At 38.7% G+C, this 72,089-nt stretch overlaps 3 protein-coding genes across 3 annotated transcripts; 1 reads left to right on the top strand and 2 right to left on the bottom strand.

The window, feature by feature from the left end:
• The first annotated feature begins 19,150 nt into the window (after window positions 1-19,150).
• six6b (SIX homeobox 6b) lies at window positions 19,151-22,329 on the top strand. The gene is made up of 2 exons (XM_079830816.1): window positions 19,151-20,513; window positions 21,607-22,329. Exons 1-2 carry the CDS (start codon window positions 19,942-19,944, stop codon window positions 21,770-21,772), a joined length of 738 nt encoding a protein of 245 aa, XP_079686942.1. The 5' UTR covers window positions 19,151-19,941; the 3' UTR covers window positions 21,773-22,329.
• Window positions 22,330-47,040: 24,711 nt separating this feature from the next.
• On the bottom strand, window positions 47,041-50,100 carry six1b (SIX homeobox 1b). Its single transcript, XM_079831618.1, has 2 exons — window positions 48,508-50,100; window positions 47,041-47,891 (listed from the first exon to the last, which is right to left on the bottom strand). Exons 1-2 carry the CDS (start codon window positions 49,065-49,067, stop codon window positions 47,597-47,599), a joined length of 855 nt encoding a protein of 284 aa, XP_079687744.1. The 5' UTR covers window positions 49,068-50,100; the 3' UTR covers window positions 47,041-47,596.
• A 4,628-nt stretch (window positions 50,101-54,728) lies between these two features.
• Window positions 54,729-63,323, bottom strand: six4b (SIX homeobox 4b). Its single transcript, XM_079831617.1, has 3 exons — window positions 62,467-63,323; window positions 59,815-60,443; window positions 54,729-56,919 (listed from the first exon to the last, which is right to left on the bottom strand). The coding sequence occupies exons 1-3, from the start codon at window positions 63,198-63,200 to the stop codon at window positions 56,444-56,446; spliced, it is 1,839 nt and encodes a 612-aa protein (XP_079687743.1). The 5' UTR covers window positions 63,201-63,323; the 3' UTR covers window positions 54,729-56,443.
• Window positions 63,324-72,089: the final 8,766 nt, after the last annotated feature.

Here is a 72,089-nt window from a genome sequence, read left to right as displayed (position 1 = left end):
GACGGATATTATGGGATGGCTTGATGCAGCTCAGGAGATGCAGATAACTTGATCTTAAGAAACTTTAATTAATGCTGCCACGTAACAAATCTGCTTCAAATTGAATTAAAGATTAAATTAATTGCTAATTACAATATTGAAATAAAAATGTAAAGGGTGTACAAGTACTATAATATCGTGAATATAAATAATTGTGGAAATTTGTGTTTTTTTTTGTGCAATTTGTCAAGTTTTTTGCCAGGTGGCTTTTTTAATTATATGATGTCATTACGTTGACTTGACGCCAGCCAATCGCTGCTTTACTGATCGTGGTTTCCAGTATCGATGCATCTGCCCTCTTCAGTGAACACAAGAACGCGCAGTAATCTCAGATAACTTCGTTTGAAGAACCAAATTTGCCAGAGATCAGTTATCACAATTAGAAGATTTCGCATCTGTCAAATCATCTCAGATTTATTAAGTGAGGTACGAAGAACGGACCCCAGAGCGCAAGGAATTGTGGTAGCTAGATGTAAACAAAGCATAGCGGACCGTACGGGCCTTATGCTCATTTAGGGTGCTTTCACATCTCTAGTTCGGTTCATTTGGTCCGAACCAAGGGCAAACAATTATACATTGTAGCATTTTTCATTGTAGCTTTTTTGGTTCCTTTTCACACCACACTGATTGCTTTGGTCTGAACCAGTTGAAACGAACCAAAATGCAGTCACATGACAACATCCACGTCACTCATTGGCCATGGCATATTTCCTAAACTGCTTTTACGTGTTTACGAATTTACGTGCGGGAAAATTCCAACAGAAGAGGAAAAGCCAGCAAACAACACGGAGACAACACAACTATGGAGAGACGACTGCGCAGGCTGGTTTTGTCCCTGGCCATAATCTATTACATTGTTTGTATACATCACAAATATGCAATACATTTCAATAATGAAGCACGGATGCAACATTCTAATGCACTGCAAACGGCGAGTGCGCATCGCTCGTCACTTCAAGCGAAGATCGCGCTGTTTTAGTGAGTTTTTGAAAGTTGGGACCTAATATGGTCATCAGACCAAATTTCTATGAGGCTCCGCACCTCCTCACTACTCCAAGTTTGTCCGCGAGCTGCCATGCTAAAGTGCAAACTGTCAACAAACACTTCCTCATCACATAATGCACAGCGCAGCTGACTACGGCAGCTGGTTTAGTCCAAAAATTATCAATACTTTTTGCAGTTGGGTCTGTTCGAGGTCGGATCACGTTCTCACCACAAACGAACCGCTCCAGAGTTCGTTTGAAAGTGTATCAAGCAGGTCTCGGTACGCTTGTTTGGTCCGCTTTTGGTGCGCACCCGAGTGCGATTGCTGCTTTCACACCTGACCAAACGAAACGCACCAAAGGGGAAAACGAACTCTAGTACGATTCAACCGAACTAAATGAGGCAGGTGTGAAAGCACCCTTACAATCATTTCTATCGCCAAAGGTGCTTACTCCTTGCTTATTTGAAGGAAACGGAGGAGAAAAAAAACGGCGCATAAGGCTAGAGAAGCTATAATACCTTTTATTTAAGGGTGCATTCACACTTGTAGTTCGGTTCGTTTGGTTCGTTTGGTCCGGACCAAAAAACTAAGGGCCCTTTCACACCTACCTTGTTCGGTCCAGATTTTCGGACTTTTCAGTTTGGTCCGAATCAAAATTACAGGTGTGAAACCTCCCCCGTACCACTATCTGGACCAAACAGACGAGATTTGGTCAGACGACAAGAGGTAGTCTCGGTCCGGATCAAACTGAACAAAGGTTCAGTTCGTTTCTTGTGTGAAAGCATTTTCTGTATGGTTCGCACTTTCAGACCATTTGCAGGAAGTTCCTGTTTGTGTTTAAATATTTTAATGTTATTTTAAAATTTTATCTAGGCTACACTGATTATGAAAGTGAAAAGATGTGCGATATGTCAGAAGACAGAAGGTCACAAATGATTTTGAAATAAATTTTGTATGATTGTGCTTAGAAAGCCTTTCTTTAATGTGAATTTCGTTTTGTATAAATTGATAATTGCCTGGATTTAATAAATAAGAAGCAAATAGTCTATAGCAGACAATAATCGTGGGAGCGATCACATGCTTTGCACGTGAAGCTGGAGCGCGTCTCAAATAAACCGAAACTCAGCAGCTATTGGCCTCAAAAACATGAGAAATAGGTGTATATAAAGCTTGAAATGTCCACTTTTAAACGTAACGAAAAGAAAATAGTCAAGCAATGCGCACTGTTCAATAGTGGCAACGATATGCGTCCGTTCATTCATTCTTGTCAAAGACGCTGACGTCAGACGCACATCCATTTACAATCCAATCAATGTCAAGATGCAGCAAACATAGATGATGACGAGTGGATGTAAGTGAGTCATGTAAAGTTCTTTAGTGCGCTCGCATAATTGCAATGTGAAACCAAACCAAAACGAACCGAATGTATAAAATATATCAAAACATGAACTTCGGTTCGGACCTTGGTGCGGACTTTCAGGTGTGAAAACGCCCTAAAACAAAACATATAGTCCTGGTCCGCTTAGAGTTCACACTGGCATTTTTAACAGCGAACCTAAAGTTACTGAACCAAAGGCATAGGGAAACAGTCACAACCTGATTGGTCGGCTTTTATGGCGTATATTTCGCGACGGAGCTTGCTTACTGAGCATTCAAAACAATGCTGTATGCTTGATTAAACGCGATAATTTAAGGCTATGTACGTTACATATGGTTTTATTTTTACCAGCTGAGAACTCACGAAGAGCTCATAAAATGTTAAAAACATTCAAAACAGCACCAGGATTTCCTCCTTTGTATGCAGAAACGAAGATCTGCATATATTGATGAGGCACTTTACCTCCTCGTTGCTCCACGTTTGCCCTCTACTCATTTTGGATACACCGATCTTTCCGCATCGTCAAATCAGCTGACTTGTAGAGGCATCTTGTGACAGCACGTCCTTGTTTTGGTTCGTTTACATGTCTTTGGTCCGTGTTGCGTTCATATATAAATCGAACTGCACCACAGTTTGTTTGGAAGCTGACAGAGACCCATCTTTTTAACGGTCTTGGTCCGCTTGCTTGGTGCGCACCATGGTTCGTATGGCAGCGTTCACATATGTTCAAATGAACCGAACTAACCGAGCAATCGCGCCAGGGTTCGTTTTAATCGAACCAAACATGACAAGTGTGAACGCACCCTAACGTTATTTGTAAAAGACAACTTCCATAAACACCGCATCCATAGGGGCTGCAATTGTTGTTTCACGGGCAATGTGACGTCAGAGCGAGTAACTGGGAGTACATCGATCTAGTAAGAGTTCACGGGTGGGAAGTCACAGGTTTGACTGCCGTTCCAGTGCACTTTTTTCTTGTAGAAGGTTGGAAAAACACGGGTTACGGGTTGCCTGGAACGTGGCGTAAGTTCAGACAACTCAGAGTATGTTCCCTGTTAACACACAAGACATTCTCAACAGAGCAACGAATTGATGATTCACCATGGAAACAGACGCTTAGAAAGAGCCATTCTACTTCCTCTTCTTCTTTTGTTTAATGGCGATTTACATAACCTACTTAGTGCACATCGCCACCTATTTGGTGTTTGTGCAAATCATTTTTTCAATGTCTTCGTTTAATAAGTAATCTTTATTCACTAAGAATAAGGATCATATTGTTAATTTGATGCTAATTAATTGAATGCAGATCCATGTGTGAGATGACAATAAATAAATAATAAATATATTTGAATTGAATTAACATTTAAAGATTACCTTGTTATCATTTTTTATTCTAATTCTTCAGAATTAATATATAATATCGAATACTATATAACTGAAACAAATTTGGTTATACTAATAACTATATTAATAATTATATAAAAACATCTGAATACCTCTTAAAGGGTTAGTTCACCCAAAAATTAAAATTCTGTCATTAATTACTTACCCTCATGTCGTTCGACACCCGTCAGACCTCCGTTCATCTTCGGAACACAAATGAAGATATTTTAGTTGAAATCTGATGGCTCTGAAAGGCCTCCATTGGCTCAATGGCACGGTTCACTCTCAAGACCCTTAAAAGGTACTAAAGACGTCGTTACAAAGTCCATCTCACTACATTGGTTCTAAAATAACTTATAACGACTTACAACGACTAAATAACGACTTACATAGTGATGACGATTTCAAAACACGGCCTCATGAAGCTTCGAAGCGTTATGAATCAGCGAGTCGAATCAGCGGTTTGAATCGCCAAATTTCAGCAGTTTGGCGGTTTGACACGCGATCCGAATCATCATTCGGCTCACTGATTCATAACGCTTCGAAGCTTCATGAGTAATTAATGACAGAATTTTCATTTTTGGGTGAACTAACCCTTTAAGCAAACTAACTGCTCAGAGCAGGTTATGTTCAGAGAGTGAGTTGCTATGGCTGCTTACATACCCTGAAAGTTACCTCCGTTTTTGAAACAGAAAGATTATCCGCTTACTTACTCTTAAACATACCAGGGTATTTCACATAACCTGCTTTCTGGAATACCCCCCTGACCAGGTTAGGTTCACAGAGTTAATTACCATGGTATAAGTGACCTCTCTTTCAGAAACAGGCTCGACTTACCCTGCTTTCTCGGGTTTTACATACCTCCCATTCTGAAACAAAAAACTCAAGAGTTTCCCTCATTTCAGGGTTAACAAACTCAGAGTTTTCACTTAACCTCCTTTCTGAAACGAGCCCCTGGTCCTCTCTCATCCTTCACTGTCATCGCTCCTCCTTTTATGCTTCCCAGCTCCTCCTTGAGACACGAGCCGGTGCGGTGCGCAGCTGGCGCTCATTATCACTCAAACCACAGGCCTCGCCCCGTTCTCATGGTCCCTCCGCCTCGTCCTGCTTTCCACAATACATATTCTGTAATTTCCTGTTTAAAAGTAGTTTCTGTGTTTTTTCAAGTATATGGGGGCGTTTGAAGAAGCATTCAGTTGGTTTTTAAGCGGTGGGACAAGTCTGTGGCAAACCTCAAGTATATCCGCATATACCATTCGGATCAAAAAGAAGGTCAAAGCACTTGTTAGAGGCACGGAACTTCATTTAGCTTTAGGTAAGAGCCTATAACTAACAGAATCCAAACAAAATTTAATTAATTTAATTAATACATCGTTTGATCGGACCTAGCTGTTATATACACAGATCAGACATAACATTATGACCTAATGCTCCCCCTTTTGCTGCCAAAACAGCCCTGACCCGTCGAGTCATGGACTCCACTAGACGCCTGTAGGTGTGCTGTGGTGTCTGGCACCAAGATGTTAGCAGCAGATCCTTTAAGTCCTGTAAGTTGCGAGGTGGATCGGACTTGTTTTTTCGGCACATCCCACAGATGCTTGATTGGATTGAGATCTGGGGAATTTGGAAGCCAAGTCAACACCTCAAACTCGTTGTGCTCCTCAAACCATTCCTGAACCATTTTTGCTTTGTGGCAGGGCGGATTATCCTGCTGAAAGAGGACACAGCCACCAGGGAATACCGTTGCATGAAAGGGTGTACATGGTCTGCAACAATGCTTAGGTAGGTGGTGCGTGTCAAAGTTACCACATCCACATGGATGGCAGGACCTAAAAAATCAGATGATTTACGAGAATTCCTGCTAGATATATTCGGACAAAAATTTAACTCAAACACAGTATGTGCTATATCCTGCTACGTATTCTCCTAAATTTTTTGTAATCTTTAGAAGCTGTATTTTACTTTAGTTTTACATTTTAACATGCATATCTTTCATACAAAATAATAATACAAATGTTGAAAAATCAACAGGCTCTTGCAGAGGCAGAGCAAGTGTTTAATCAGTTGTTTTGGGTGGCTGGCTGCCCTTATGTTAACACTGTACAGATTGACCTCATGTGTGACACATGTCCAGGCGGCCTAGAGTAATGCCATCTTAGTGCTGCTGAGCCTCTTATAAACTCATAAAGTTCAGGCCAATGGGGAGATGGGAATCAGAAAGGAACCTGGTAATCCACACCAGCTAAAATGACCATTTGAAAATATAGTTAAAACCCTGGATATGGTCAAACCTCTCAATTCAGTTCAATAAATAAACAAACAAACAAAACAAATAAAATCTGCACATTAAGAATAAGCCAGCAATTTATTTGGTGGCCTTTTAATTGTGTGTATGGCTGTAATGGATTACATCCACAAACATATGCCTTTCTTCAACTTGGACTGGAAACGGTCCCTTTAACATGGTGTATACATGGGAAACATGGCTTAAGGAGTGATCGTAAGTAGGGAGTGGAGACTTTGCTTGCTAATATGATCAGTGGTTCTTAAGCAGATGCATGAGTGGCTTGAGGCATAAGCCCATAAACGGGGCATCGTTGTCTAATCACTTTTGCAGATACCTGGGTAAGGAGGCTAAAAGTAAACCACTCACAAACTCATCGTAAATGTGTTATATGTAGTAGAGTCAGAGACTTTTATTTATGTATTTTGGTTTTCTCCAAAAATGTTAGCACACACATAGGCCTACCTGCAGAGAGAGCAATATACACCGATCACACTCTCATAACACCTGAGCAGTGCCACAGACTGATCGACATGCCACGCCGCATTGCTGCAGTAATTCAGGACAAAAGGAGCCCCAACTAAGTATTGAGTGCTGTACATGCTCATACTTTACATGTTCATACTTTTCAGTTGGCCAAGATTTCTAAAAATCCTTTCTTTGTATTGGTCTTAAGTAATATTCTAATTTTCTGAGATACTGAATTTGGGATTTTCCTCAGTTGTCAGTTATAATCATCAACATTAAAAGAAATAAACATTTGAAATATATCAGTCTGTGTGTAATGAATGAATGATGTTTCACTTTTTGAATGGAATTTGTGAAATAAATCAACTTTTTGATGATATTCTAATTATATGAGCACCTGTACCTCCGATTGTATTCGTCTGAAAGAAGAAAGTAATTTACACCTAGGATGGCTTGAGGATGAGTAAATCATGGGGTGATTTTCATTTTTGGGTGAACTATCCCTTTAAGACCTACTCCTAAAACACATACAGTGTAGATTACAGAGATCAACAGTGGATTACTCATGTAAGTAAAACAAAGTTAAAACAACCTGACAAGGGGACTCTGGGATAAGATCAGAATTGTGTCTAGCATCCTTACATATATAAAGACTGACACATTTCAATCTCTGATACAATTTTTTTTTTTTACTTCATATGCATCCTCTATGTGTAACTGAAGCGTGTTTTTTTTTTTTTCAAATATTGCCTGTAAGAGATCCAGGGGATGTCTTGCTAAATTCATTAAAAGTCTGAGCTCATTAAGAGGATGACACACAGCAGAAAAAAGAGCTAAGCAAGCGCATATATAATGTGGAAACAGGTAGACCGTAGTCAAGTGGTGTGTGTTTGTGTGTGTGTGTGTGTGTGTGTGTATGTGTGGGAGAGATTCTGTGGGGGCAGAGAGAGAGAGAGAGAGAGAGAGAGAGAGAGAGAGAGATTTGCTCATTCGGGCAGAAATGAAAGTTCACTTGTCCTCTCAGCCTGACAAGCTGACACCCGCGAGATGCTCTCGATGCTCCCTGTGCACGGACATGGAGAGCAGGCATCATGAAAGTTGCATGGGTGCCATTGGCCTTCTTCATTATTCAAAAGCTTCATATCCACACACGGCACCTTGGTGACAGCACTTTCTTCTTTGTATTAAACATGCACACTAGATCACTGCAGGCGGGGAGGGCTGAGACTATCACAGGACAACCACAGCTTTCAGTGATTCTGAAATTTATTGTGAAGATTTTAAACCAATGAAATCCTATAATAATAATTCCACAGTACCACAAACCCATGTAAATGTAGTGTGAGGATATCCTCTGTTATTTTAAAGTGTTATATAGTGTTTCAAAAATGTCCCTTATTTGTAGAGGGAAAATCCTTCCTAAAATAGATAACTTAAATCTTACTTAGTGTGGCTCTTAAATCCTGACCTATTCTTGGAAATCGGGCTGTTCTGTTAATAGAAGCAGTGCAATTCTACCATACAATATTTTATTTATAATTCATGCTATTCACTTATATATATACCAAACATTGGTAAATAATTCTGTAGCAAACATTTTGTTGCAAATATATATATATATATATATATATATATATATATATATATATATATATATATATATATATATATATATATATATATATATATATATATATATATATATATATATATATATATATATATATATATATATATATATCTGCCATTTAAAAGCTCCTTTAATATCAAACCAAACACTTTCTTTTAAATAATTATGTACTGTATATGAAAAAATATTTTGATTAAAAGGCAATATAAGCTATGTTCTATTAATAATATCCTTTCTATATTTAAAATTTGTGTGTTTTTTTCTCCAGGTGATATTTGTAGTCGAGCATAAAAACTTTCCAAACACTATTTATACACCTATAGTCTTTTTTAGAATCCTCACGGGCTGGTTAAACCCTAATCCCGTCTGCCTGCATCGCTAAATAGATGTCACAGGCATCCGATTTGGAAACAAGGCCCTCTTCAGAACATGTACCTAAGGAGTTCAAAATAGATGATGATCTACTTTGGTGAACACGTCTCAGACTCAGGTTGCTCAAGGCTCCAATTGGATCAGCGGGCTGTGTGCGGAGTGTGAGGATGACACCGAGCTGTCTGCGTGGGTGTGAATCGCACTGGTCTGGAAAGGTCATGCGACCCTCAAGGTCAAGCGAGCGTGTCATTCATCTTGAGGGCAGCTTTGTACAGCTTGAGTTTATTATACTTTTACAACTACAACATCAATTAAGTGCTGAACTGTGAGCAATGAGGTTGGGTGTAAATTCGTCTTCTTTAGTGATACAAGCTCAGAAAATTTTATTATCTTGACTTGCCATGATGGATACTGGAATTTTGTTATTTATTTCTAATTTTAAACAATATAGAGGCTTACTTTGTGGTAATGCAATATATACATGCATGTTTGTGTATTTATATATACCTAATAATTATATACAGTACACACAGATATATTATGTAAACACAAACTTTTATTTTGTATGCGATTAATTGGGATTTTATATATATATATATATATATATATATATATATATATATATATATATATATATATATATATATATATATATATATATATATATATATATATATATATATATATATATATATATACACAGTTGCAAGAAAAAATATGCTGTGAACCGCTTGCAGAGTCATTTTAACAAAATAAAAAAGATCATGCAAAATGCGTTATTTTTTTATTTAGTACTGTCCTCAATCAGATATTTTACACTCTAAAAAATGCTGGGTTAAAAACATGTTGTTTTAAGCAAACATTTAACCCAATCACTGGGTTAAAACGACCCATTCACTGGGTTAAAACAACCCAATTGCTGGGTTAGTCCATTTTCAACCCAACTTGGGTTGTTTTTAACCCAGCCTTTTTTAGAGTGTACATTACATTTTTTTTTACATATAGTCCACAAGACAAAAAAAATTGCTGAATTTATTAAAATGGCCCGTTCAAAAGTTTATGAAACATTGATTCTCAATACTGTGTGTCGTTACGATCCACGGCTGTTTTTTTTGTTTTGTGATGGTTGTTCTTGAGTCCCTTGTTTGTCCTGAGCAGTTAAACTGCCCAGCGTTCTTCAGAAAAATCCTCCAGGTCCTGCAAATTCTTCAGTTTTCCAGCATCTTTTGCATATTTGAACCCTTTCCAGAAGTGACTGCATGATTTTGAGATCCATCTTTTCACACTGAGGACAATTGAGGAAACTCAAACACAACTATTAAAAAAGGGTTCAAACATTCACTGATGCTCCAGGAGGAAACACGATGCATTAAGAGCCAGGGGGGTGAAAACTTTTGAACAGGATGTTCTCCAAAGTTTTCTTATTTCGTTTAAATATATAAAAAAAATAATGTAGTACTGTCCTTCAGAAGCAACAGGATACTTACATGTTTCCCGGAAAACAAATCAAGTACAATAATTATTGTAATTATATTTGTATATAGTTAAAGGTGCAATTGGTGATCTGTGAGATGCTAACTTTAGCATCCTAGCATTGAAAGCATACAACCCACCCTCCCTTCAAATCGCTGTCCAAAGCCACGCCTCCTCGAAAAACATGAACGCACACAGACCAGAAGCGAAACGCCCAGAGACAACGTTATTGGATTACATCATGTGTCATTCACCGGTGGGAAAACGTACAGTGAGTAACAGTAGAATAATGAATGTAAACAACTATTTGCCTGCCATTCTCACTCTGTCTGCACAGCGTACGCACTGATGACGTATGATGTCTGCGTGAACAGGCTGCGCAGTGGTATGCAAACACAAATTGACTGACAAGGAACACATGCTATTATTTCATTTGGACCAAATGCAATGATTGCTCGAACATTTTATGTTCCTAAGCCTTCCACCGATATATATTTATAAAAATATATTTAGACCGCTTAACATAGTGATTGCTATCAGGATATGAGGAGACTTTCAACCAGCATAACAAAAATGTTTCTGTAGAGAATCACCTATTGCACCTTTAAAATCAGTGCTATTTACAATTTTATTTTTTTTATTTTGTCACGTTTAGTCATTTTCTTGTAATTTTCTCATTTTTTTTGCTAAATTATCAATTGATTGTTGATGATGATTGTTGATGGGCCAGTACCATGATGGAAGTTTAACAAACTCAGGGTTACAGGATTAGTTTCGAGTTGACAAAACCAAACCAATCTATTCAGGCCATGATGCTGATCATTTGCTTTCTCTGTCAACTGAGGCTTTGATCCGGAGTTTAGGAGTTTAGCTGTGATATCAGTTGTGAACAGCCAATCACATGCTGTGGATCAGTGAAACTGAGATTCAATTCTTGCGAGAGAAGCAGTGAGATGAATTTCTCTCTTCTTCAGAATATTACATGATTGAAAAATATTAAGAATTTAAATAAATTTACACAGCAAGAACAAAAGAGATGTCTATAAAAGAGGACAACTTTAAGAAAAATCTTACTACGTCAATGCAAGTAAAAGTTATGAAGTTAGTTTAGTTGATATATAGAGAGAATTGAACATTTAAAGGTGCACTATGTAAAATTTTAGCAGTAAAATATCCAAAAACCACTAGGCCAGTGTTATATATTTTGTTCAGTTGCGTACTTACAATATCCCAAATGTTTCCAACTATTTGTAAATCGTGAGAAAATTGCTATTTTACCCAAGGAACCGGGACATGTGAGGGAGTCGCCTGTCGATTGCGTCATATCTGCGTTACCCTCGGTTTCCGGTTTTATTTTGCAGAAGCGCTTTACTCTCACTGCAGTGTGAACAAGTGTCATAGCAGCCGCAGTGCGAACGCACAGAGTAACGTCATAACATAATTTTCAACACACTCAAATGTATCTAATATGATGAACAGAGCTGCGTTACCTCATACTCATGACCGGAAAAGTAGAGATTGGGCCTGCGACTATGGCATAATAAAAGTCCCCCTGCGCGCGAGGTGTGTGTTGCCTTCATCTTATTAACAATCGCTCCAGCGGCTTTGCTCAGCTTCACAACACTCGGTCCTGCTCTGCTTCATTCTACAGTAACGTTAATAATCGCATCCATGAACATGATCTCTAGTCTTATCCCGATTCTTTTCGACCGGCTGTGAGGTGAAGACCACATGTCCCAAGATTCTGCGCTCAAATGTGGCGTAATCAAACTACGCCTCTCTAGTGGACGGTAAAGTTACATAGTGCACCTTTAAGCTCACGTGTAGTAATTTTTCCGTTCCCACACGAGGTTGCAATTCTTAAATGTGATCTAACAAAGGTAAAGAGAAAATATTAACCATATATGCTGTTTATATTGCTTGTAATTGGGATGAAGTAAACATCTGTTGAGTATTTTAACATAAAGTTTTTGATTGTGTTGAATTAAAAACCCAAAAATGCAGTGGGTCCACCAGACCCACGAACACTGGCTGAATAACAAAAATATGAACACCACACAAGGGTTAATGCCATTATCTAATCAGCCAATCACATGGCAGTTGCTTCAATGCATTTAGGGGTGTGGTCCTGGTCAAGACAATCTCCTGAAATCCAAACTGAATGTCAGAATGGGAAAGAAAGGTGATTTAAGCAATTTTGAGCGTGGCATGGTGGTGCCAGACAGGCCGGTCTGAGTATTTCACAATCTGCTCAGTCGCTGGGATTTTCACGCACAACCATTTCTAGGGTTTACAAAGAATGGTGTGAAAAGGGAAAAACATCCAGTATGCGGCAGTCCTGTGGGCGAAAATGCCTTGTTGATGCTAGAGGTCAGAGGAGAATGGGCCGACTGATTCAAGCTGATAGAAGAGCAACTTTGACTGAAATAACCACTCGTTACAACCGAGGTATGCAGCAAAGCATTTGTGAAGCCACAACACGCACAACCTTGAGGCGGATGGGCTACAACAGCAGAAGACCCCACCGGGTACCACTCATCTCCACTACAAATAGGAAAAAGAGGCTACAATTTGCACAAGCTCACCAAAATTGGACAGTTGAAGACTGGAAAAATGTTGCCTGGTCTGATGAGTCTCGATTTCTGTTGAGACATTCAGATGGTAGAGTCAGAATTTGGCGTAAACAGAATGAGAACATGGATCCATCATGCCTTGTAACCACTGTGCAGGCTGGTGGTGGTGGTGTAATGGTGTGGGGGATGTTTTCTTGGCACACTTTAGGCCCCTTAATGCCAATTGGGCATCGTTTAAATGCCACGGCCTACCTGAGCATTGTTTCTGACCATGTCAATCCCTTTATGACCACCATGTACCATCCTCTGATGGCTACTTCCAGCAGGATAATGCACCATGTCACAAAGCTCGAATCATTTCAAATTGGTTTCTTGAACATGACAATGAGTTCACTGTACTAAAATGGCCCCCACAGTCACCAGATCTCAACCCAATAGAGCATCTTTGGGATGTGGTGGAACGGGAGCTTCGTGCCCTGGATGTGCATCCCACAAATCTCCAAAACAGGGGGAGTGACTTTATTGCATCAGAGGTGTGTCACTTTGCTCACAGCTGATTGGTCCAATTTCAGTTTGAGATCTCTTATCCAGAACATAACCTGCCCTGGAGCAGGTTAGCCATGGAGCTTAAGTTACTATGGAGATGAACACTGCTAAAAGCCAAACAACTTTAATGGTACCTAAAACCTATTGGCACAAACTAAGCTTAAACATATCTGGCTAGCCAGCTAAACCGGCTTCATGATATAGGCACCCGAAGAAGATAATATTGAACATTGTTAAAATGCAAATAATATATCAATTTGCTATGAATTTAACTTCGTAAGAAATCTTAGAAGAACTTAAAATGCAATTATAGCATATTTTTAAATATATATATATAGCTACACAAAGCCATAGCAAAATTTAATTTTACATTCCGCGAAAACACTTATTTTTTTACTGTGTATGAGTGATGTGTAATATCCATGTATCCATAAAGGCAACAAAAACAGTCAGACTGGGTGAAGCCCTATAGGTCATGCAGTTTCTCTGCACATCAAAAAAACTTAACTGAATCGACTAACACACAGGCAATCCTTGTGCTTGGCAGCCTTTGCCATGGAATATGACTGAACTGTGGCACAGAGTGACACGGTTTGCGTGTGTACACAGCATGAAGACGAATGAGCGTAAAGATAACAGCCTTTTAATTACAAAACTCAGGAGAATATGGAGATATCAAACTACACACAACATAACACAAATGAGAATGGAATGAGGGAGAACACAGGGTAGAGCTAACAAAAGGAACTAATGAGCTAATTGATGGACAACAGGTGAATATAATGACTTAAACACACGGGAAAACTAGGTCACAGGGGAAACAATAAAACAGAGTCAATAAAGAATAAATGTACAAAAATAGCAATTCATAAAAACAGAGAAAAGGACAGATTCTGATACCACTTTCACAAACACAGAACCATTAAGTCAGCCTTATGTAAAAGAACATCCTAATCCCGACTCCCAACTAATCCAATCATCACTTCTTCAGAACCTCTACAAGAGAAACACAAAATCTCTCCTGCATACAATGATAGCTTGACCCTCCAGCCGAACAAGTCACATTTACAACTGTGCCTTCTGAGCCGATTTACAGTTGTTCCCAATAAGCCGATTAGCCAGAGGAAGTTCTGAGCTCTCTTGTGTCTCGTATCATAACGTTAAACATGGTAGTCATCACGCACAGACTGCTGGGAACTCCTGCTTCCTCACCCACCTTCCTCCCACCCTCTGGGCTTCTCCTGCTATTCAACAGACTGAAAGTGCACTCACGTTCACCTTGGGCTGCTTGTACGTGTGTGCAGATATCTAACAACAATGTGTTCATGTGAAAAGATGTATGCAACACATGATGCCAAATTTTAGCTATACCAAGATAACACAACCACCTCTCTACATTTTGTACATTTATTCTACAGTTTTCCTCAGGGATATAAAAATCATTGTAGGCTATATGAAATCTATAGAATGATTGCTTCATTTTATTTTCTTTCTTCTCGTAAAAGAAATTAGATAAAAATCCCTACGGAGTGGATTTGATTTAAATGTATTAGTCGTTGTGGCACTCAAGGTCATTGCCATATGACACATTGTCCTAATTAAACACGAACGGAACAGATTTGACTGTCTATGGCGACACAATAACAACTTAAATCACAGCCAATCAGCTGTTCGTGTGGGCGGGCTCTCTCTGTGTAAAAGCACTGTGTAGCAACTAAATGAATAAGTACATAGGCTAATCAAATTAATCAAATTAAATAATTCAAACAGACTGATACAATCTTAGCCAAAGGAATAGGCCTAAACTTGTTTGTTTACATACAATAGAGTTTGAGCTCTTTCCGTTAATTTAGCCTATTCATTGTGGCTTTCATTATTAAGCATAATACGAGTGTGCAATGTCGTGGAATGTACGCCAAAATGAGTTTTGGCGTGCATATGGTACGCCGTTTTTCGCGTGCATAAAATACGCACTTTATGGCGTATTATACGAACGAACCCCCCACCCATCCTACCCAAGAGCGTGCCATATATAGGCCTACACGCCATAAAGTGCGTATCGTATGCACGCGAAAAACGGCGTACCATACATTCCACGACATTGCACACTCGTATTGATAGCTACGCATTGTCATGAGATCGTGTTGCACAATGACATACGAACTCAAATTGTACAATACACAATTATATTTCTACCTGAGTTGTCAGTAACGCAGAAAAAACCCACAAAGAAAATCCACTGTAGTCGCGTGTCGGCGAGGTTATTCGATAAAACAAAAATAATGAAGAAAAAAAGCATAATAATAGGCTTATATTATTATTATTATTATTATTATTATTATTATTATTATTATTATTATTATTATATATTTTTTTATTTTTTGGAACGTTGTATGTTGCTTTTTACATTTACAAATTCAATTGAATGACTCCAAAAATGTAATATGGTGTAACCATAAAGCACATTTTGAATACTTCTTGAATGTGAATATCTTAAACATGTTTTTATAAAGAAAGAAATATAATTTTTAAGGTAAAAAGTAGGCTATTGTTCACGAACATCATGAATTATGATTTCAAATTCTTTGGGAGTTGCGCCACGTGACATTTTACAACCTTGTTCTATCATGAAAATGCCAAATCTGATTTTCTTTCATTTTGATATTGACATAATTTCTTCATTTTGATTTTCACAGATTTTTTTTTATTATTTAAAAATGCCCTAACACGCACAAAGCAATCCTCAAAATGAATGATAATAAAACAATTAAAAATATATATTTTTAAAGAGCGTAACATCACTGACCTTTATAAAGGGCATGCAGGATGACTTAGTGCGAGCCTTAGTGTTTGTCTGATGATGAATCTGGCCTGTGGATATTATGATATTCTCTGTTACTGTACATCCGTAGATTATGGTTTATAAAAAGACAGAAGTCCGCTCTTCTAATGCTGTATGGCACCATCCAGAGCAGCAGATTTATCCATAATCCTCAACTGTCCAAATGATCCTGGGATCCCTGTCACTCTAAATGCCCATTTACGGCTTTACCATTGCATATTTAGATCACCAGAGGGGTTGTTAATATGACTGCTGGCATGATACCTTAATTACAACATAATCCAGCCAGAGCAATTGCTCTCTGGCCTCTGAAATTGTAGCCTGCTTTTCTGAAAATTATGTGGTGCCATGACAAAATTAGGCCTGTGTTTAATCTGCTCCCTTATGGATATTTCAAAATTCACAATCTAATGGTCACTGATCCAACATGTTTGATGAACGATAATCCTTAGTTTGACTAAACAAAGCCCGACATGCACTCTAGGCCATTTGAACAACAAAAGCATGATACTGTGACACTAGCTGGAGGCATGTAAAGGCAGGGTGGTGTGAAAGAGTGTTAGTGAAAGGCATGTTTAGGATGGAGAAAGGGGGAAAAATAGGTAGAGGAGAAAGAGAGAGAGAGAGAATGAGCGGCCTGCTACTGCCTGCACTGCATATCCAGAGGAATCTGGGGCATCTAATGGCCCCTCACCCACTATTCCAGCTCTCTCAATCCTTCTCTCTCTCTCTCTCTCTCTCTCTCTCTCTCTCTCTCTCTCTCTCTCTCTCTCTCTCTCTCTCTCTCTCACACTCTCTCTCTCTCACACTCTCTCTCTCTCTCTCACACTCTCTCTCGCTCTCTCTCTCTTTTTTTTTTTTTTTTTGCTGTGGGGCATGCTGTGACCCCACACCGTGGGAATCTGTGGTCCACAACGGATGACTTTAACTGTCTCACAATAAAAAGGTTGAAGAGACAGAGCAAAGATATGTCTCTCCCTTATTAGACCTTTGGTTAAAAAAGAGCAGAGCAAAAATTTACAAATAGCAACTATAACATTATAGCATAATAATAATGATCAATTCTAAAAACATAAATAATCAAATAAATGTCTTCATTTTTTTAAATGGTCATGAAAAAATTATACTAGTAATTATAATCATGATAAATTAAATAGAAAATGAATTTAAAAGATAAGTTCCTGTATGCCAACACAGTTTAATAATGCCCATGTTGCTTGCATTTATCTTCATGCAAAATTCATCGCAATAAAATAAAAAATAAATAAAAAAACACGCTATCAATGACAAACAATCATCTTGCTCAACTCATGAATGTATGAAAGTATAGGCGTCTATATAAATATATGACATTTTTTCCGTTAATTGGAAATGGAATGATGCCTTTGATAATAGAAGTGTATGGCGATTTTAATTATGAATTATGAACTTATGGTATCTGACTATTTATTTAAATCATTCGCCTAAATCTATCATAAAAATTTCAATAAAAAATTCTGAATCAGTCAAAATATCTGTTGAAAATATTTGAAATTATTGTAGTAGGCTAGCTAATTGTTCTCCTCTGAACGCCAGGTAGGCCACAATGGCGCTTTTCTCATTCTTATGAGCAACACAACGGCTATTTCAGACCTACAAGACAGAATATGAAATATTAAATGGTCTTTAAATGTTTGAAGCCTAAAACATGTCATGCCACTAAAACAAGGTTTTTCCTGTTTCATGTGCTCGTACAGCCCGCAGTGTGGAGTTCAGGGCATAGTCAACACGTCTCCGGTGAAATCCTAAATATTTCCCGGACAATTATAGGCAACGAACGGGCTTCTGTATTTTTTCCCTGTATTTTCTCTTGTTATAAATGTTGTAATATTAATGAACCATCTGGTATTGAATAAATGCATCTGAAGACCACATGAGATTTGATTATCTTTTGACCATAATAATACCTCTTTTATACCTGAGCCTGTTTTTGTTTTGTTTTTTTCTTCTTCTCCATTCTGTCACCTGATGGAGTTTGGGTTCCTTGTGCCGCCTCTGGCTTGCTTAGTTGGGGACTCTTAATATTCAACAATGTTATTGACTGAGCTGGACAATGACATTTTTTTGCATTGAAATTACTTATTTAATAATTGATCAACACTGAACCGACTTCAGCTGAACAGCAGCCGAAATGCATAATTGTCCTGTTATCACTGTAAAGCTGCTTTGAAACGATATTTAGGCGATTGTATAAAGCGCTGTATAAATAAATGTGCTTTATATTGACTTTGAAATATTGCCCACATAAAAAAGTAAACGAAGTTGCTTATAGTGTAACTAAATAGCCTACCCTCGTTATTGTTAGATTATTATTAGGCTATTATTATTATTATTATTATTGTTATTTATAGATTGTTGCTAATGTGCAGGTTAAATTGTGTCCGAGACTAATAGTGGAAATCTAGATCGTTGATGTTGTAAAGAAAGATCAGTCTCTGTATCATGACTGCAGTGCATGGAAATGAGCAGCTTCTCGAATACAGACGGTAGTTCCATAATCGGAGCTACGGGCAGCTCATACATCATGCAAAATGGGCCCGAAGGGTTTTCTTCAAATGAACTGTCTAGGTCTGTGGAAATAATATCAAGGGCTTTCCGTCAGAATGAACTTTTCCAATGTAGCCAGCCGTGAAATAATCTGACCCGACACTTTAAACCATCTGCGCTATCCATCCGCCTTCTTATTTATCGCGAGCTGTGGCTGATACTATACCACAGTTGTTGATTTTTAAATATGTGATATGGCATCTCCACAAACCGCATGGTTGACAGGTTTGTCCATCCATTGATACCCATCGCAAATCCTTATCAATTCCCATTGAACTCAGTGATGAAAATAAATATACATAAAAAGCAGGCTAACAAAAAATAACTTGTACTAAAATATTGACTTAAAATAGTTTTCACTGATTATATTTGAAACGGTCGCTTATAACTGATTATGTAAGCTGTTAATAGAGTCTTTAGCCTACTGGCTACCAAAGATCTCATATCCACGTGCAGCTGGAAGCCGGAATGATTTGTCCAGTTAAGACTCGTTTCATTCTAAACAGCACGATATTAAATTTGACAGGCCAATGACTGTTGCTCTGAGATGTCTGCGAGCTCATATCGCTGAATGCGTAACCGAACGGATTTTTCTTAATTTGTTTCCTTTTTGTGTCAGTGGTCGTTATTCTTCACAAGCGAGACTCCGGAGCTAACGAATGACTTCTTCGCGGAAAACCCACACAACACAGGGATGGTCTTATTTAATGTAATTTGTCATTTTAATCCGAGTCGTTCTCTTGTCGCACTACGATGCGGAAACGTCTAGCCTATTTGGAATGATAAAAAGCCAATCATGTCCTCTCTTAGATATAAAAAGGCAGGCGAGTGACATTTTGTGTTAGATGAGACAACACTTCAGGCTACTGTCTATTAGGCGTTACATTTTCGAAAAGTTTAGGCTACTTAAGATGTGCTTAAAACTAGCATAGTAACTCGCGGGGCTTCCGTGAAAGCAGAGGTCGCTGATGTTTACGTTGTGAAAGGCGCTGTCGAGGTCTGGGAGGTGCTGAAATCTAACTTACTCGAGCTCCATTCCGCGTGATTGGCACGCTTGACAGTGATTGACAGGCGTCCGTGGAAACTACGCAACCAATCTGCCAAGCCCAATAGAAAATCAGAAGCGGGCATCACGTCTTTTCCCTCCTCAAAAAATATCTTCATTCTTGCGCTATAATCTCGTGCCCTCGAACTCTCCAACGGAGGCAGCCTCAGACCGACAGAGCGACATCTCCGTTTCTCTGCATCTTCAAACGTTCGTCAGCTGACTCTGGAATTGCCTTTTCGGCTGGATTCGACTGGGGGGAGAGAGACAACGCCACACAAACCGGGAAGCTTTGCTAGAGGTAGAAAGGACTCCGAGGGGGGGAACAGAAGCCTTCATGTTTCAGTTGCCAATTTTGAATTTTAGTCCCCAGCAGGTAGCGGGGGTATGCGAGACTTTGGAAGAGAGCGGAGACATCGAGCGTCTCGGCCGATTCCTTTGGTCGCTGCCCGTCGCACCAGCCGCCTGCGAGGTGCTGAACAGAAATGAGTCTGTGCTGCGGGCTCGGGCCATTGTAGCCTTCCACACTGGGAATTTCCGTGAGCTTTACCACATTCTGGAGAACCACAAGTTCACCAAAGAGTCCCACTCCAAACTGCAAGCACTTTGGCTGGAGTCACACTACCAGGAGGCAGAGAAGCTCCGAGGCCGCCCGCTAGGGCCAGTGGACAAATACCGGGTACGGAAGAAGTTCCCTCTGCCTAAAACTATTTGGGACGGAGAACAAAAGACGCACTGCTTTAAAGAAAGAACCCGTCATTTACTTCGAGAATGGTACCTCCAGGATCCTTACCCAAACCCAAGTAAAAAGAGAGAGCTTGCACAAGCTACCGGACTCACTCCCACTCAAGTGGGGAATTGGTTTAAAAATCGAAGACAAAGGGACAGAGCCGCGGCCGCTAAAAACAGGTGCGTTTTCCCGATTTCAATCATGGGGTGTTTATTGAGCTGATATGTCATATTTTAGCAATAAAACTAAGACTAAGATGAGATATGTCGATAAGATGCAAAGTCTAGGCTGTTTATTGAAGGAAATGCTATGCTAATGTAGCCTATAACATAACATGTCAACGTTACTTATCCTGTAACAAACAAACAAACAAAGATGGAAAATTTACAAATGGATCAATCAACAAATATGAGCGTTTATTATTTGTAATTGTAGCATATACCTTGAGCGATGTGTTTTTATGAGTGAAGACGAAATCTTTTACTTTTAATTTCGGAAATAAAAGAAAGAAATAACAGCTCAAAATACTGTTACTTGCCCCTTTTGACCAAAAATCAATGGCTAGCTTTTGTGCAGGCTATGTGTTATGGTTTGGGCCTTGCCTGGGTAAAAGTCCTTATACATATGCAATATAACAATTAACCAGAGCCTAAAATGTGTAACAAAGATTAAATTATGATTGTGAGAAGCTCTCTTGGTTTCGACAGTTTACGCTGAAGAAATTCTACCGTGATGTGAATAGGCTTTTTAATTTGTTTCAAGCTGTTTGCTTTCTCACAGACAATAATTTACTATCAAATTGAGTTCTATATTTTGTTCGAAATTTAGAAAAAAAAGAATTACCTTATAAAACTGTTAAAAAGAATCGATATTTTAAAACCAGCTGGATAAATGGCAATACAGCACAACATTTTATTTATTTATTTTAAAAAAATTGTCATTCATCTTATTAAACACAGATAATAAATAGAGTAGGCTATGTGTACAGATTGTGTACAGATGCGCTCCCATTTTATGTTCTTCCGGGGCATTCTGTTAGTAGGTTAAACCTGAAGCATGAGCTATGAGCATCATTTTCTGTCCAGATTTCATACAATTTATTTACAGTTTAATGTAGTTAGCTACATGTTTTTATATTTATTGTACGTTCTTATTTAAAAAAAAAAAAAAAAAAAAAAAACAACACCTGAGAACCACCGATTTAATTTAATCTTTTTTTTGAATAGCCTAGAAAACCCTTCATCTAAAACTCAGCCTTTTTCTTTTTTAAAGGTTACAACAGCAGGTGTTGTCTAACGGCTCGGTTCGGTCCTTAACCGGAGAGGATGGTGCTGTAGACCGACTGGGGAACGCGTCGAGCCCTGAAGCGAGCCTGTCGAGCAAAGCCGCCGCGTCGGCTATCTCCATCACTTCAAGTGACAGCGAATGTGACATCTAACATCGCACCACGAACCGCCCCGCGGGCTATAAGGGAAGACTATGAGAAAATTAACACATACGAAGGAAATCGAGACAGACAATCAGCAAGATAAACAAGCACGTTCGTGCCTGCCTTAACGTATCAGAGGCCGTGTTTTTATTTTATTTTATTTTTATTTGGAGGCTGTTGCAGCCCGGAATCTTGGGATTTATGGAATGCTTTATCTTTTAAATGTATTTATCTTTTTTGTGAAAGCAGAGTGTGGGGGCAAACACGAACAAATGACAATAGGCCTACTATCTGTATTAATACTTTTGTAAGCAAAATCGACTGCCTCAAGCAAACAGGCCCTACGGAAATGATAGCCTATTCACACTTTTTTTGTTCATTTTGAAAAGGACTTCATGAAACATTTTACCTCCCAGGTTTTCTAAGGTGTTTACGCATTAAATTGTTGCTCTTATAGAATCTGATTTTCATTTGCTTGGTCATTTCAAATCGACTTTTAGAGCATGTGCGCCGATAGTGAACATGAATGAAAGATTTACCGCTAATAAAATTTTGATGATCAAAGTAACCATACAGACTTATTCTATACAGAGTATTCAATTTCGTGTTTATTTCTGATATAAATAATTTTTTATTAATAATAATAAAATGCGTTGGATTTTGTCATCTCATATTTAAGAATGCCCCGGTGGGCATTTTGTTAGCCTTAATAGCATTAACATATGTGAATGCATTCACCCTTCATTTAGGCAGACAAACCACTTGAACTTTTGCCTCTGTATTCCTGGTATAAATGGTGTGAGGTTCATGCACAGCCAGTAATCGGTAAATGTAGGCTATAGTGGTGTGTTTAACCTGATAGCTTGCTGCGTGTCCAGACGCGTTAACCGCCCCGTGTGATTGGCTTTGCCGTCATGTAATGCTTTCTGACAGGAGAAGGTCAACGAGAGGGCGAAGCGCATTGGTTTCAAAACGAGCAAGCTAGAGAGGAAAAGCATAAAAGCCTGTAAAATGCATAGCCGACTGCTATAATTTATTCATTTACATGTCCTATTTATTTAAGCTTTAAATGCTACTGCGAATCTGTGATCGTTAAGTCTAATCTAAACCTCAAAACTAAAGCATCCAAAATTATTTTGTTTAATTATTATAATCATACATATACCCATCTGGTGCTATTGCATTTATTTTTTATTTGTTTTCTTTTCGCAACACGCGGTTAAATTCCTTTAAGGTCACTTTTGTTCCGGGAAGGAAGGACAAACTGTATAAGGTCTGTTAATAATGCTTGGCTAACGACTGTTATTGAGGGAAAATGAGGCATAGATGTGGTAGGGGAAAGGAGAGCAGGCTATTGAGTTTGCAAAGGGACAAAAGCGGAAAGATTAGGTGAAAAGAGTGTTTCTGACAGTCAATAAGGTTGTCAAACCCTTCAGCGCTAATCAGCGCTAATGACCGGTTCTCAAACCCAACTGGAACAATAGTGAGCTCTTCAAAGCTCTGTTGGGGTTAAGGGGTGCTTTCTCCCCAACGAGCACCAAGAATTCTTTTTCACTGCATATTTATTACAATATCGAATAAATACTATAAATAAATAGGCCTATGTGTGAATAGCATTATGGTATTATTGATATCATAGTCACAATAACACGCCGATAAAAGTCGTTTTTTTATATAGGCTATAGCTATATAATTGTTTTTTTTGTTTTTTTTTACGAAAAATATTCGCTAGTGGACTGGCTTTAGTTAAGATTTAAATATTACTAGTAAAATTGAGCAGGGGCCTGTATTCACACAGAATGAGGTCTTTGAGGCTATAATGAGCAGTGTATTCAGAATTCCTATGTGCCTAACAATTGTCATGTTTTTTTTGTGAACATGACACAATGCGAATTTGCCGTGTTCAAGGCCAATGTACGAAACTTATATAGCCTACTAAAATTATGTTTGGAACAGCAAATGTGTCTTTTATAACCACCACGTTCTCCGTAATTTTTGAGTTCAATATATCTGTCTTTATCTTAAAAATGTAAACAGAACGGTTATCGTGGCAAGTGTATCCTACCAACTGATCAAGTGATGTGATGCATACACTCTAAAAGAAAAGGTTCTATATGGCACCAAAAATGGTTCTTCGTCGTAATCATAGAGGAACCACTTTTGGTGCTATATAGCACCATATCTTAACATGTTCTGTATATGGTTGTGGTGCTATAGCAACTTAGTTAGCTGTGCAATATAGGACATTAGTCAAAGAACCGGTGAAGAACCTCTGAAGAACCGCTGAAGTACCACTGAAGCACCAAAATTGGTGCTATATAGCACTTAAAAAGGTTCCCCTATGATTACCAGTCAAGAACCATTTTTGGTGCCATATAGAACCTTTTTTTTTTTAGAGTAGCAAGCATAGTGTCCCATAGTCCGAGTAAGATCAAACTTGTATTGAAGATCTTCCCTTTGGCTAAAAGACATGCTATATTCCACTGATCTCCAACATCCTGAACCACACACTCTCAAACTGTGGACCTACTCTTGGACTACAGTGTGCAATGTTTTCACCAAAAAAAAAAAACTAAAAAAGACTAAACACAAAGTCCTTGTTTTCTATTCTAGGTCAAACTGGAGGTTATAATAAATACATAACATCTGCTTTCTTTTTATTTCACTGAACTAATTCAGGATAATTTTGTTGTTGGCGTGTTTGTTGCCGTGAAAGCACGAATAAGACGTAGGCTAATTGTTCGTGAGATGTTAGAGGACCGAATGTTTTTTTCTTTTAATAATCGTAATTGATTTAAGGCGCAATATACCGTGTTGTTTTTACAGGTTAAGTCGCTTGAGTGTTTTTGTGGAAAACATTTAGGCCTACCACTCTGTCACATGTATTTGACAGGACATGCACTATTTTGTCCAACGAATTTGCACAGAATTCTTTTTTTTCTTCTTCAGAACATTCTCTTCTTTTATGAAGAGTGGAACAGAACAGAATCCAAATATAACAAAACAACATTGCAATAACACATTCCCAATTTTCTTTACCATATTTACAAGGTTTTCTCCCCTGATTGTGTGGTGTCTACTGTATTGTTTCCAATGGGGTAGATCTTGGATACAGCATGTCACTGTTAAAATGAACAATGACATGTCTCCATTCGTTTTATTTATTTATTTATTTATTTATTTAAAAAAAAAAGACAAGTCTTCTTGGGCGAAACGGCGTTTTTGCTCCCTTGGCTTGAAGGGCAATTCGGAAAGGAGACGACATTTGATTTGTTGGGGCGTTCCAATCGAAAGAAACAACTGAATCCCTTCATGAAGGGCCCTTCCACAATGGTCACTTCAAGGAAGTCATTTAATCGTTTATGGTCATGCGGACCCAGGGTGGCGAATCCTCACGATTTATTTTAAATTTAGCCTAGATATTACGGGAGAGTTAACGTAGCCTATAAACAGAATAATTCAGTTGTTTTGTTTTGTTGTGATGTGATGACACACCTTCGTCCTGCATTTCATATTTAGTTTTGAAACGTTTCATAGGTTAAACAAATGTGTTAATACTTTATGTTTTACACGTATTGGTAGGCCTATATATCAGTTAACAGCAATAATAATATATTCCTGTTGTCGCTGCCTAGCGAAGCTAATGAGGAAATTACGTGGTATTTCATTGTTCCCTTCACCAAGTGCGTTCCAAACGGCTTCATTACGACACACAAGTGCCCTAGCTAATCCCTCCAAAGTCACCACTTCAAGGGCTCTGCCTTTCGGAGTTAGTAGCCTAGTGCATAGGGATGCTCACTCACTTCCGATTAGAATTTGCCCGTTATCTGTCGAAACTGGAGACAGGCAGGACAGGAGAGGGAAATATATTGGATTTGTTAGAACTGAGCGCCCTCTGCTGTTAAAACTCGCCTGCTTCTTCCCACACCATAGCCCAAAATTCCTAAAAAATATATATAATTATATATATAAAATATATATAATTGAAATAAATTGTCTGGGCTTAAGTGCAGCTATCAATAAGAGCAGAGCCAATGCGAAAACAGTTTAGTTTTTGCTTATTTAGTTAGCATAAAAAAAATTACATGTTGTAGAGCATCTGCATTGTCATTTACGTGATGTGATGATAGGATACAAGTGATACTAATTTATTGTATGAAAAACAGTTGCAGGGTTTTATTTATTGTAGTAGGCTAATAAGCTACAAGTATTTATCATCCATTCCAATTAGTCACACTCTAAAAAAAATGGTGCTATGTGGCACTAAAAGTGGTTCTTGGCTCGTAATCATAGGGGAACCTTTTTTAGTGCTATATAGCACCATTTTTGGTGCTTCAGTGGTTCTTCAGCGGTTCTTCAGAGGTTCTTCACCGGTTCTTCAGAGGTTCTTCACCGGTTCTTTGACTAAGGTGCTATATAGCACCTCTGAAGAACCACTGAAGCACCAAAATTGGTGCTATATAGCACTAAAAAAGGTTCCCCTATGATTACGAGACTTTTTTTTTAGAGTGTATGGTAGCGGTGCTATAGCACCTCAGTCATCCCAAAGAACTGCTGAAGAACCCCTATTATCACGAGCCAAAGAACCACTAGCACCATTTTTTAGTGCATGGCTCATCATTGCCTAACTACCTAGTTATAACCTACCATCATGTATTGTAGGCCCAATTTCAGGCCATGTGACCTGCACAGACTGCGGAGTATCGTTTAAAAGCGTTTTTTATATTTTAAAACAATGTACAATGGCTTTTGGATCGCATTACATAGCCTATGGATTATGGCCTATTATTTCTCCCAACAATGAACAAAGTTAAAACCCTTTACCTGTCACCCCCCTTTTTGAACATTTCGTGAAAATGCACTAGCCAAACTTAAATGGTTGTAATTCATGAACCCTTTGGACTAAAGACTTATGGTTGGTCTCTTTTAAAAGAAGACACTTGGCAGATTATTGAATTATAAAATTATAGAATTAAATTATATAAAAGTTATTGAAATTTAAGTTTATTGTTATAAAAATATAATAAAATAAACATTATTTATTTTATTAAAAAATATATAAATTAATATAGGTTTCAGCCTAAAAAAGACAGAAAGTCAAAGCCAAAAGTTTTCTGTAAGACTTTTAGCTGCATAACCTCCAAAAATCCACTAGGGGTTAGACACACCATATTAGTGATTCCTGAAGATTGATCTGGCAGATATTCTCTATATATAATATTATTTTCTGAATATTTTTGGCTAAATACTAGAATCAATGTTTATGTTATGAACTTTTAGCATGAAAATCAAAGTTTGAATGATTAAAAGTGTGGTTGTTGACTTCTTGTTACAAAGGTGAAAACTGTAATGATACAGATTTTTTGATGCACACTCTTGTCACATATTAATCCATTACTCTTCCAAATATATATATATTTTCTACAAAATCATCAACAAATATGTATTCTTGAGTCTTAGACCTTTCCAATGATATATAGTTTGTCATGACTAGATTAGGATTTAATAGTAATATAGTGAAGTAAATGTAGAATGCCCGTATACGGGCAAGTGACAGGGATAGTTCACCCAAAAATGAAAATTCGGTCATAATTTAGTCAAGATCAAGTTGTTCCAAACCTGTGTACATTTCTTTGTTCTGCTAAACACAAATAAAGATATTTGGAAGAATATTTGTAACCAAGCAGATGGCAGCCACTATAGTGGGGAAAATACTATGGAATGGCTGCCGAAATCTGCTTGGTTACAAACATTCTTCCAAATATCTTCATTTGTGTTCAGCAGAAGAAAGAAATTCCAACTGGTTTGGAACAACTTGAGGGTGAGTAAATGATGACAGAATTAAAATTTTTGGGTGAACTATCGCTTTAACGCTGCGGCTTAAAATCGCGAGCACAGCCGCATATGTAGAAAATAACTCACTGCAGTCAAGTGTCACACAAGACTGCATCCAAGAATGTCCATTATAGATGTTTGTAGTATTATATATGACGGAGAAAAAACATTCAATCTGCAAGGAGGTAGCAGGTAAACAAACCTCATTCATTCACGCCAATAGGTGTCAGCATAAAGTCCATGAGGCTTCATGGGACAAACCGATTATAACCAGATAAACAAGCAAAAACGCACACAGTGCACGTGTAGAATCAGGGATTAGATTTTCATCAAAATAATGAAACACTTTAAAGACTGTTTTGTTTACGACTCTGTAGTGTAAAGAATATGTTGTTTATGTAGTGTGACAACACACTTTTTATTTAAAGGTTTTTACCCCAGTATTCAGATGACTGATAACGGTTTTAAGTAAATGTTCAATATTAGTTTATTGATTCGTTTTAGTTGTGCAATTTCACTGCAGATGGCCACCCCAAACTGTCATTGCTTGGTCAACTTTACGTAACCTACTTTATGGGACATCACAGAAAAGCGTGAGATGTGGATTTCAACGAGATTGCAACATCCATTGCTGAGTGGAAAAAGGTATGTGATACTCCTGGGTGTTGTGCTGTAGGTTAATATGTTACTGCAGGGGTTTTCAAACTGGGGTCCGGGGACCCCCAGGGGTCCTCCAGAAGGTTCTAAGGGGTCCCCAGAACATTTCAGAGAATAAAAAGACAAAGCAAAAAATGGATAAAGTCTACCGAACATTTCTAAATGTTTCTCTCCTTTCTTGCCGTATACATACTTTACAGAATTGTATATGTTTGTTTTGTATCTTTCTAGTGAGTTTCTTGCTCACTGGGGTTGTAAGGCAGTATTCTAAACGCAGTACGCAAGCTGCTTACATACATTTGTGAAAGTTGCTTATACAAATAATTTAAGGTTTATACATCCAACATTAAGTATAACCTATTTAAGTGTGGAGACAATGTTGTATTTATAATGTCACACGTACTATGTATCTAACAGTTAAAATGTTTTTTTTTTTCCATACATAAATGGAAAAACTGGTACTGGGGTGGTACCCTTAAAGGAACACGCCGACTTTTTGGGACTTTATTCACCATATCCCCCAGAGTTAGATAAGTCCATACATACCATTCAAGAAAGAAATTCATACTGGTTTGGAACAACTTGAGGGTGAGTAAATTATGACAGAATTAAAATTTTTGGGTGAACTATCCCTTTAACCAAGCAGTCACCAAGCACAGCCGCAGATGTAGAAAATAACTCACAGCAGTCAAGTGTCACACAAGACTGAATCCAAGAATGTCCATTATAGATGTTTGTAATATTATTTATTAATGAGGGAGAAAAACATGAAATCTGTAAGGAGGTAGCGGTTAGTAAACCTCATTCATTCACTGCAATAGTCCAAATGTACCTATAAGTCAGGGGATGGCAAGTTCGGTCCTAGAGAGCGTGATGTCCTGCAAAGTTTAGCTCCAACCCTACTAAGCCACCACCATAGTATAAAACTCATGGCTCCCAGCATGCATTATTCATATGCTGATTCTTGATATGTGTGCGTCAGCGTCAAAACTTTTTTCCCCCTAGAATGTATTTAAAAATCAAAATTCAGAATGTCTGATCTGGTAAGAAAGTGTTGTTGGGGAATATTATTATTTATTAACATTTTTAGTCTAACATTTTTCTTCATGATAATTTTTGTTAATGGCTTCTTTTGATTTGAACGGAATATGCGTTTTGTTAACACTGTATCAAAAACCACAAACTAAACATAAAAAGCCTAGAGTCAAACCGCCCAACTAAATAAAACACCGATCACCATAATGATGACCAACTATTTTCAACTAAACATCAACATCTAAATCTCTGTTAATTCTTAATAAGAGCTTCTATATGTCTTTCAGGGTTGGAGCCAAACTTGCCTACCCCTGCTCTAAGTAGAGGAAACATTTTTATAACTGTACCCTTTTTTAACAAAGTTAAAATCCACAATTTTAACCATGTGTAACGTGTGTAATATCTGCTCTACCCTCGGTTTACTTCCATATAAACCATGGAAACACCAGAGACTTTAATATATTATGCATTTTATTAGACAGGCGAGCAACTGTTTTCTTAACACCATACAATATATTTATAAATTAATTGCATCTACATGCCATTTAGCAAGTCATCTAGCTTTTATTAATATGATATTCTAATCGCTGCTTTATCCCACAATTTTAATATGTCAAATAAAGTGACCTGTTTGAGTAGTAATTCAGCATTTCATTAGAATAAGATAAAATAATGTGAATTGAAGTGATTAAACATAGCTGTAACAACGTTTAATTTCAGGGAAGAAGGAGCTGGACGTTAAGTGTAACTTTAATTGTAAAATAAACATACAAAACAAAACGAAAGGAGCAGCAGCGGCCGACTGCGGCATAATAAAAGCTCTGGAGCTTCTCGGGACTTGAGACCGGTGTGTTGCGCAGGTGTCTCTCATTAGAATTCGCTCCACCGGCCTCATTCCGCTCCCACAGCTCTCTGCCCCGCCCTGCTTCATACCACAGCGCCCCACCATTTTGTAATGTAAATCTGTGGTGAAAAAATGGAACTGCAGCTAGCTCTAATTGAGAGCCATTGGGGCAGATTTCAGGCTTATTTTCATGTCACCTCACGTAAACCTCGCTCCATATCAAGACGATATCAGGCCAGTAACTAGTTGGCATGTCTGTTCTTCCTATGTGGAGTAGCATATCAGATTCATGAAAGTATAAATCATTTAGTTTAAATATACCCATGTGCATATATAGTAGTTCTGTTGTGTTTGTTTTATGTTTGTTCCAAGAAAAGACATGATTTGTTACCTCACTGGAATTCCTACAAAACTTGCAGCATTCTAAAACAACATTCAGAGACAACAAATACTGTATTAAGATGGCATTCTATGCGTTTGTTGTGTGTCCTACAGTTTTCCAATCATCATTAGAGCGCCATCCTTAATAATGCAAGGACATTATAAGTGTGTCTGTATGTTTAGCCATTAGAATATGTTTATTATAAACTAAAGTCCTGTCGGATTGCCACCTCTAGCATAGGCCTACTGCGCCTTTACGTGTATATTCATTGTATCATTTTGTACAAGACGCCCCCTGGGGTTAGACTTTCTCTTTACATTTAATTTTCCTTTTGTCCATAGCTGGCACTAAATCCGCAATTTTACTGAATAGCTTTGTTGCTCTCAATTTCAACTTTTCATCTGAGCATCAAATGTGAAACGTATTCCATTGGAGACAGAAATTCATTTAGATTAATGATTTTTAAAAAGGTTCAGTTGAATGTTGCAGGTATTCTTTTTTTTTCAGTGTACATTTAGTAAAATTGTATTATATATTGCATCATTGTAAATTAAAGTTGTAATTTAGTATTTTACATTCATAACCATTTTTGTTTTGTTCCAATTTTCCTTGAGCTAGAGCTGCTTCTTCAATACTTTTCACTTTATATGAGCTCCAAGTGGCACCTCAAATGTTTAGAATGTTGGCTAAAGCTTCTCGGTTGCTCACTCAATGATCTCTTAGCTGAAAGGATGGACGTGTCCTTGTTAAGTAATGTAAGAATAAAGTCAAGGTTATGTTAAGAATTATAGATGTAGTTTTAGATCATTATTGATGGGACTTAAAAGTAAAATTGACTCTGCAGTAACAATAAATTAATTATCCTTATATGTGAAGCCACATCTTTCATTTTATTTAAACATTTTCCTTATAGACTATTTGTGAATGACTATCGCCTTCCTGTAAATCGGGTCACCCCACTGTTGTAGTTCCCTAGTCTTGTGAAGTTTCAGGACCATGGCCAGTGCCTTGCAGTCTTCATTTGCTTTTTTTTCGCAAAGTGCTTTTACAACCGTTTACATTTGTCTAACAGGGCGTTACTTCTCTTTCTCTGAAGAGGAAATCCCTGCTCGGTCAGTGTTTTGACACTAAGGTATTTTTTTTAAAGACTTTTATTCTGTTTTTTTTTTTTTTTTTTTAAATAAATTACTACTTGTTACTTTTGCCTCCATTCATCTACACTGAAGAAAATTATTAGTTGAATTTACAAAAAAAAATTATTGTAAGTGGTCCCAATCAATTTATTTGATCTCAATTTAAACAAAAACACATGCAATTCCCATAAAACCAATAATTTTAAAATTAAAATAAAAAAACTAAATTTAAATTAATTAAACGAGCACAAATTAATTATGCTTAATTTAATCGGGCCATAATCATTTTTTTCAGTGTATAACAGAGACTTGTCTACTGTGGAAAAAAGTCTCTTAACTCCCAACATTTCAACTAAAATTCAAATTCAACTCTACAGTTATTACAGTTTCAGTTATTAAATTGATATAAGCTCTTTACCGAACAAAGAAGACATTATTTATTTTTATTTTATAATACAATATTTAGTTTTATCAAGTTAACGATGAGGTTAATCATAAATATAATATGGACGTTCGTATTTGAAATGTCTTTTTTTTATTTTTTAAAAGGAAGTATTATATCTGATGTTGTTGCTTGATTCATCGCTAATTAGTAGTGCTATCCAATCGATTAATCGCATCCAAAATAAAAGTTTGTGTTTACATAATATATGTGTGAACTGTATATAATTATGTATATTTTAATACACACACACACACACATAATTATACACCGTAATATATATATATATATATATATATATATATATATATATATATATATATATATATATATATATATATATATATATATTTTTTTTTTTTTTTTTTCATGTATATACTGTATATATTTATATAATTTATATTATATATAAATATAAAATTTTTCTTAAATATATACATGCATGTGTGTATTTATATACATAATAATTATACACAGTACACACACACACACATATATTATTTAAACACAAACTTTTATTTTGAATGCGATTAATCGATTTGACAGCGCTACTAATGACCCTTTTCCCACAATTGCAAGCGTTTAGGCAGATTATGTTGACTGGTATACAAACTCACTCCACTAGAGGGCAGCAAATATAGCAAAATGCAGCACTTTCACAATTTCTTCTCAAACAAGCCTGATTCTTTCATCGGCTTGCGTAATGTCAGTTTTGCATGATTTATTGAGTAGCCAATCAGAATACTTTATAAACTACGTGGTTTTGGATTGCATCAAAGTTAATGCGTCACTTTTTTATCATATCAAGAATTTTTGAATGTGGCAAACTCTAAAAAAGCTCTGACTCGTGTAATGCTCAATAATAACCAGAAGATGGAGGTCTTCCAATGATACGGGGAACTAATACACTACCTCTAGACTTCTGAGAATGCATGGGCTTACAGTCACTTTGCATCTGTATTGGTTACAGTCTATATGACATCCATTGATTTGCTAATGGTATCAGTCAAATACATAAGCACTTTTGTGAGCAGTTTTTTACACACTGACTGTAGATTAACCACATGACCTACTCACACAGACAGATATAAAAATAACTAATGCCTAAATGAAAAATGCAAGTGATCCACAGTAATCCCACCTGTCGATTGCTACATTGTCCAATGACACGACTCACCTAAACAATCATTTGTATGCATGCATATTGACACTTTGCTCTTAATGAAAAGATGTAAAATGACTCCAGTCTTTATTAGAGCGATGACCAGGACGCAAACACTTCCTCCTTTACATAGAGACCTCAAACCTGCAGTCCAGATGGCATGTGGCTTTAGTGCTCCTTGTTAATATGGATGCACATGAATGATGCAGTGACCTGTCCTGAAAGCAAAATTGATCCCGCAACAGATGCACGGATGGGAAATAGAGAAATTAACATGCTAATTTGCTATTTTATTTGATCATTTAACAAGATTACATGTTTTTTAGTTTTTTTTTTTTTTTGCTTTTTCCCACTTTCTTTTCTCCTTATACTTTATATTTGGTAATACACATTTCCATGCAAGCTTTTTTGTTCTCTAAGCAAAATATCTAAATTCCTCATGTGATGAATGGCACCAGTTAATAAGTGCACTTGTCTGAGGAGGGATGCTGACTTGAAATGTTACAGTAGAGGTTTTATAAATAACTCTCTCTGGTCTCTGGTTTCTGCAGCTGTCACCATAGTTAATTCCTGTTCCTTGTATCTCTCCGAGGACTCTCCGTAAACCCTAACAAGTCCTAGTGCTCCAGATAGCTTGTATATTCATTCAAGACCAGAAAACATGCTGGTGTAAAAGAAAGGCCACTGAGAGGCATGAAATCCCACAGAGACTATGCATTAAGACTATTTGTTGTGGGTTTTGACTTTATTTAATATTCAATTTTTGAATATATTCAAAGATCCTTATCACTATTCTTTGAATAGAACACTTCTATATCATCCTGCTTTTACATTTTGAATATATTCAAAGGAGATTCAAATTAAGGTGATGAAATTGTCAATGTAGAAAGGGGTTGATCTTTTATTTTTGCTGCTTTAGATTCAATAGTTGTTTCTCTGTAAAGAATGGAACGGTGCTCAACTATCATTCCGGTTGCTTCCTGTATCCATAATTTGAAGCTTATCTTGCAATGTGAAACAGATCCTGGTTAAGGTGCGTTAAACCCTCATGCAACCCAGTAATTCTGGTCGAGGGGCGACGGATGCAGACTGAGCCACTGGATCTCTGTCCTCTTCATTATTATCCCCGTCCTGCACACTGAATCCGACGGTCCTTTAGATGAGACCGGGTGCTAATGAGGCTAAAGCAGCCTCTTCCGCTGGGATCTGAGTGAAGAACACTCACTAGGGCACCAGTGGCCTGGTCTCATTCTTTTGATATTACTGTGAAATGGCTTCTGTAAATTCAGTCCCTACTGTGTTAAAGTAAATGAGAGGACATTGGAGGAACTAATAATCAGATGAGGAAGCTGACATGCATTTAAACAAATTTGCACAAAAAATGATGATCATATATAATCCTGCAACATATTATTAATGATAATAAGATACATATTGATATAAATTGGAGTCAATACAATGTACAATGGGAGGGATGCAGACAAGGTGAATAACAGACAAGGGCTGTGGTTGACATTGGATGAGGTGCGGGGTTGATGGCCAGGCAGGCCAGAGGATGGACAAAAGAATGGGAAAAACGAGGAAAAAATATATAGAAATAATAGTCGAGGGGGGAGATTTAAAAAAAATAAATAAAAATGCTATTATATACATATATACTCTCCACTGTTCAAAAGTTTGGGGTCAGTAAGATTACTTTTTGTGAAAGAAATGAATGCTTCATACTTTTCAGCAAGGTTGCATTTAAAGGGATAGTTCACCGAAAAATGAAAATTTCTATCATCACTTAGGGTGCTTTCACATCTCTAGTTCGGTTCATTTGGTCCGAACCAAGGGCAAACAATTATACATTGTAGCATTTTGCAGCTTTTTTTTTTTTCCTTTTCACACCACACTGCTTTTTGCAAACGAACCAAAATGCAGTCACATGACAACATCCACATCACTCATTGGCCATGGCGTATTTCCTAAACTGCGACTGCGCGGGCTGGTTTTGTCCCTGGCCAAAATCTATTACATTGTTTGTATACACCACAATATGCAAACAATACATTTCTATAATGAAGCGCGGATGCAACGTTCTAATGCACTGCAAACGGCGAGTGTGCATCGCTCGTCACTTCAAGCGAAGATTGCGCTGTTCTTGTGAGTTTTCGAAAGTTGGGACCTAATATGGTCATCAGACCAAATTTCTATTAGGTTCCGCACCTCCTCACTACTCCAAGTTTGTCCGGCGAGCTGCCATGCGAAAGTGCAAACTGTCAACAAACATTTCCTCATCACATAATGCACAGCACAGCGACTACGGCAGCTGGTTTAGTCCAAAAATGATCCGTACTTTTTGCAGTTGGGTCTGTTCGAGGTCGGGTCACAAACAAACCGCTCCAGAGTTCGTTTGAAAGCGTACAGAGACCACCTCTTCAAGGAGGTCTCGGTACACTTCTTTGGTCCGCTTTTGGTGCGCACCCGAGTGCAATTTCTGCTTTCACACCTGACCAAACAAACTGCACCAAAGGGGAAAACGAACTCTAATATGATTCAACCGAACTAAATGAGGCAGGTGTGAAAGCACCCTTAGTCACGCTCAAGTTGTTCCAAATTTCTTTGTTCTGCTGAACACAAAGAAATATATTTGGAAGAATGTTTGTAACCAGGCAGATCTCGGCAGCCATTGACTACCATAGTAGGAAACAAATAATATGGTAGTCAATGGCTGCAGAGATCTACTTGGTGGCTAACATTCTTCCAAATATCTTCCTTTGTGTTCAACAGTACAAAGACATTCATACAGGTTTGGAACAACTTGAGGGTGAGTAAATGACAGAATTTTATTTTTTGGGTGAACTATCCCTTTAAATTGATCAAGGGTGACAGTTAAGACATTTATAATGTTACACAAGATTTTTATTGTGGTTAGGTTAGGTTAGTTCACCCAAAAATTAAAATAATGTCATTTATTACTCACCCTTATTCCGTTCCACACCCGTAAGACCTCCGTTCAATGTTCAATGCAATGTAAAGCGACCTTGAGCTATGGAAAGGTGCTATATAAATAAAACTTCTTCTTCTTCGGAAAACAAATTAAGATATTTTTGTTGAAATCTGAAGGCTCAGTGAGGCCTCCATAGGGAGCAAAGCAATTTACACTCAAGATCCATTAATGATCTAAAAACATATTTAAACCAGTTCATGTGAGTACAGTGGTTCAATATTAATATTATAAAGCGACAATATTTTTGGAGCACCAAAAAAAACAAAATAACGACTTATATAGTGATAACCAATTTCGGATCGTGTGTCAAACCACCAAACTGCTGAAATCCCGTGACTTTGGCGCTCCGAACCACTGAATCGACTCACTGATTCAATACGCTCCAAAGCTTCATGCAGCAGTGTTTTGAAATCAGTTATCACTGTACAAGTCATTATTTTTTTTTTTTTGGCACACCAAAAATATTATCGTCACTTTATAATGTTAATATAGACTCACATGGTGTAACGTACTGCTCTGAGACAGAAGGTAGAAGATCCAAATGCAGCTTTATTGGAGGGGTAATCCACACTCGTAGTCAAAAACAGGCAAGAGGTCATAACAGGTAAGCAGTCCAAACAGGCAAACAAGGCAGGAGAGACAAGCAAACGGGTAATCCACGGAACAGGCAAGAAATCCAAAACCAAGAGACATGAAACCAGGGAGAATGCTCAGAAATGCAGTATAGACAAACAAGACTTCGCAGTTAATGATAGAGTGAACATGGTTTATATAGGCTGGGGTAATGGGGTAATGAGGTGATGAGACACAGGTGCAAACAATGAATGATAATGAGTCCGGGCACAGGATTATGGGTAATGTAGTTTGTGATGGAGTGACAGTCCGGAGTGGAGTGCCCTCAGGTGGTTCTCATGGGCACTCACACTGTTGAATTGTGACACATGGACTGATTTAAATATATTTTTAGATCATTAATGGATCTTGAGAGTGTAAATTGCTTTGCTCCCTATGGAGGCCTCACTGAGCCTTCAGATTTCAACAAAAATATCTTAATTTGTGTTCTGAAGATGAACGGAGGTCTTACGAGTGTGGAACGGCATGAGGGTGAGGAATAAAGTACATTATTTTCATTTTTGGGTGAACTAACCCTTTAAGTAGCACAGCTGTTTTCAACATTGATAATAATCCTTCTTAAGCGGCAAATCAGCATATTAGATTGATTACTGAAGGATCATGTGACACTGAAGACTGCAGTAATGATGCTGAAAACATCACAGGAATAAATGACATCCAAAAATATGTTTAAATAGAAGTCTTTTTGAAATTGTATTAATTCTCAATATTACTGTTTTTTACTGTATTTAATAAATCTAATAAACAGCCTCATGAGCAGACTTTTTTTAAAAACATGAAATGATCTTATCAACCCCACATTTTTAAACAGTAGTGTATATATTATGCATGGCTTACATGTTTTAATTCATATAGAACAGATAACCAATGTAACAATGATTGGACTCAATGGACTTAGATAATTTTTCTGCATCTTGAACTCTGTCTGTTGCATTTTCAACTATATTAATGGAGATGTTGGGGCATCAGGCCAAACGTTTCTTACAGACTTCAAGTTTTAATAAACTAACTAGACTTCAAGAGTCCATAAACTAACTTTTTGGCGTCTTGAATTGGAAGCATTAAGAATTAAGAACCATACACTCTAAAAAAAAAAAGGTTCTATATGGCACCAAAAATGGTTCTTGGCTCGTAATCATAGGGGGACCTTTTTAAGTGCTATATAGCACCAATTTTGGTGCTTCAGTGGTTCTTCAGCGATTCTTCAGCGGTTCTTTGACTAAGGTGCTATATAGCACTGCTAACTATGGTGCTATATAGCACCGCTACCATATACAGAGCATGTTAAGATATGGTGCTATATAGCACCAAAAGTGCTTCCTCTAGGATTACGACGAAGAACCATTTTTGGTGCCATATAGAACCTTTTTTTTTAGAGTGTACAATATTTGCTTTTGAGCACATGATGATAAACTCAGGATATTGACTTATCCATATAGCCGCCATTTCACCGTCTCGGTTAACCATAGACCCGATATTGTCCGGCTATGAGTAACCCGCTAAATAACATTGAATTTGTTAGATATTCCATCATGTAAGTCAACAGAGATTACAAGGTGTATGGTTTCATTTTTTTGACATGTTGACTAGTCTATTATTGGGCTATGTTTAGACGTCTGTCTATTACATTTTCACTGACAGCCCAAATTTTGCCTTGTTTTAGCCTAGCCTGTGTTTGGATGGCTATTTAAAACGCAAAATTGCTTGCTGGGAAGTCTGTTAGTATACAATGCAGGGATGATGAAGGACTAGTGATGATTTGATTTCTTTCACAGAGCTGTCCAGGCTTGCCTCTGCAAAAGAGACGCAGAGGACATCAAAGGTATTTCCAGTTAGTCTCACCTTATGAGTTTATGCTTTGTCACTCATTTAACTCTCACGATATGCTTCAGTGAAGCACGACTAGCTCGGCAATGAGCAGTGACAGACAGCACTAAACATTCCAAGCAGTGGGGAACGGGACAGCTGCACGGACTGGAAAAGAAAAGAGAAAGAGAGCTTGCTTGGGTTTGCGACATGTGACCGCTAACGTATTTAAGTTTTATTACATAAAAGCATCTAAATACATAGCTTTTTTTGTTCTTCACTTTGTCACCTTCTCCCTGAGTCACCTTTCCGGCATCCGTGTATTTTTCCTCTTTCTCCTTCATCTCACTCTTCCCTCCATCATCTGTGAGGTGAACAGTATCCGCCAGGTTTGTGAGCCTCTTTTGTCTTGGGGCAGGAGATGTTGGCGCAGCCAGATCATGTTTCAAACTTTCATTTCCTGAAATGTTTGAGGGAACATCCAGGGTTTTATCAGTGCCCGTTACACTGAGTGAGGGGTGGGGAGGAAGGGGGAAGGAGCTCGAGTTACCTGGCCAGTCACTTAGCCATCAAGGAACAAACGACTCTCTCTTTGAGCTGAGATCGGGGGGCTCATACACAGGCCCCCTCCATTATGATTCATTTTTGCTCAGCACTCACTTGGACACACACATGCACTTGCGAAATGTATCATGCACCTACTGTAATAAGGATATATGCATGAGTTGAATATTTTAGAGAAGCAGTCAAGGTCAATGGTATTGTTCCTCACTCACCTAAACTACACTAAAAAGTTGCGTTTGGATTTAAATAGGCAAATGCTTAAGAGTCGATTATTGGATTAATTTCATTATTGCAATGATTATTATGTTTCTAGAATGTTATATGTTTGGCAACAGTTCTTCTAACCCTAATTGATGGAGTGTGTAGCTTTTCATTTCTTAAACAACCATGTAGGAAGACACATCATGGCCGCATCATTTTCACACATGAATTGGCACCTCTGAGTCTAGACCAGTCTTTGGGATGTGCTGGAGGAGACTTTACATCTGCTGGACTCTTTATGAGGATCTATTGACAGAAATGCAATATAATATACACTCTAGAAAATGCTGGGTTAAATATGGACAAACCCAGCAATTGGGTTGTTCCATCCCTGACTTTCTTTCTTTGGAACATAAAAGATAACATTTTCGAGGAATTTTTTAATTGTTTTTACCCATACAATGTAAGTCAATGGTGTTCAAAAAGAAACACTATAGACTTTTAGCAAATTATCTTTTTTATGTTTCAAATGCAGAGGAAAGAAAGTCATAGAGGTAAAGGCATTTCTAAGCAAAGACTATGCAAAGATTGACCTTCTCTCTTGGACACAGATCAAGATGTTATGACAGGGTGTCTGTCAGCACTGGTCACCTGTGAGTCTCCTCCCACAATGCCCCTCTTCACCTCTGTAATTGTGCGTGTCTTCACCTCTGCACTCCACAGGAAGGATCTGTGTTTGTCAAGTCTACTTGAAAAAAACCCAGCGTGGAAATATCCAGCGTGAAAAGACCACTTGGTTTGTTCAGTTTAGAGCTTCAGAATATGTGTAAACAGTTGTTCTCCCTCACCTTGAATGATCTCTAGGAGCATCTCAATTTGCGTTCTTATGCCCTATTCTATGACGTGTGTTTTTAGTGTGTTCTCACTGAGAATTCCAAATAAAAAAAGTACTCTTAAGCACCCGGATGATGCACTTAATTAACTGTAAAAAAGGAAGTGTTTAATGTTGGACACCTCTTGCACTCAACTGTTGCAGCTTTAATTAATGTAGTGGAGGGGCTAGCATACTATAAAATTCATGCACTGCACAGATGAGTACACAGTGTATAGAGCGTCATTGTCTTTGTGAGATATTCATTATTGTTATCATCACTTCTGACCGGATCATTACCTTACTTATAATTTAAACTATAGGGATGTACTAGTGCTCTGTAGAACAGTTTGTCCATTTAGGGCTACTGTACACTCTAAAAAATTCTGGGTTAAAAACAACCCAGCAATTGGGTTGTTTTAAGCAAACATTTCACCCAACTACTGGGTTAAAACAACCCATTCACTGAGTTAAAACAACCCAATTGTCGGGTTTGTCCATTTTTAACCCAACTTGGGTTGTTTTTAACCCAGCAATTTTTAGAGTGTAGAAACATGGCGGCGCAAAATGGTGACTTCACTGTAAGGGGACCCGCGGTGTAAGATAGAAATGGCTCATTCTAAGGTAATAAAAAAACAATAGTTCATTATGTAAGGTCTTTAACATAGTTATGTACATTCTAAAAAATGCTGGGTTAAAAACAACCCAAGTTGGGTAGAAAATGGACAAACCCAGCAAATGGGTTGTTTTAACCCAGCGGTTGGGTTAAATGTTTGCTTAAAACAACCATTTTGTTTTAATTGTCCATTTTTAACCCAGCATTTTTTAGAGTGTATATTATATTGTATTTCTGTCAATAGATCCTCAGAAATACTAAACACTGCACCTTTAAGCTAAAGTAACACAATTTGTTAACATTTTGTCGCAACTTAATTTAATTGTGTTCAATCAACCTAATTTATTTAAAACCGATGTTTACTTAATTAATTTGTGTTAAAACTACATTAATTATTTTTGTTGCCATAACTTACTGGGCAGTGGATTTGTAGTTCCCAGCATGCTTTGCAAGGGACTGCATTAGCAGAGTAAATTATTACTCTTTAAATTGTTATTTTATGTTTTTCAGTAAAGGGGAAGATGTTGTTAGTTAATGTTAGTGTTTAACATTAAGTTATGTTGGACATTTAGAGGAGTTTCTGTAATGTTTTTGATTTTTGTGGTTACCATTATGCTGAAGAAATGAATTATGCTATGAAAAAATTTATTTTGTCGCGAGTGTAGTAGCAACTCTCGGTAGACCTGAGAGCTGGAAAAACCAAACTCTGGTCAGGCCAATCACAGCGTGTGTAGAGTCGGTGGGCGAGCTTAACATAATGACGGCACGTCACGGCAGAGTTGCGGAGGTTCTGCGTGCTACTCATAAACAAAGAAGCTGACGAACAGCGTCTTTTGAATCGGCTTTGGCCGCGACTTTGGAAGACTTGGAGTTAAGCTTTTCTTTGAGAAAAGAACAAAGAACGGCACTGAAGTCATTCTTAAGAAAAGAAGATATGTTCGAAGTTTTGCCGACCGGATATGGCGAAAGTCTATCAACTAACGTTAGCTCGGCTTCACCTTCTTCTTCGCTCTGGTTGGTTGTGGCGCTCATGGCGCTATCCGATTGCGTGCAGAGGAAATTTGAAAGACAACCGTTTATCCCACCCCTCGGATTGAGGCCTGTCAATGGTGAGTTTCCAATATCTTGATGTGGGTCTGGCTTGTCAGGCTATATTGTTTATAATGATGAATGAAACTGCTTTTAATTGATATAAAATTTCATTCAAACTGTATATGATTAAATTGAGTTGGACCAACTCAATTACATTTAATTGCATGAATTCGTTTTTTATGAGTTGGGGCTACTCATATTTACATTTACGCATTTGGCAGACGCTTTTATCCAAAGCGACTTACATTGCATTCAAGGTACCCATTTTGTCAGTTCTTGCTTTCCCTGGGAATCACACCCATGACCTTGGCATTGCTAGCACCATGCTCTATTGTTTGAGCTACAGGAAAGCTACATATTTATTGGATGGAAATCCTGCCCTCAATTAAAGAGAGTTTGTTCAATGAGTCTATTGTATTGTGCTGCTTAATATCTTTAAGGAAATCTTAATACATCTTCAGGATTCTATTTTTAATAAACATCTTTACTGTCACTTTTGATTATATTACTGACCCCAGACTTTTGAGCAGTGATGTGTGTTTTGGTGTGTGTATATTTTCTAGAGTTGTGCGATTGATTGATCCATATTTCAACTTTCCTGTGCATGCAGGACAGGCCTCCCTCATTCTGGAAAACTTCTGGAAGAGAGTGAGTGTGGTATGTATGTGTGAATGTGAGCGTGTGCATATTAATGTCCATTTATATGAGCGACTCCTCCGTGGTCGTCACCCTTAAATACCTGCTCTATGAACCCTGGAGCGACTGACGCCAGGCTCACAGCAAGTCTGTGAAAAACCCCTGCCCTCTTGCTCTTCAGACACTGCTGATGGAGGACTCCCTGCCTGGGTGACAACTGCCTCCACTCGTTTATCAGTGGGGCTTGGCTTTGAAACCTGAGCCTCTGTGACCGTTTGGAAGTAATCCGTTACCCAGCGCTGCAGAACAGACCATGACCATCGAGGGTGCTGGGAAAGCGTGTGACCTCCGAGTTTTTACTGATAAAACCGTAAAGCCATGCCAAATTGGTAGAGTAATATTGCTGTCTTTTTGACAAATCTATAAGAGACAATAGCTTCCCCAGACAGAAAGCTCATCTGAAATCAGCTGTACTGAGAGATGACGCACAGGCAGGTGTGCGACACAGGTTTGGTCTACCTTTTATGACGTGTGTTTGCTCGAGTGCAAGCGTTTGTCAATGCATAAGGGAACGTGGCATGTGTTTATTCACAAGTGATGCCTTTATTGACCTCCTACATCGACAATAAGTTCCCAGGATTGTACTGTGCGACACGCTGAGTGTACAGAAGTCTGAAGCTCCTATTATCTTTTTTTCTTTCTCCACACCCTCCTACATGAGATAATTACAACAATTGGAATTGTATTGTTAATGTTAACGTTGATGTCGTTGTCGTTGGAATGGAACACAATGCTGGTCGATTGTCAGTCTGAGAAACGCGCAGTCACTGTGGTGATGGCATTAATCGTGACTTCCTGTAAGGTGATACAATGTACTGCACTATACTCGTACATCTTGCTTCATTTTGTTGAGTTTGGGGTGCAAAACAGCCCTGCAGAGTTTAGCTTCACGCCTGATTAAACACTTCTGATCCAGATAATCAAGTCCTACAGGTATGTGTGTTGGACAGAGTTGGAAATAAACTCTCCAGGACTCTTCTGGAGTTTTACACCATTGGTTTAGTATGTTTGGAGGAGAATGAAAGGGACTAATGAACTCTTTTAAAGCTGACGTACTCATTTTTGAATGTATGAAGTTGATTGGTCACCCTTTCTTCTTTGGCACACAGATTTTTGGAATTTTGATTTAGCCCATTTATTTATTTGGGCAATGAAATTCAATGGGTCCAATGCGTTATTTTAGACCCCAATGACTTTCATTGTATGGACAAAAACAGCAAAAACATTCTTCAAAACATCTTGTTCTGTGTTCCACAAAAGAAAGTCAGTCATATAGGTTTGAAATTACAGTACATGATGACATAATTTGCTTTTCTTTTGGTGTACTATTACTTTAGGTTACACTACATTTGAAGGTGTAATTATATATATACAAGTACTGAGTAATATTGATTACCTACATGTACTATAGAGTTAGGGTGGGATTAGGATTTGGTTGAGGGTTAGTTGCATGTAATTGTGCATAATTTACTGTTATTACTATAGTAAGTATATGTAACATGTAACAAGGACACTGTAAAATAAAGTGTCACCTTACTTTAATAATGAAATAAGAAAATAGAATATTATATTGATGGTTCTAATGTTTCTTCTTTGATTTATGGTTGCGTATTGTAATAAATGCTCCATTGGGATTACAGTGTCCACTACAGTTAATAAGGGATTCTCAGCATCTCTCCAAGGCCATATTCTTTGACACACATATGGAAAAACACTTTGACTTTTTTTGTGTGCAAATGCCTATCCATTCCTGAGCTTTCCAGTGATTTATTATAAGCTGTTAACACAAAATTACATTTGCCTCCAAAACAGAACCATCTTAATCTTCTAAATTCTAAGGTTCGTTTAAACAGTTTACGTCTATCTTTTCTCTACCATCTGTATGTTCATTTATCATATAGTCGCCGTAGTCACACGGATTCCTCCATTTGATATTTCAAAACTTTTCGGTCTGTACAGCTTCCAAACATTTTGCTTTGTGTGTGTGTGTGTGTGCGTGTGTGAGTGTGTGTTGTTTGTTTTCCCCGTCCTGTAATCCCGATGCCTCACTGAGCTGAACCTCGAGGCGAGGGATGACCTGAGCTCAGGTGACAAAAGGTAATACGGGGAAGGGCAGGGAGCCATGAAGCCCACCTGTTCTCCCTTACCCCCCCTTAACAACTCCCAAAAGTCTCAACTATTATCTGTGAAGAAAATGGCACTAAGTCATTCCCCCTCCTAAACCCCACAAAGGCTGCTCACATTACAGCCGAACCCTTTTCTTCCCACATGAGAAACACTCTATTTGTCTCATTCACGTTCAGCACAGGCCTCTGCTTTGTGTGCTCACCTTGCTTTACAGTGCTGTAGAGCTTGTGGTCCGAGAGGGAATGGGGGACTGGAAATCTGAACCGTTTAAAAAGCAGCCCTGGTTCACTATAGAGCTCCAAACACTCTTTCCCAACCTGCCCGCTGCTCGCGCAGTGACTATAACAGCAAACCTTGTTTAAAAAATGCATACCTTTTCTTAATTTTCATTATTTACTGTTGCTTTTTTTGCTCGACTTTTCAATGGCCTAGGCATATAGAATGAAGCTGTACAGGTTTACACTTTCTGTGAAAAATTAAAGCGATAATTCTCCCAAAATGTAAAATTCGCCCTCATGTCATATCAAACCTGCATGACTGACTTTCTTCTGTGGAATTCAAAAGATGATATTTTGAGGAATGTTGAGGTCATCTAAATTACATTGGACCCTGTTTACTGCATAAAAAAAACACATACATTTTCAAAATATCTTCCACAGGTTTGGAACAGCACGAGCGCGAGTAAATAATAATGACAGAATGTAGTTTTTTGGAGTGAATTATCCTAAATAGCATCTTTGATATGCTGTATTTGACTGCATTTGTTAAGAGCACAATCAATTACAAGGTTGTGTATATTTACTACAAATAATTTCATATTTTTAAACATCCAGAAATATGTTCTCATATAAACTGTTTAAGTTTGTTCAAATGACATACATGAGAATATGGTTCGCCATAGGTTTTGGTTTGCTGAGGTGCATTTTCAACCATGCGTATATGTAATTTTTTTGTTTTTCAATCACTCTTAACACTCATAATAATTGACATGAACAAGGATGGATGGTCTAGTCCGTTTTAAGAGAGTTATCTGAACCATTAACATTAAAAAAATGATTTTATAAATAGGAAGTTGGTCTGAGTAGCCTAATTCCCACGATTATTTAATGATTAAAACAAAATAATGAGAATGCAGATAAGAAACGAAAAAAAAAAAAATGAAAATGGTACCCGCGGCTGTCAACAGATGTTGCATTCAACGTCAAAATTGCACGTTTTGGTACCCTTGGGGCAGAATTGAAGTTGCCCCTCTATGGGCGGTTCTGGGCCTCCAGTGCTCTAATGCGAATCTAGCGCAAGCAACTGGTTCCGATTAGCGACCGGATATCCTCGGTACTCTCTGTTAAAAACAATTACCCTGACATGCGTGCGTGGAAGATGGGTGGGAAGCTGCCTTGTAAAGTCTTTTCTTAAATGAGCCAACATTGACCAATGCAAAATAATGTAGTTATTCTGTAAGGGTTAAAGTTAGTATAGAACATTTTCATTATTATTAGGCTATTGTTATTAATAGTAATATTATTCTTATTTTTAGTAGGCCTATTCTTATTATCAACCTCATTATTATTATTGTCTGAAGATCATTATGCCAATAAAACAACAAGAACACAGGTCAGCTGGCCCCGAGACCCATGTTTGCGTTTTTGCTCAAAAGAAACTTATGAATGAAGCCACGTGAGTTTGCCTCCCGCAGCTGGTATGTCTTCTCTTTGGCCCAGAACCACCAGAACAAACATTGGGAGAGCGCAAAGTAAACACCCCACTACAAACCTAACGACGCACTGCGACCACAAAAGCAACACGCGCCTCCTGAGGCTAAAGGAAAATCAACAACTCCCCGCTTTTTGTTGACCCACAATATTAAGAGGACGTTTGTGCACGAGCTCATTATATAGAGAAGAGCTGGATTAATTAGGGCTATTATCATTAGAAGATAAATATTAATAGGGTCATCCAATTGGTATATTTATTTATTCATTTATTTGACCATCCTTTTTATAATTCGTTATTTATTGTTCCCAATTGTAATTTCCAGTATGTAATTTCTTCTCATTTGGACACAGCAATTTCAAAACGAATTGTTTTGGTATTGGGTTAGATCTAGGATTAACATAAAGAGCAGATTTGTTTTATTATCATTTACAATAATTTCCAAACACTATGATTTTTTTTTCTTTTTTTTTTTCTTTTGTAGAGTATATGAGTCTAAGATGGGTATTTGTTGGGCCTTTGGTCTGATGCATGAAGTGAATATTCGAAAATGTGTTATTTTCACCCTTGATTTAAACATTTAAATGAATTAACATTTTTATTTAAGCGCAATATTGTATTTCGGTTTTGATGCAAAGACCTGGCGCTTCATCTGTGAATATTTTTTCACCATTGCTACTATCACAGATTTATGGCGACCTTGTGTTTTAGTTTTCCCACTTCATCTTCGTATTTTATTGGTGCAAAACAGAACTAGAAGAACGTCTTATGAGTTTGAAGAAAAGAATCGCTTTATTAACTGCTTTTGGTTTGTCTTCTGACCAGTTTAACGACTTGGCAAATGTCAGTCCGTAAGTCTACCACGGTGAAGCGTACCACTGAGTATTTCTCTGAAAACCAGAGAAAAACTAAGGATTTTTATTTAGATTTATACTGTTCATTTTTTCCTTTATATATATACAGTAAAAGTGGCAGATCTCAGTCTATATTTGGTACAAAATAAACAAAAATAAATAAAAGCTCAGTCGTATTCACTTAAGAACCGAGGTCCACCAGGCTTGAAGTTAAAGGTCCCAGTAATGAATCCTGGAGTTGATGTGGGTGTCCTTGCATGCCGTGTACCGACTGCGCGGCGCCGAGGCCGGTCATGGAATACGCGGACGCGCCGGGGTGGCTCATATTACCCTGGAGCAGGAGCACGGAGTTCTGGTCAGGACTCTGCGGGGGCGAGAACTCGTCCTCCGAGCTTGACATCAGGGACTTCCCGCCGTCCAGCGGTGACAGCTGGTTCTGTTTGTTGGCGCCCGTGTTGTTGTTTTCGCTGTTCTCTCTGTCAAAGATAATGAGATGAGGGTTACGCAAACACATTTAACATTAGCCTATATTAATAAAATATGCTGTGTAAAAAATTAAGTCGTAGTCGATTATAAATCTAATCTGGTCAAGACGGATGACTATGCAAGAATAACAAATTCGCACACTAAACATTTAATATCTATAGCCTACTGAGTGGCCATCGAAATGAAACAACAATTTCATCTTTTTTTTTTTCAAGCTTGACATTTTATAATCAAGTTCAAATGTTCTCTTTTATTCTGACTGCAGAAAAACAACAATGTAAAAAGAAATGGTCACACAGGTTAATTGCTTTCATATAAATTAAGTGGTTTTATTAAAGTCAACAAATATTAGCCTATAACATGACTAAATTAACCTATATTTTAATTTAAAAATACATATATCCTTAATGCAACAACTATACGTTTTTACACCGATACGATGCTAATATTTGGGGTTCTCTTAATCTCTTGGATCAAACTAGACGTGTCAACAACAGCATCATCAGCGCTGCACCAACAGCAGTCAGCTGTGGACTGAGTGGAATGGGGCGCAGAATTGCCTGCATGAAACGTATTTTTATTTCGTTCTCAGGTGACTGGGCTTACCTTTCTTTTGCCTCCGCTGCGCGATCCCTCTGCCGTCTGTTTTTAAACCAGTTGCTCACTTGGGTGGTGGTCAGCCCTGTGGCCTCAGCCAACTCCCTCTTTTCCCGAGGAGATGGATAGGGGTTGTGCGTGTACCACTCCCGCAGCACACCGCGGGATTTCTCCTTAAAACAGTAGCTGGTCTCCTCGCCGTCCCATATCGTGCGCGGCAGAGGAAATTTCCTCCGCACTCTGTATTTCCCCACCGCTCCCAGCGGTCGCCCCCTCAGCTTCTCAGCCTCAACGTAATGGGCCTTTAGCCACAGCTGCTGCAGCTTCGGGTGGTTGTGCGGAGAGAACTGGTGACTCTCTAGTATCTTATAAAGTTCCCTGAAGTTTCCACGATGAAAGGCGACTACAGCCTTGGCTTTGAGGACGCTCTCGTTCTTGTGGAGATGGTCGCAGGCCGGAAGAGACCAGAGAAAACGGCCGAGACGCTCAAGGTTCCCCCCTTGCTGCAGCACCTCGCACACACACGCGACTTGCTCCTGAGTAAACCCGAAAGAAGGCAACATTGACATGACGTCTGACTCCCGCTACCAAACCGCTCTCCTCTAGATGCTATAAAGGAAGCGGAATGGGTGACACCCCGTTTGCCTTCGTTCAATGGGAGCGATTAGGTCGCTTGACAAGATTTTTTGGGTTTGGAGACGTCCTCTGCGCGCGCCGTGAAGTTTTGGGTGTTTGTTGAAGACAGTTTGTTCACTATCGACTCATGTCGCGCTAAAAGAGCACTGCGCGACTGCTGATTGGCTCTCCCGCTGCCCTATCCCCAGCAGCAGTGCGGAGAGAACTCTGCTTCCATTTCCTCCCACGGGGACTCGGTGGTCTGAAACTGGATCCCCCGTCTCCAATTCTACCTGAGGGAGCCGGGCACCTCGATACTAATCAATTATAGCAACTGTCTGAAGGCAGCGTTCGTTTGGCAACCAAAGCCATTACAGCGCTTATAGCATAACAGAATTTTACCTATATTAAGTAAACCGAGTAAACGGCATTATTTTCATTTAACTTATGAGGAAAAAGGCGTTACTCAAAGGCATATTAGCCAGGTAGACAATTCCGATCTGCCACAAAGAATCGTTGCAATCATCAGTTTGACTCAGCTTGGCTTGTGCCATTGTCAAGGGCACGCGCTCTGCGCAACGTCTAGATGCACGCGGAGATTAAAAGGTCCATTAAAAACAATCAGCCTCTCGAGCTGGTAAGATAACATAATGCTAATCACTAGATAAGCAGAGCCCCCGGCTTCTTCAAACGATTCGACCCAACGTGCAAGGCCAGAATCCCCGAAATGGCGTTGATTATAGGCTTCACAAAGATGCAAGATTTTGATTTTATTTACTGATAAACTGAGCCTAATCCAGTTAATATCGATAAGTTACCCACTTCAATTGCTGTTTATTTTTGTTGCAAAATCGGTGAAAAACTGATGAGAGAAATGAGAGAAATCTAGCCTAATTAAAAATTTTTTTTTTAAAAAGTACCATGCTGTTTTTCTGTTTTGCCTCTCTGCTTCTTTTTTTTTTTCACTTGAGGTCATCATGTTTGAACATCAAACATAGCCTATAGCACTTAAATGATTTGTATTCTTTAGGCTAAGAAAAAAAAATGCATTCTTTCCAGCTCTTTCTTTCTAGCCCTCTCCCCTCTCCCTGTACAGTGAAATCTAAAACCGATGCATTAGTAAATGAGTTCTGTGTTCGTCGAGGTCTTTGCCATCCAGACGCTGTTTTAAGGCATAGATCGCGTTTCTTTATCTTCGTCGAAATCTGCAACCTGACACCGCGGCGACGCGAAACTCACAATCACTCACCCAGAATGGAGCACCTCTTTTAATTTAATTTGAGACGCGGCGTTCATTTTTAAGTCGCTCTTTACGCATGGACCCGTTAATGTAGACTATGGCTACTTAAGGAGCCTGCACTGTTCCCTCTATATGGGGCTGAAATGATCTTGCAAGCCTCAAGACACTGGGATAAAACGAGGACTTAATCGGGTTTAGCAGCCAATCCGTACACCTGTGAAAACAACTTTTTGCCCACTGTCTCTGAAGGGTCAGAGGAGCAGGCTAATGAAAGCTGCCCCATCCATCTGTCCTGAGGGATCACCCCAAGGCACAAAAAACGTTCCAAAATGTAAACGCTAAAGATGTACCACTCATTTTTCCTTTCTTTTCAAATGCATAATAAAGCATGGTTTTATTACATTTTGTATTTTTAGAAGAACAAAAAAATGTGTAATTTGTTTACTTTAAGGTTTTCAATTAATTCGGTGTCATTTTACAAAATTAAACAAGAACGTACGTAAACATTTTTTATTCATTATATGAATTTAGGGTCTTGTAAATTATTTTGACTTCTGCATCACTTTATATCTCATTGGATTAGGCTAAATGAAGTTTCGTAAGTTTGTAACGGTGGTTTCCCAATTCGTAACCAATTTTCCATTGCTGACTGTAGACTTCATTGAATTTAACGACATTCAGGTCTATTCCGTCAGTATGGGTCAAGTATCAGCTTCAGTGTAACAGCACACGGGCCTGTGATTGACGGCGCTCGGGTTGTCGTAATGTCTCCACCACATTGCCGCGCGCCCCCTCCTTAAACCTCAGAAATCGAAAGGCCGTGCCCGTTCTCAGGCCTTGATCATTTCAAGATGTGCTCTTTTATGGCCTAAAGGCGAGGGTTGGCAAGGTCGACGCGAACTCCAGCACACATACCAATGGTAAACACACCATAAACTGCTTCCCTCAAAAAAAGTAATCACGGTAGGCTATACAATGAACAACAATGAGGTCATTCTCTTAAAGTATACGTTTCAGTCATGTTCATAACTCTCCAAGCGTATACGGAATAGCTGAAATGTAAATTAATAGGCCTATATTAAATCAGCCTGTTCGACGCAGAAATTTCGTTCGCAAACACGTTATTCTTAATTTGTAGCAGGTTTAGAGAACTCTACACTGTAAAAAAAATATTTTCATGATTTGTTATCACAACTTTGGATATAATTCAGATAACATCATTTTTTGAGTTTCTATTTATTAAACCAATCTCCTTTATTGTATTAACTCTTTTTTTTTTATTTCAATGCAACCAGGTAACTTACTTTTTTTAGTTAAACCAACAATATTTTTTACAGTGTTGTATAATGCGACGTGAACATCAAAGTAATCCAATATTAGACAAAAACCTAATTAATTTAAAAATCTAATTTTTGCAATTGGTAAGGAGAGAATCAAAGAATAGATATGAAATGCAAAGTGACATTTATATTAAATTATATAGGCCTAGGGTGAGTAAAGGTAATCTATAAAATTATATTGGTAAAAATGATATTATAAAAATGAAAATCTGATGCAAAGAACCTTTATATTACTTCATACTTGATGATCTATGTAATTGTGTTTTTTCAGTGTGTGCTTGGAGACAGCAGATTAATTACATACAATTTTTTAATTCTTTTGAAATAAGATATTTCTTTGGAACTACTTTTTATGAAAGTGATTGTTGTCATCTGTTTATTATGCCCCAAACACTATTATATATAAAAAGAAAAGAAAAGGTGTTTTACTGGGTCCCAGTAGGACATAATTACACTCATATTTTTTTGTCACATTGTTAGTGTCATTTATTATCGATGTTTCTGATTAGAATGGGGAAAAGAGGTTATTTCAGAAGGTAGCTTTACTTGCGGTCTGCACAAGAATGTGATAGAACTAGATGTATTTTAAAGTTTCTATGTCTTTAGGTTCCTCATGCCACAAACCCATCAGCATTCATTCTAATATTTTGCTACTGAGGAAAAGTTTGCAAAGTCACAGCTAGCAGACCGAGGCCAGAAAGCTCTCAATACAGCGTTTAAAACTAGCTTATGAGCATCCCTTACATTTAATGGACTATAGATATTGAAGTCATTCTGCTGACCCCTGCTGGCTTGGATGTTCTAGTGACTTGCCAAAAGTTTATGATAATAATAATGATATATAATAAATTAAAAATAAAAAACATCAAATTTTGGCATTGATATTAATAGAAATATATATATTTAAAAAAAAAAAAAAAAAAAAAAAAAAATATATATATATATATATATATATATATATATATATATATATATATATATATATATATATATATATATATTATTATTATTATTAAATAGTTGTATAATCCCTTTGCTTAGAATTATGTTTTTCATGTATGAAAGTAAGTTCTAGTTCTTTTATTTATAAAGCACATTTAAAAACAGTCTGATGACTGACCAAAGTGCTATACAAGATACTGTAAACACAGAAACCAAGTAATACATAAGACATAAGAACATCAACATAATTTAAAAGCTAAATAAATAAATTTTTTCAAAGGAGATTTAAAAAGTGAGACCTAAGTTGTGCTGGCAGACTGTTCCACAACCTATAGGTCCCACCACTAAAAAGGCTCTATCTTCTCTACGTTTCAGCCTTGTGCAAGGAACCATGAGTAAGTTTTGATTACCCGATCGTAAGACTCTGGAAGGGCTATAAGGATGCAGCAGTTCAGATACGTAGCTTGGTGCAAGGTTGCGTATACATTATACACAAATAGTATGATTTTTATTTTGAACCAATTGTAGCCGGGGACTTTGAAATGCCACACTACACAGAATTGCAATAGTCCAATCGACATGTAATTCAAGCGTGTATTGCTATCTCAAGGGACTTTCCAGGACATTTTTAATTTTTGAAAGGAGACGGAGCTTGAAGAAGCTAGAGGCAACAAAAGAGGATATATGTTTCTCTAGAGTTAGCCGACTGTCAAGAAGAACAACAAGGTTCCGTACAGACTCTGAATTAAAAGGTAACAGACTTTCTAAAATAGAGTTATTAAACTTAAAATTGTCAGATGTGCCAAAGACTATAACCTCAGTCTTTAAGTCATTTAGTGTTAAAAAAAAAGTTACTAGCTAATCAAAGCTTTACCACATCAAGACAAATGAATTGCAGAAGGGTCATTTCTTTTTAGAGGCAGATAGATCTGGGTATCATCCGCATAAAAATGGAAGGATACACACTATGCCTTCTCAGGAAAGTATTTGGAAAACCTCCATTCTCTAAAACACGCAATGTTCACTCAGTGTTTCCATAAAACAAATACAGATTTTTGTTTCCTAGATTGAAGAGGGGGTGTGTACAGGAGTGATGGGTCTCAGACCCGGTTGCCCCTTGACCTCACATTAGCACAGTATATAGTGCTGTGGTGCAGTGGGCACAAGGGTCCGGTTACATGTGCTTCACAGTCTGCTGTGCTTCACTAAATGCCACACTTTGAAACCTCCAGAAAAAGTCAGGGGTCAGGTTCTTTAATAAGCCTACTTCTGCAGGGTTTCTCACTTTTTATAGCCCGTCTTACTCAGGATTTATCTTCAAAACATGTACAGAAACATGCTTAAAAAAATGGAGTGTGAATCTGTTATTACTTTCTTCATATCTGCTAAACCATGAAAAAAAAAAAAATTCTCAAGATATATTCATCTGTGGTTGACTTCATCCACACCGAGGGACCGTTCCTTGAACTTCACATTCTTTTGGTGAAACTGGATAGCGAATTAAAAGGAAGGTGTTTTTTTGTTCTCTTCTGCGCCTTTTGTTATAAAAGATGAACCATCCCATTCACTGTACTAGGTGATGGAGTGACGTATTTTTGGATAATACAGAAAAGCAACATAACACCGCTTCCCATGAAACGCACAGTGACATAGTCTGCCAAGGGGAAATTGGGGACATAAAACACACATGTCCCTCTTTCTTGCGCCCACCATTTCTTTGCTCAAAGCCCCAGACAATAGTGCTTTCTTACCCTGCAGTATTCCAGGAGGCGCCATCTGATACCTGGCAATCAGCTAATCTGGTGCCCTAGGCGACAGGGTCACCTTTGGGCAGGTAACAATAGATTCTTTACCCAATGTGCTTTTTTGTCTCTTCCTTTGTGCGAGGGAGCAAATCCTACCTGGGCGCCATTCAATTAGCGCTGACTCACACGGGCTGGCGTAGACAACTGCGCGTCAAGAGAAGGAAATGTTCCCACGGCAGAAAACGGACTTTCTGACGGACGTTCTGACTCCTACTTTCACACTTTCTTGTCTCATTGATTCAAATATCTGCTGTTGTATTCCACTAGGCAAGTACCAGAACAGAGAATGTCGTTGTAAAATCCTGTTTAATATTATTAAGAACAGAGTATATATCCCCTATCACCCTTTCATAATCTACCTAACGATGAGCCTGCATTTTTGCCCTAGAGTCCGGGCCAAAAGTCTATTCCTGCTGGATCATGTGAGGACGCTTCAGGAAATCTAATAAGGATATGTAACTTCTCCTCACATACTCTGGCTTTTTGGATGACCTTTACTTTGAGTAATGTCATGACAGGTACCATATGACACTTTAAGAGTGAGCGGGCTTATTCAGCTGCCAGGTTTTGGCTGGAGATCACAGAGGACGCCCCTGGTGAGAACACAAGCTTGATCTCCACCGTGGTGCATATGTGTACGTCCATGCATTAGTAATGTCTGAGATCACCGCCAGCCATCCAGGGGGTCCAAGTTGTAGCCTGATCTGGTTAAATGGATAGTCTTGGATGTCCTTTAGACCGCCATCATGCCTGCCATTGGTTAAAAACATATAGCTGGCTTACCTGGTGCTTCCAATAAGAGATGATTCATTGAAAGTGATGTCATTCCCTTATTGAATTATCAGGCTTAGGACTCTAATGTGAAACACCGGTGTCAGTGACATAGACAACCCTCGGATCATTCATTATATATGTACAAATATAAATATTTAATAGGATGGAAGGGTTTAGAAAAAATAGGTTTTCAAGCAGGATTGACGTTTTAGGTTCTTGAAGCATGTACAGAGCTCACGTTCGGTGTAAAGGTGCGGTCACATTAGTGAAATCTTAGCAAAATTTCCAATATTGTATTGTAAGTCCCTTTCAAACAAAGCAGCTTTCTGTCGGTCAATGTAGCGAATTTGCGTGACTTATTTGAACCTGTTGTGAAATCTGTGTGGGGAAACCTTGTACCCTCGTGCAAAATTCCCAATTGTGGTTATCTAACGAAATTAAATTCTTGCCCAATGAAAATTTGCTGAACTGCAATAAATGTGACCGCACCTTAAGAATATCTTCTTGTCCTGCAAGGGGCATTTTCTAAAGATAAAGTAAATGGCATATGCCCAAATCATTGTAAAACAGTCTGCACACAAAGCAAGAAAAACAAACACTCATACTTCAGTTATTTCTGAGCAATTCTACCAAACAAATGTCTTTTTGTCTAACCTAGCTTCCTAGTATATTGACAGTTTATGAGGAAGGCACATGTGACCAGTTAATGGTCAAGATTATACTTTAAAAAAAAACAAAGTCCACACTGGGATGCATAGAAAGAGGTGTATGTTTTAAATCAAAAATTCTGTAACATAAAACTCCTCAAGTCAAACGTAACAAAATAACGTTCATCACATTTGCATCGTCACACTCAAAGCATTTAAATACAAAAGACCATAAACAACAACAACAACAAATCTGTGCTTCGGTAAAACCTTGTAAAATGAAAACAATCACTATAAAGCTGCAGTTTTTTGGATTCAGAGCACATTCGCTTTGTGCTTTTTAATGGGTGCGAGTAAAGACACTGCAGCCAAATAATCTTCAAAAGGTCAGTGCATTGCCTGGTACATTCTGCAGCCCTCTTAGTGCAAGTTGGGATATCTGAGGACAGGAAGGCACTGTTCGCATTTTACATCCATCGCTAGGGTTCGTTTGTGCTTACAGAGTCCGTAAGAGCACAATGCGGTGCGACAAAACCCGGTCCAGCACTAGTGAAATGATGCTCGTAATTGCTAATGACATCATCAGAGGTCACTTCCATCATCGTCCATCTGTACAGTCTGCAGCTTGGCCAGCTCTTTCCCTTCCATGTCCAGATCCACACAAACAACCCTGAGTGGGCCTTCTCCTGCCCTAGAAGCAACCTGCAGGCTGTTGGGCAGCTGGACATCTTGAGACCTGTAGTCTGAAGACAGGGCTAGACTGTTCTCTTGGAGACCACGTCCAGCTTGACTCAGAGCGTGATGGACCTCGGTGCTGGACAGGGCAGAGGTGACTGTGGCTGTTACGGTAGGTTGGAGGGAACCACTATTCGAGGAAGACGAAAGGAAAAGGGAGGCTGTGTAGCCCAGATTGCTGCCTTGGTCCAGGGGCATTTCGGAAGGATAAGTGTAGCTTCCAGACACATCCAAAGGCTCCTGCTTCACAGTCTGGGTGTAGAGCAGGGTTTGGCTCGAGTGCTGGGAAGAGTCACTGACCACATTGCCCAAAGGAGCAGAGCCTGTATGGAGGATAAAAGAGAAAATGAAATCCAGTTCGGTAAATGTTTTCATGAATATAGGCTATGAGCCGGAAGTTGCAGTTGCTTGTGAAGAAATGCGTCATTTTAAATTTAAATACCGTTTTGGCGTTTTTTAATGTGTCGTAGAAAATCGCATAGCCGCATCGGTTAATCTGCATGGCAGAGCGCACGTGAAACCATAATTTCTTCCGCTTTACCAATCAGAGTTAGCCTGACAAGCCAGACCCACATCAAGATGTTGGGTCTGGGAACACACCATTGGCAGGGCTCAATCCGAGGGGCGGGATAAACGGCTGTCTTTCAAATTCCCTCTGCACGCAATAGGATAGCGCTACAACCAACCAGAGCAACGAACAAGGTGAAGCGGAGCTAGTTGATAGATTAAACTTTTGCCGTATCTGGTCGGCAAAATTCCAAACACATCTTCCTTTCTTAAGAATGACTTCAGTCCCGTTGCTTGTTCTTTTCTCAAAGAAAAGCTTAACTCCAAGTCTTCCAGAGTCGCGGCCAAAGCCGATTCAAAGGAACGCTGTTCGCCAGCTGTGCTTCAGAACCGCCGCAACTCCACCGACTCTATACACGATGTGATTGGCCTGACTAGAGTTTGGTTTTTCCAGCTCGCAAGCCAACGGAGAGTTGCTAGACGACCCTGGCTGCAAATTACATTTGCTGCCGCTAGGATGCGTCTAGATTTCTAGGCTAAGTTAGAGTATGAAATAAATCTGAATGAACATCCGTAGATATTTTAAAAGCTACGATACAACTTGCTCATATCTATCTCTCGTGTAATCGATCAAACAGTTTGAAAACGATGTCACTTTACGTCACATTTACCTCGGGCAAGAATACGGAATTTTAAAGAGAATATTGCGGATTCGTAAATATATTGTTAAATATATGTAACTAAATATAATTTAACTATATATGATTATAAATGCGTTGTATTTTTATGTATGTTTGAATAAATCTTATAATTATGTCAAAAATGTAATTTTCACCATTTTCTTAAAAGAGTGGACAGCTATGCTTTTAATTAGGCTATATTTTGTACTACGTAGAATCACGATATTTAGGCTATATCATTAGAAAACACAGACCTTCCTTTTTCCTTCCCTGCATAAAACTTTCAGGTTCAAAACGACTCAAAATGATGGAGCAGTTCCCATATTGTGCTGTGACTTCAAGGTAACCCCAAACACTTTGGCCGAATGGCCCGGACATCAACCCTCTCAGTTTAATACAATGTTCTTTTCTTTTAGCTGGCAATAGCTACAGCTCATAACAACTCAATTGAGAATGGATGAGAGAGAAAGGACAGAACATGAAGGTGTGATCTGTTTGTCCAGATGGGACTCCTTTGTTGCTATCTCAAGAGGTTCGCTTCTTTCTCTCTCTCTTTCTTTCTCAGCCATTCTTTCAGTCTATCTTTTCTTCAGAACTTTTCAAGTGAACTGTAAAATGAAACACCTTTTTCATTTTCTGTTTGCGGTTAGACTCGCTATGATTTCCTTGTAACTCTAGAATGTGGTTCTTGGCACATGTCTCTTACAGTGACAGCCTCTGGCATTGAGCCAGACACTTTTCTTCCATTAGGCTTGCACAAATGTCTGATAAATAATCACAGAGCCCAAACTCCTCCTCCCCCTCCCTTTGCTAGCTCACTTTCTGAAACTGGAACCAAAGTTTTCAAAAAGCTTTCTTTAGCTTCCCGCAGACATTGCATATAAAGGGGGTCAGGACAGGAACATATTTTCCTTCCATCTGACTTCTGTACATCTGAACCTTCTGTCTGTTCTGAAAACGTGTCTGCTAATTACCCGGTCCTCTTTTGACATATAAAGCCACTATGGGACAGAACATTCTGAAATCATATCTTTGACTTCAGACAAGAAATGGCACTGCGAGGAAACTGCTAATGTTTCTTTGTATTTGTGAGGCACTGGAGATCAAACTTTGTGTTTTTATGAAGACATATTTTATTGAAATGCCTTGAAAATTATGGGCACAGGGAAACAGGGTTTTGGCTAAACAATTTTAATATCGTCTTTTTCTTGCTGGATCGTTTGGTCTCAACTGTTTTCCTTCTAAATCAAAAGTTCAGCCAGGGGTGGGTTTGTTTTTATGTGGCTCGTAAACTGCATATTAAAGGATAAAACAGACAAGCGAGAGAGGAGCAGAACGCAGCTAGCCTTGCTGTTATTGATGTGGCCATAAAATATTCATGGAAAGAACCATTAGTGAGTGGTTAGGGCCATGAAGGGGAGGTGGGGACCGTGTTGAGAGGCCTGCGTTTGGTATGATCCTCTAGCCAATTGACCTGGACCCCCATATGCCTCTCACAATTTTACCCACAATACACTCCAACTGCCCGTGACCCACAAGGCTCTCTTGCAAAACCTCTGTTCTTTTGCATCTAGCTCTGTGGTCACTTTTGGCAAGCTTAACCGCATAAATGTTCAGTCTTAGTATTCTCCAAAGTGATGATGTAATTACTCTGGCTCTTATGAGGTCACTAGAAATGCTCCGTTGACTTTAGGTATTGTTGTTATTGTATTTTCAAAGACATATGCATGCGATGCCGATGCGCAAATCAGCCATTTCGAACTGGATGTGGCAGGAAAACTTTATGTATATACACCCAAAAAAATTAAACTCTGCCATCAATTACTTTCTCATGTTTTTCCAAAATAGTTTTTTGCGCATACAATAAAAGTTAATAGGATCGAAAACAACATTGTTGGCATTCATTGAATGCACAAAAAGACATTTCAAAATATGCTCTTTTGTGTTCTGCAGAAAAAAGTAATGACAGAATTTGTTATTTTGAATGGACATCCCTTTAAGCAATATATCTAATGAATAAGGTCCTCCTACCGTGAGTGGATGATGTTGAGGATGGTGGCAGCATTAGAGGAGGAAGACCCATGGTGGTTTCATTTCCTGGGAGATTGACCACACTGTAACTGTTGAGATGAAGGGCTCCTGAGGTAGTGGATGGCATGGAGGGGGCTGAAGCAAAGGAGACCACTGAAGAAATGACTCCATCTTCAGCATTGGAAACAAGAGTCTGCATGGCGTCTAGCTTTCCAGAGGCAGGTTCCATTGAGAACGGAGCATAAGACACAGAAGACCCACCTAACAGCCTCTCCTGACTGTGGTGGGAGACCCTCTGGGGATCAAAGGTCAAGAAATGGCCACTTGTGGTGCCGAGTCCATTCAGGAGAGCATTGCTACTATGTGATTGAATGTAGCCTCCACCGTTGATGTAGTGAGCGTTCACACTCGCTAGGTCACCATTAAAACTCATTCCTCCAGCTGCGTGTGAGGGCATTTTGACATCTCCAATTTGTTGGATGACGGTTGTTCCTCCATCCGAGTAAACTGTAGGGGGGGCTGTTCCATGTGCGACTGAGCTGGAAGAGCCACTGGAGAGGGGACGTGGTGACAAGTCCTCCTGGCCTTTACTGGACTCATCTTCTGTACTGTGATTGCCATCTGACTCGCTGAAAAAAAAAGAATCATTGTTTTAAGAAACAGACCCTTTGTATTGTGTGTGTGTGTGTGTGTGTGTGTGTGTGTGTGTGTGTGTGTGTGTGTGTGTGTGTGTGTGTGTGTGTGTGTGTGTGTGTGTGTGTGTGTGTGTGTGTGTGTGTGTGTGTGTGTGTGTGTGTGTGTGTGTGTGTGTTTGTGTTTGTGTGTTTGTTTGTGATTTATGAGGACACAAATGTGTATAATGACACAGGTATTACACTGGTATTACAATATAAACATGAAATATGAGGACATTTCCTATGTATAGCTTTAAAAGCATACTAAACAATGTTTTATTAAAAATGTAAAAATGCTGAATGTTTCCTGTGATGGGTAGGGGGATAGAATGTACAGTTTGTACAGTATAAAAACCATTACGCCTATGGAATGTCCTGTGTGTGTTTATGTTATGAAAATTTGTGTTTTGCATTATAATTTCTTTCTTTACATAGTCATCCACCATTTGCACTTTTCATTTTGAATTGTTGCAGTATAGTTCATATTTTCCAGAAAATGTAATAACAATAAATTTAAAAATGAAAAAATGTTTTTTTCTTCTTCTAATTGATCTCGTTTCTCTGTTAATCTGCAAACTACACTAAGTGGAATTTCAAAATGAAAAACAAAAAAATTGTAAGTAAAGCACTCACTGCTTTATCAGTAACAGTATAGGCCTATGCACTTGCGTAGATACACTTTAGACTTCATAAACCAATTTATTAACTTAGCACATTGAAATCAGAAATAGCAAAAGGTCAACCTCTTGTGAACTTCTAAAAGCAGAAATTATTTTCTGTAAATATCTCAGTCATCATTTCTAAAGTGGACTTTTTGCCCTCGGGGGTCAAAAATCAGATAAAAGGAGCTCTTGGAGGCATTTGGTGGGTCTCTTTACAGACTATGACAGCTGCGGGTGAATCGTTCAGTGGCTCGAGGAAGCCGCATATATACAAAGATCTTATTGACACGACAAGCCGTTGATCTTTTCTGATCCAAAAGTCTCACATAAAGAGTTCATGGGCATCTTCGTTCAAACAATGAACAATTATCTTTGTCAGGGTGACAGTGCAACAGCGCTCACTGCAGACTCGACTTATTTACGAGACTCAAGATTTATTATTTATGATAAAAGCACAATTTTGCGGCCGGAATGGTTCAGAGTTATTTCCACCGCATCTTGAAACTCGCTGTCATACAATCAAGGTGCAAGCAAAAGTTTACAAACACAGAGCCGCTTCTTATCTGCCTCAAGCTGTGAAGAGGATTTTGGCCACGTCAGGAGATTGAGTGCAGATCCCTCTGACTGATTATCAGGGTGGGACAATGGTTTTAAAATCCAGAAACAAACATAGACAATGGCTATGGTAATGTAATGGATGATCATATCTAAAGTAAACCGAGGGTCTGTTTTGGTTGTATTTGAAAGCATCTGCACGTCTGTTAAAATGTTAGTCAGCTCTTTGTTTTGCTCATCCAATTAATGTGACCCTTTTAATAAAACCCGACCATTTATAAAATGTCTACTGCATCGTTAAAAGAGGCTTAGTAATTGTTGAGCTGACTGTACTCGAAATGTTGGTGTTGCATGTCAAAGGAGAACTTTTAAACAATTCTTCAAATAACGTTTTATTCTCCAATTCGGAGATTGCACTTCAAAAATGCACTTTAAAAACGCTTTCAGATGTTTCAGAGGCGACTAGACTAATATGAACAACTTTTTACGCAGCGTGAACTTTTCATAGCCAACTCAAATACAGCCAAAATGGCTTTGAATAAGAAAATGATTCAGTGATACATCTACGCGACTCCAAAGGACCACTGAAGAATCCTTATTTTTAAGAGTGAAAGCGTCACGGTCTCCACGTTCTTCAAAACTACACCTCATAGAAGCTTCGTATTTCAAAACATTGGTGAAACGTGTCCTCCGTTCGGTCTCGCGCATTCCATCATACGTTTCCCACTCGATTTAAATACTTAACTATAACTGCGTCCTACCTTTTTGACTGCGCCTCGGAGGGGTTTCTGTCTCTCTGCCTCCTGTTTTTGAACCAGTTGCTGACCTGCGTCAGAGAAAGTCCTGTCATTTTAGCCAGATTTCGTTTCTCGGCTGGAGATGGGTACCGGTTCCGCTTGTACATATCCTTCAGCGCGTTCCTGGACCTTTCTTTGAAACAGTACACGGTCTCCTCTCCGTCCCAGATTGTCCGAGGCAGCGGGTATTTCCTGCGTAAGCGATACTTGTCCACGGCACCCAGCGGTCTGCCCCGCGCCTTCTCCGCCTCGGTGTAGCGTGCCTTGTACCACATATCCTGCAGAGACGAGTGGTTTGACGGACTGAAACTGTGGTTCTCCAAAATGCAGTAGAGCTCTTGGTAGCGGGCCTGGTGGAACGCGACTATCGCCTGAGCTTTCAGGATGCTCTCGTTCCCCTGCAGCAGGTCACTCTGCGGCAGTGACCAGAGGAACCTGGCCAGGCGCTCCACGTTCCCACCCTGCAGCAGCGCTTCGCAGACGCACGCGACCTGCTCCGGGGAAAAGGCCAGGGAGGCCGGCGAGCAGTCCAAAAGTTCGGCATTCTCCATCGGCAACTCCGCGGGGTCCAGCATTGACAGCTTGACACTCCCACGATTCTCCCTCTTGATCTCATCGGCACTAATGACCTCGCTTGAGGAAGAAGACATTTTGAACGCGTCCTGATAAGTCACTCCTCTGGGTTTCAGGCAGCACATCAGGCGATCGGGTTTCGCCCCTCCATCCAAGCACGATCAGGTATCTGGCCGCTGCGTGGTGTGGATAAGATCTGGCGTCCCCCGTTCCACTACAAGTTTAACTCCACAGCCCACGTTGGAAAGGAGTCCGAGTCGAGCGCATTTTGATTCGCCGCTCTGGCGCTGCGGGGTGGAGCAACTGGGATGTGAAGACAAATGTTTGCGCTGGGAACGTCCATCAAGCGTGCCATTTAGAACGCGGGTACCTGCGAAAGGTAATGCAGGCTGCACAACGCACACGCACACAACACAACACTAAGTAATACTACAAAATAGTTGCGTCCTGTTCAGATTGTGTCATCACCGAGTACTCTCAACAATTGCCAAAACATGCCTTTTCTGGAAGAATGAGTGGCATCATCTTAGAAATGAGCGTAATAGGCGATATCATTAAAGAAGTTATAAGACAAAAAGGCTTGAGATAAGTAAGTGTAATTTCATGTCAGGATCTGCTAATTAATATTATATAATCTGAATAAGCATGTCTTGCTTAATTTGATAAAGTAGCTTTTCATTGTTAATTTAACTAGTCTATAGGGAACTGTAAACTCAGTTAAGATAACTTCACTTCAAGTTGACTAAACTTAGATTAAAGTAGACTATAAAACAAACGAAATTTACATAATTTCATTTAAGAATTTCACATTTCAAGTTGACTGAATTGAAATTGTTCATTCCAGTTGTTTTGGAGATTCCAGTCAACTATAATCTCAGTTAAGACAAATTAACATTTCAAGTTCACTAAACTTCAAACTTATATATATATATATATATATATATATATACACACACACACACACACACACACACACACACACACAGCTCAGCAAATGGGGAGGGTTATAACTTTTTTCAATGACTTGTCTATATCTGTCACAATTTTAGTATGAAGCACACACAAAGTGTTTTTGAAGTTGTTAGCCTGCTTTATGTAAAAATATTTACTATTTTTAATACAATGTTTAAAGTGAAATGATGGTGAAATTACCACAATACATTTGTACACAAACGTTAAAACCTTGCTACTGGTTGTAACAACAGCACTCTTTTGTACATGACATTCATTTACACAGTTTCGAGTTAATTTATATATTTACAAACTTCTTTAATTTGTAGCAGATACATATAAGAATAGTATAAAGTTTGCAGAAATTGAAACAAAATGTGCTACAACACTATATTTGACTAAGCCAATTTGTTGCTTATTGTCATGCTCTGAGTATGTTTACATTTATTTTGTAGAGACAGTATACCATTATTGTCTGGAAAGCTTCATATTTAACAAAGAAATATGAACAAGAACTAAATGCAATGCTATTTAGGTTGTGTAAAAAATATTCTAAGTCTCAAATATTGCACTGCAACTTCCAACTGTTTATGTCTGTCCATTTGTCAGACAGGCACTGACAATCTGCCTGTTGATTGTACTTTTTTTTTCAGTTTGTCATGCTGTTTACTGGAAACCGAAGGTCTGTATGGGAGCCAACAACTGCAACAGCTGACAGGAGGCCCCAGAAGCCTCCCACAAAAGCAAAGGGAAGTTTGATATGATTGCATCCCTAAAATTAAATCCAGCACAAATAGAATACCTGGCAGCAGCTCTGTGCACAACCCTGCATTCACATGCTCTTTGGTATGTAGGTGGAATGAAGGTACGCAAGTACCAGCCTTTATACTGCCCAGTGCTTATAGAAGCTCATGCTGGGGAAAGGCACTAAACTATGTCTGGGATGTTCAGCCATCAGGAATGGACTACGTAATGAAGTGAGCTGTCATTAAGTTGTGTTATGGTGTATAACAAACATCAGGATAAGACCTCTGTACAACCTTGGGAGCATGCAGCTGTATAATGGCATGCACAGTGCTACCTTTATCCCTTAGATTTCCAGTTCAGATTAGGTGAAGTGTTGCCTGTTGCTGTGGGCATGGCTTTGTTAGCAGATAATTGGTTTAAATAGTCTGTTAGAAACGATTAAAGACAACAGAGGATGATTTACAGGTTTTTTGTGTTCTGCTGAATGTTATAAATCATCGTCATTTGCACTTTGTTAATCTCTACAAGGTTTGTTGATAGAAATATTAACTTTTATTTTCCTAAATTCTCTTTACAAGGACGTTGTCTCTAATCAGGGTATGATGAAATTTTGCGATGTGGAGCGTTTCTTTACAATCCATCATTGTCAATGGAGCTTATTGGCCTGCGCACATGCACGTCCATATGTGCGCACTCCTAAGTTGTATGTGATTTATGTCTCGCATGCTTTTTTTACAGGTTAAAATGCTCTGTTCCCATTGTTTCTGTTCACTAGCTCCGTGTGTGGCTTGTGAAGATTCCCCTGGTTGAATCAGTGTGTAAGAGTGGGATGATAAGTTTGTCATAGGGGGCTGGGTGTTGGAATTCAGAAGAGAATTTCCTGCCCGTTTAAATCCTCGATATACCTGGAGCGTCAGCAGATGATCCAAAACACATGCAACCAAATCCATCACAATGCTTCAGTCGACCGGCCAAAAGAGAGAGAGGGGGGGGGTGAGAATGAAGGACACCCGAGATCTTTTCTCTCGAAATGTTCATTCATTCATTCAAGATTCAAGATTCAAGATTCAAGAGTTTTATTTGTCACATACACAGTTATATACACAATATACAACTGGCAGTGAAATGTAAACAGGTCCGCTCCATGGACAGTGCAAATAACAGTGCTTATAACACTGCAAATAACACTGGATTCATTCATCCAGATTGAAGTCAAAATGTCAAAGCTTTGTATGGGGTTTAGATATGCTCATAATTCATTGACTTTTTATGCCTTGATATCAAGGTATAAAGAGTGGATCCTATTCCTCTAAAATATGGTCACCACCCGCTGTCTGTTTCATTGCTTGTGGCATCTCCACATGTCCGACGCTATGGCCATGAATGAATCCTTTGTGGCACTGCAATTGCACAGAAGCAACCCACCCCAACCCTTTTGCAACCTCCATCCTTCCCTCCATATGTTCCCAATACATCCAAACCTGTGGCCTGGGGCTGGGGGGCTACCACTAAGCACCTGCCCCTGCCCGGGCTACAATGGGGGCTATTCTTCATGATGGATGGACAAGCTAACACTGATGAAGACTTTGGAACATCAGCCAGATAGGAGGGAGTGGGATACATGTCCTTTCATAATGTTTCGGAAGGTGATGGACTATGATAGTGCTGATGTGTGCATTTGTATGAGCGTGTATTTGTCTATGTGCTTTGTGCATCTGTTTGTGCATGTCTTTCTTTGGTTTCCCCCATGTCTGGTTTTACCAGTCTTACAAAGGGGATTTTTTTTCCAGTTTGTTCGCACCGCGCACTGAGCTGTTATCTCTAAAATCAGCGCATGCTAAATGTAGGATAAAATGCCCTTGATTTGACTGTAATGCTGAGTTTCGGATGGAATGTAAGCAAAACGAGTCAGCGCAAGCATTTTTTTATTCCTTGTGACAGAGGTTTGGCACAGAGTCTTCAGACATGCTTGTCTTAAAAAATTATCAATTTAACTCGCTTCACAGTTTGAACCGAGTTCAGCCTCCTCATTTCCCCAGAAATGACCTCATCATCATGGCTGTAAGTTTACGGTTGAGCGTTACGAAAGTTTGGTGAAAGTGCCAGTTGATGTTTTGCGTTCATTAAAGGTCACACCTAGGAAGTTAATGATAATTATATCGAAATAATAATAGTTCTAATTTGACGAGAATAGGGAAGTCCACACCACAGCTATAACAATAATTACATGGAGAAACCATATCGCTGGAATCATTTTAAGAACGGTAAAAACATTACAGCGAATCAGAATCCACACAACTTTAAAGAGCATTTAAAGGTGCAGTGTGTAATATTTATGGGGATCTATTGACAGAAATGCAATATAATATACATAGCTATGTTTTCAGTGGTGTATAAAGACCTTATGTTTTTATTACCTTAGAATGAGCCGTTTCTATCTACACACACTGCGGGTCCCCTTACAGTGAAGTCGCCATTTTGCGCCGCCATGTTTCTACAGTAGCCCTAAATGGACAAACTGCTCTACAGAGCGCTAGCTACTCTCTGCTGTCTCAGACGACATCTTTGTCCTGTGTCAGCCACCGTAGCTTCTCTATCTGCTTCAAAAGGGAGGGGTGAACGGTTGAAGTTCGCAAACCTCACCCCTAGATGACACTAAAATTTACACAGTGCACCTTTAAAGTGGCAGGTGACATAACTGCAGTATAATAAACAGAACCAGCGTTGGGGAACGTTACTTTGAAAAGTAATGCATTACAGTATTGCGTTACTCCCTTAAAACTTAATCAATTGCGTTACTTAGTTGCTTTTTAATGGGGTCATGAATTGAGAAATCAACTTTCCCTTGAGCTTTTGAAATATAAAAGGTCATGGAAATATAAGAATATCCTGTAAGTTTCAGAGCTGAAAACTTCCTTGTTAGTCAAAGAAAAGCTTTTATTGACACCAGGCCCAGCAAACGATCGATCTCAGAATGAGCCCGGCTATGACGTCAGATTGTAGTGAAGCACCGCCTCAATAGAAGAAGACCAACGCCTGATTCTGTAGCTCCGCCCACAAACTCGTGCCACTAACATAACACAGGCCTACATGGAGCTAAACCGCATCGAATTTCTAAACATACCACATAAGCTTCATTCGGATTCCAGTATTATGACTGCATGGATGAACTTTATTTTTAATGAATATCCAGCTCACGTGGGTAAGACATTGAGCGTTTGTTCCTTCATTTCACCAACGATTTGTTTGTAAACAAGAGACTGGATTTGCAGACAGAATGAGATTACATGAATGAATGAAACAACACACTAATGTGAGTAAAACATGTTTTTTATATGTGATATTATTGCATTGTTACAGATGTTTGATATCTATTGATTATGTGTACGTGTCTAATTTAACATGCCTCAGCACGCTGTCACAGGCTGGAATATCCTTTATTTGTGGTTCTTGATGTGCGTTGTTCACTCTCTTGACTTGATATTTGAAGAAAAAAACAATCGCGGAAGTTTTGATCATGCAGTCTACAACGAACTCGCGTGTCTGTGTTTGTGTGATACATGGTTTGCGCTTATATCCACCGATCGGGTGGGCCAAGTAATAGAAAAATAACATTCAAATCAATCGTGGGTGGATGAGAGATGAATCGTTGTGTTTGTTTGATAAAGACGTTTTACGAAGTATTCCAGTTGCCGTTTTCCCACATGCTTCAAAACAATCCCTCACAGTGTACTCGCGGGGAGCCGAAGCTCATTAAATATGCAAATCTTATCCAATCCTAGCCGTTTACTTCCAAGTCTTAAGTGCGGCATGCCCATAAAATCCGAGCCTGCAGGAGAGAGCCTCAAAACCAGGGTAGAAAATAGCCTATTACTTATTCATTATGATGTTTTTGAATGTAAAAACCACGCGAACGTCATAAGTTGACCTCAGACAACAGTATAAATAAAATAAAAAAAGCCAGTTCATGACACCTTTAAGAAAAAGTAATGCGTTAAGTTACTTTTGTGTTACTTTTTCTCACCTGGGCTGGGCTTGTTATTTTTTTATATATAACAAAAAAGTTCTATTTTTGGGCAATTGTAAAGACCCTTTCACACCTAAATTAAAAGAATAAGCCTCAGGCTGAAGGAAATGCAAATTCACGAGTGTACAGTAGCAGCTCAAACAAACCTTTTAGCTGTGCTGCCATTCTGGACTGCAGAAGTATGCAAGAAGGAAGTTTAGCACTTTAACACCTAAAGTGGTTTAAAGAAGTTTAACACTTACTTCACCAAAATCTAAGTCATTTTTGCTTATGGTTTAACTGGATCATTGGTCAGAAGTAAGTAAATAAATTAGTCAATAATGTGAGATTAAATGCATAATGAAACTTGTGTACTGTTTCACTGATTTTATTTATTTTAAGGAATACTGATATTTTTTTTGTTTTTTTTTGTGCAAGTGAGAAGAGTAAATGCCAGCTCACATTTAGTCTAGAACTAGCAGCCATATCACCCTGTAGCCCAAGACTGGTTTCCCACTGAAGCTAAGCAGGGTAGAGGTGTTAGTGAGGCCAACAGGGTGCTCACCCTGTGGTCTGTGTGGGTCCTAACGCCCCAGTATAGTGATGGGGACACTATACTGTAACAAGCACCGTCCTTCGGATGAGACGTTAAACCGAGGTCCTGACTCTCTGTGGTCATTAAAAATCCCAGGATGTCCTTCGATAAAGAGTAAGGGTGTAACCCCGGAATCCTGGCCAAAAAAATGTGCCCATTGGCCCCTGTCCATCATGGCCTCCTAATCATCCCCATATATATATACGATTGGTATCATCCCTCAGTCTCCTCTCCACCAATCAGCTGGTGTGTGGTGGGCGTACTGGCGCAATATGGCTGCCGTCGCATCATCCAGGTGGATGCTGCACATTGGTGGTGGTTGAGGAGATTCCCCCCTTCTATGTAAAAGCGATTTGAGTGAGTGTAGAAAAGCGCTATATAAATGTAATTAATTATTATTTAGAACTACAATAACATCATGTTTACACACAACGCCTCGGCACTTACTCCCGATCTCTATCAACATGAGGACAGGAGAGCTGTCAGTCAATAAATTTGAAAACAAAGTAACTTGCGTTATTTTTTTTGAAAAAGTAATCTGATTATGTAACTTAAGTTACTTTTAATACGTTACCCCTAACGCTGAACAGTAAGTTATTGTGTGTTGGTGTGCACCAGTCGTCTGCCATTTTAAATGGGCGAGCTCTTAAATTTCTTTGTTTTTTTGACAATGACAATAAAGATCAAACAATCAATCAATCTCTTTAAATCAGGATAAATTCCAGCCAGATTGGCTGTCAATGTTTTTATCCTTATTCCAACGATATAGTTTCCCTGTGCCGTTATTGTTATAGTTGTGGTGTGGACTCTGCTATTCTTTTATATTTAGAAGGATCTTTATCATTATCATTATCTTTATAGTTATCGTTCTTGGTGTGAACGGGCCTTAATACAGTTATCGTTATAGTTATCTTTACAGTTATCGTCCTTATGTGAATGTGCCTTAAAGGGAAAGTTCATCCAAAAATGAAAATTCTGTTATCATATACTCACCTTCAAGTTATTCCCAGCATGTATGATTTTTTCGTCTTCTGCTGAGCACAAAAGAAGATATTTTGAAGAATATGGGTAACCAAACAGTTCACTGACTTCCATATAATGTAGAAGAAAAATGCTACGGAAGTCAAGAGCCCTATCAACTGTTTGATGACAGAATTTTCATTTTTGTGGTGAACTATCCCTTTAAGAGTGCGCATGGTATGTGCATTACCAGGATGTTTGCATTAGTGTGTGTTTCTGTATGCTTAGGACCTGCTCAATGGCCAATTCCGACAGACAGGGAAATAAACAGAAACTCGGAATGCCACAAGGGTAAACACACTCATTTAAGACGAGACACCCCACTGCAGACACTTTCTTCACCTTTGTCTTGTTGTCAAGGTGATGATGGCCACTGTTTTTGAAGACTGATAGCTCGGTATCAAATATATTGTGTAGGCCTTTGAGTAGGTGTTACTTTTTCCACCCCTTTAATTGAGTTCTAAAGAAAAATGTCTTGTCATTTGCTGAAGGCAAAGACAAAGGCAAAGACCCACCTCTGGGCCTGAGCGGCAGGCATACATGTGTTTAATAGTTGTCGCTTTGCTGGAGGGAAAACAATATTTTAGCCTTCTAAGGATGATTGACAGTGGGACAAACCATAGCCTTGAAGAATGTGCTTTTTGTTTCAGTCATATTACCTTTTTTAGGTTGTTGCAGTTTATCATCAACAGCTAATGTATAAGTTAAAAGCCTCGCTACTTTTTGGCAAGAGTCCTGCTTTCTGTCATCCCTAATCGACCCTTAATAAATATAATTAAATGTATTTTCGACTGTCTTATCTGTGTGTAGAAAGGTGTGAAGTTAGAGGTCAAACAAAAACCATTGTTGTAAGTTAGTGGAACGGGAAAATCACTTAAATCAGTCCTAGTGTTCAGCCGTATCAGATTCCACCAATGAATATGAACAGCCGCAGATGAGTTGTTAAGATTATGTCTTTAGACACAGTAATGACATACTTTACATTCACTGTCAAACTCAGTGATTTTTTTTTTCTCCCTGTGTCAACAAATGAAGCTAAAATATTAAAATGACAAATATGACACTTGTATTTTAGTGTCTTTGTCATCTGTGATGACTGTGCAGTATTTTGTATTGCCAACAAATCTTCCATTCTCAGGCTTCTCTGTCCAGGGTGTGCCTTAACCTTGTGTACTGTCAACAACGGAGGAGGGTCACTCACACACACACACACACACACACACACATTCTTGAATATGTGGTTTACGGGGACTCTCCATAGGCATAATGGTTTTTTATACTGTACAAACCGTATATTCTCTTTCTATCCTTCCACTAACCCTACCCCTAAATCTACCCATCACAGAAAACTTTTGACATTTTTTGAATTTCAAAAAACACTGTTTAGTATGTTTTTAAGCCATTTAGTTTACGATGACACAGGAAGTGTCCTCATAAACCATGTTTACGTTGTAATACCCATGTCGTTATACATATTTTTGTGTCCTTATAACCATATACACATACACTCACCTTAAGGATTATTAGGAACACCATACTAATACTGTGTTTGACCCCCCTTTCACCTTCAGAACTGCCTTAATTCTATGTGGCATTGATTCAACAAGGTGCTGAAAGCATTCTTTAGAAATGTTGGCCCATATTGATAGGATAGCATCTTGCAGTTGATGGAGATTTGTGGGATGCACATCCAGG

The sequence above is a fragment of the Gobio gobio genome (genome assembly GCF_949357685.1).
Source record: "Gobio gobio genome assembly, chromosome: 12".
Taxonomy (NCBI): domain Eukaryota; kingdom Metazoa; phylum Chordata; class Actinopteri; order Cypriniformes; family Gobionidae; genus Gobio; species Gobio gobio.
This window is presented reverse-complemented; position numbering and strand designations above follow the sequence as displayed.

Bases quoted from the DNA above. Each gene is read 5' to 3' on its own strand.
- six1b (XM_079831618.1), bottom strand. From the start codon at position 49,067: ATGTCAATGTTGCCTTCTTTCGGGTTTACTCAGGAGCAAGTCGCGTGT. The intron at 47,892-48,507 runs GTAAGCCCAGTC...TATCTTTGACAG, and splicing joins GCAGCGGAGGCAAAAGAAAG to AGAGAACAGCGAAAACAACA.
- six4b (XM_079831617.1), bottom strand. From the start codon at position 63,200: ATGTGCTGCCTGAAACCCAGAGGAGTGACTTATCAGGACGCGTTCAAA. The intron at 60,444-62,466 runs GTAGGACGCAGT...TTTTTTTTTCAG, and splicing joins TCCGAGGCGCAGTCAAAAAG to CGAGTCAGATGGCAATCACA. The intron at 56,920-59,814 runs GTAGGAGGACCT...TCCTCCATACAG, and splicing joins CTCAACATCATCCACTCACG to GCTCTGCTCCTTTGGGCAAT.
- six6b (XM_079830816.1), top strand. From the start codon at position 19,942: ATGTTTCAGTTGCCAATTTTGAATTTTAGTCCCCAGCAGGTAGCGGGG. The intron at 20,514-21,606 runs GTGCGTTTTCCC...TCTTTTTTAAAG, and splicing joins GCCGCGGCCGCTAAAAACAG to GTTACAACAGCAGGTGTTGT.